The sequence below is a fragment of the Alosa sapidissima genome, chromosome 18 (assembly GCF_018492685.1).
Source record: "Alosa sapidissima isolate fAloSap1 chromosome 18, fAloSap1.pri, whole genome shotgun sequence".
In the NCBI taxonomy this organism is placed as follows: Eukaryota; Metazoa; Chordata; class Actinopteri; order Clupeiformes; family Clupeidae; genus Alosa; species Alosa sapidissima.
In genome coordinates, this window is record NC_055974.1 from 31,522,658 (window position 1) to 31,594,746 (window position 72,089).

At 41.3% G+C, this 72,089-nt stretch overlaps 2 protein-coding genes and 3 long non-coding RNA genes across 12 annotated transcripts in view; 1 reads left to right on the forward strand and 4 right to left on the reverse strand.

Annotated features, from left to right (window-relative positions):
• Positions 1-2,187: 2,187 nt before the first annotated feature.
• On the forward strand, positions 2,188-17,284 carry LOC121689830 (C-type lectin lectoxin-Lio2-like). 4 transcript variants are annotated; one of them, XM_042070062.1, is made up of 6 exons: positions 2,188-2,245; positions 7,878-7,924; positions 14,892-15,266; positions 15,509-15,838; positions 16,703-16,803; positions 16,898-17,284. In XM_042070062.1, exons 2-6 carry the CDS (start codon positions 7,888-7,890, stop codon positions 17,024-17,026), a joined length of 972 nt encoding a protein of 323 aa, XP_041925996.1. In that variant the 5' UTR covers positions 2,188-2,245; positions 7,878-7,887; the 3' UTR covers positions 17,027-17,284. The 4 variants fall into 4 exon arrangements, with proteins under 4 accessions (XP_041925996.1, XP_041925997.1, XP_041925998.1 ...); XM_042070063.1 differs by having other exon boundaries at positions 16,712-16,803; XM_042070064.1 differs by lacking the exon at positions 16,703-16,803.
• Positions 10,309-11,082, reverse strand: LOC121689850. Its single transcript, XR_006024887.1, has 3 exons — positions 10,829-11,082; positions 10,623-10,733; positions 10,309-10,473 (listed from the first exon to the last, which is right to left on the reverse strand). It is a non-coding gene; the product is annotated as an uncharacterized LOC121689850 (long non-coding RNA).
• A 6,229-nt stretch (positions 17,285-23,513) lies between the features above and the next one.
• On the reverse strand, positions 23,514-44,648 carry LOC121689865. 2 transcript variants are annotated; one of them, XR_006024906.1, is made up of 5 exons: positions 44,242-44,648; positions 43,260-43,332; positions 42,957-43,066; positions 23,686-23,778; positions 23,514-23,596 (listed from the first exon to the last, which is right to left on the reverse strand). It is a non-coding gene; the product is annotated as an uncharacterized LOC121689865 (long non-coding RNA). The 2 variants fall into 2 exon arrangements; XR_006024905.1 differs by having other exon boundaries at positions 42,957-43,332.
• Positions 44,649-54,908: 10,260 nt separating this feature from the next.
• Positions 54,909-72,089, reverse strand: part of kcnip4a (potassium voltage-gated channel interacting protein 4a) — a 212,489-nt gene continuing 195,308 nt past the window's right edge. For all 4 annotated transcript variants that reach the window (XM_042070070.1, XM_042070067.1, XM_042070068.1 and 1 more), the window contains exons 3-8: positions 64,288-64,357; positions 62,122-62,192; positions 60,847-60,954; positions 58,257-58,361; positions 58,088-58,150; positions 54,909-55,904 (exon numbers count right to left, since the gene is read on the reverse strand). In XM_042070070.1, coding sequence (XP_041926004.1) covers positions 55,857-55,904; positions 58,088-58,150; positions 58,257-58,361; positions 60,847-60,954; positions 62,122-62,192; positions 64,288-64,357 — 465 coding nt within the window. In that variant the 3' untranslated portion in view covers positions 54,909-55,856. The remainder of the gene's footprint in view (positions 55,905-58,087; positions 58,151-58,256; positions 58,362-60,846; positions 60,955-62,121; positions 62,193-64,287; positions 64,358-72,089) is intronic.
• On the reverse strand, positions 65,765-68,065 carry LOC121689848. The gene is made up of 5 exons (XR_006024885.1): positions 67,702-68,065; positions 66,948-67,066; positions 66,698-66,836; positions 66,400-66,454; positions 65,765-66,291 (listed from the first exon to the last, which is right to left on the reverse strand). It is a non-coding gene; the product is annotated as an uncharacterized LOC121689848 (long non-coding RNA).

The window sequence follows — 72,089 nt, forward strand, 5'->3', positions numbered from 1 at the left end:
TTGTCGTGGAAACCCTGGTATACACCATAGCTTTTTTACATTTTGTCCTGGGAAAAGATGTCTTTGGTCCAGGTGATTTCCATTTGAGTCACACAGAATGAAAATGTTGTCTTTCGTTTTCGAAAAGATCCACACACACACACACACACACACACATGTCTCATCAGCCTCCTCCACTCACACTGCACACACACTCACACACACACACACGTCTCATCAGCCTCCTCCACTCACACTGCACACACACACACACACACACGTCTCATCAGCCTCCTCTGCTCACACACACAGGTCTCATCAGTCTCCTCCACTCACACTGCACACACATACACACACACACACACACACACCCACACACATGTCTCATCAGCCTCCTCCACTCACACTGCACACACACACACACACACACACACACACACACACACACACAGGTCTCATCAGTCTCCTCCACTCACACTGCACACACACACACACACACACACACACACACACACATGTCTCATCAGCCTCCTCCACTCACACTGCACACACACACACACACACACACACAGGTCTCATCAGCCTCCTCCACTCACACTGCACACACACACACACATGTCTCATCAGCCTCCTCCACTCACACTGCACACACACACACACACACACACACAGGTCTCATCAGCCTCCTCCACTCACACTGCACACACACACACACACACACACACGGTACTCATATTTTGCCAGCTCCATTCAATTAGCCTATGTCTAGTCCACAAAATTGTGCCATTGTGTGTGCCACATTTATAGCACACTATTAACAATAATACGCATACTATTAAGTTGGTTTAAACAACCTTCATTCCTTTGGAAATAGAAGCATGTAATGACATGATGCTAGCTAAATATGTTCTGTTTGCAATTAAAAGTGAATGATGAACCTGGTAGCCACCTAGCCAGATCTGCTGCATAATGGAGACTGAGAAAGGACCCAAATAGTATCATCCCTATGGAAGATGCTGTTGCTGCATTTTTACATTGTACACGTTCTCTAAGGAGAGTGAAGAGCAGTTTGCAGTAAAGCTTATCTTGCTAACTTGTGGTGCCCCCTCTGTCCCTTGGTGCCGTATGCAGTGTGAGATGCGCATGGTGGTAGCGGAGGCACTGGACACTTTGTTCCAGGTGCGTTTACAGTAGCCTACTATTGCCCATTGACAACTAGACAAGGCCGATGAGCTGCGTTTACAGTAGCCTACTACTGCCCATTGACAACTAGACAAGGCCGATGAGCTGCGTTTACAGTAGCCTACTATTGCCCATTGACAACTAGACAAGGCCGATGAGCTGCGTTTACAGTAGCCTACTATTGGCCATTGACAACTAGACAAGGCTGATGAGCTGCGTTTACAGTAGGCTACTATTGGCCATTGACAACTAGACAAGGCTGATGAGGCTGTGGTTGAAAATCGGGACTGGAGCTGTCCCTGATGGGACAAATGAAAAGCCCCCAAAATACGAGATGTCCCGCACAATTCGGGACGGTTAGCAACCTTAGCACACACACACACACACACAGGAGGTCTTGAGAGTGTTTCTAGTGGTCTAGAAAAGCAGTTTGCAGTAAAGCTTCTCTGGCGAATGCGTTACTGGCATTATAATCAGTAACCATAAGCCGGTGTACCTTGGCCTTTTGGTTTAATCTTTGGTGTGCCTTAGCCCCTCAACAGTTTGAGAACCACTGACTATGTCTGATACACACTCTGGCTACGTAGACTATGTCTGATACACACTCTGGACACATAACCCAGCTGAAAAAAACAGCTTGACCAGCTTAAGGTGGTTTGCTGGTTGACCAGCTTGTTAACCAGCTTGTTTGACCACCCTATGAGGGTTGACCTGCTAGACACTCTTGCGAAAACATACAGCTGGTTTACCCAGCTTACGATTGTAATTCAACTGGTTTTGCTTGTTTTACCACCTCAAGCTGGTCATTTTAGCTGGTGTTGCTGGTCTACACTGCTGGTTTAACTGGCCATGCCAGCTTATGTTGGACATTCTAGCAAACCAGCATGACCATCTTAGTGGTGCATCATAGTTTCTGTGGAAGGGTTATTAAACTGGATTTGCATAAAATACAGCTAGTCAGTTTCTGTGTAAGTCATACTGGTGTACACAGCTGCACTAGTCACAGCGGTGCCATTCTCACAGAGATGAGCAACGTAACCAGAAGGGGTGACAACAGAGACGCAACTCCAGAGCTGTCTGACAGGTAAGACCCCGTTAACTAATGGCCATCCTAATATAACCAAACCTGGCAGGTAAGACCCTGTTGTTCATGCTAATATAACCAAACCTGAGGTATCTGACAGGTAAGACCTCCTTAAACTAATGTCCATTCTAATATAACCAAACCTGAGTTATTTTAAATGTTGAGGAACCTAATGTGCTTTTATACAGGATCATGAAATAGACTTTAGAGCTATTTTTATATGCATCAATGACACAGCTTCTTGATTAAAAAGCTTGATGTAACAGCCCTGCCATCTTCCAACACCAATTTCCTGACTCCACGCACCATGGGCCTTATTCTCAAAGAATGTTAAGGCTAAAAGTAGCTACTAACTGGCGAATTTAGGAGCAACTCCTAAAAACACTCCTAATTTTTTTCAGATTTCTTTGTTTTTTTTTGGTGTGGTGTGTGGGGGGGGGTACATGTGTTTCAACACTGCATTTAGGTCGTTGCTTTTACCTTAACAAAAGCCTACGCATACCAGTTATGTATCCATCAGCTGCCTGCCTGCAGCCTACAGCCTACTTCCAAAACTCCAAAGTTGCTTGCTGTCAGATTTGGTTCCAATGACACAAGTTGACTATTGTGTATCAACAACACTCAATAACAGTTTATGTGATGTGTTAATCAATTAAATTCCCAAAAATCAGCTAGTTCTGGAGTAGGCTATTCAACTAGCCCGCTTGCTTGCGAGACTCAGGCTACGCAGTCGGAACCCGCTTGCTTATTTGGGTTTTGGGTTGCCAGATTTTAGCCTATGACAAATCGGTTGAAATTGAAAGTAAGTGATCGTGTAGGCATGTGTAGGGTGTATTTCATGCACAATCTGGCAACCTAACAACAACCAAAACCATTCATTGCCAACATGTAAACTAAATGTAACTTTGTAAATGTAACAATGTAAATTGTTTCTCCTATTCACAAACGTAGGCTATGTGTCTTCATACAGATTAATTCAAAACATGTTGCAAAGATATTGCATCAATCCAGTGTATTTCATTATTTCATTACTTTGTCTTAATCTTTATTCATGTAGGCTATTTATTCTAAATCTTCCATCCTTCGTGGTACTTGTATAGCGTACACCAGGGGCCAAATCGCACTAAAAGATTTTAGCTAGGAGTTTTCTCTTAAAAGTTATTCACAAAGCCTTTCAGACCTACTCTTATTAAGGAAAAATGACAACTCCTAAACGAAGAGTGAGTCTTCGTTGCTATGGATGATGTCATTACTCATGCACGAGCTTGACTGATTTGACCACCTTGATTGGCTGATGATTGTAACGCGGGAATGATTCCAAACACCTCCCTTACGATGATGAGTGACAGGTGACAGGTCTGAGAATGCGTGCGCTACACAGGTAGTGCGAAGGACGGAAGATGATGAATAAACTGAAGTGAATAAAAAGGCCTAGCCTAAATGAATAAAGAGTAAGGCACTAGGAGTACTCCTAGTGGTAAGATAAAAGTCTTTGTGAATACGGCCCCAGAGCTGGAAAGGTGCGATTTGTTGGGGGCAGGGGCGGATTAACAATTCATAGACCCCTGGGCACAAATTTCTGATTGGCCCCCCTGCCCCCCAGCCAACGTGAATCAACGAATTACTGCGTACAACACGCAAGACTTCCCAATCCCAAGGATTCTCTCTGCTGTAAATTTAAGACAAAGGTGTTTACACAAAGGTGTAAAGCATTCCCCTGTACAGTTAGCCATTCCAGAGTAATCCGGTTTTGAATTTGCAGCAATGTCTATATGCATGTCTCCAACTTTGGGGTTCACAATGTGTTTAAGTTGTTCAATACATGATTTTATAACAGGCCAAATACAAAATAAATGTTACAAATATCGCCTAGATATCTGTAAACATTACAATCAGAGGATATACATATTATATTATATTGTTTACTAGACCAAATAAAAGTCCTCTTCCTTTTCACACCAACCTCTGGTTCATCCTTTGCTTAAAATAGACCACCAGTCACGGTTACCCTTTAAACCTGAGAGAGGAGGAAAAGGTCGTGCGCGGGTAGGTAACAAAACCGAACAGGATGAATAGCCTACAGTAGGTACCGTAAATCCTCAAATTATGGCCAGGATTCAGGGACGTGGGAGTGGGTGCGGATGATGTGAGCGCCCCCTGAAAAAATTACATTTTGACTGCTAAAAACACCATTTTAACGCAGTTTTCTGAGGGACAGAAATACCAACAGAGAAAGCAGTGCCCGTCATCTGTCTGAGCATTGCCTACCTGCAATAGGCTATCACTTCACTGCTTGACACTACCCCACATGGAGAAATGTCGCACGTTAACAATGAACCTTTCAGAAACTATTTATTGTGCTGAATGGGTTAGCAAAACCATAGCATTTGGTGAACGGAGATGCAGATCACCCTAATTCATTTGTTTGCGCAACAGCCCGTTCTGCGTTCACTCCAGTGAGAGTGAAATACCGGTAGGCTAAATGTTTAAAGGCTGTGTCATCACCATAGGCTATTTGCTACGATATTTACCTCTGTTACAACAAGTCGTGACTTATGCCCATTCAATTTTTAATTTAGGCTTAGATTAGACTAGCCAGTCTCTATGCTGTTTTCATGGACAGCAAGATCCGCTTCGTTCATTGTTTTAAATAACGTTGTTTGTTGCTTACTCTCTATGGCCTTTGTATGTTATGTTGCACCATTTCATATCATTTGATGGGCTCGTAACAGTTGCTTACACACGCCATCTCCAGTGGTTCACTTTTACTTGCGCAGCAGACGCGCAGATTGGATGAGCGCTGACACCACTACCCCTTAATTGCATGTCTCTTTATTTCAGAACACTAAATTAAGAAATATTTTCTAATCAGGAAAATGTTTAGTTTATTTTTCTTTCGGTCCGCGGTTCCATAGGCTACCTTCAAGTGCCGCAAATTCTCCGTGGACTAGCTAGGAGATTACTGTATTTTCCAAACTATAAGTCGCATCAGTCAAAAAATGTGTCATGAAGAGGAAAAGTTACACCGGACTATTAAGTGGCATTCAGTGTTGGGGAGTAACAGAATATATGTACCGCCGTTACGTATTCAGAATACAAATTATGAGTAACTGTATCACGTTACAGTTACAATCAATGGATTACATGATAATACTTCTCTGTTTCATACGTTTATTCACTCTCTAAATAAATTAAGACAACTCCATGCATTTCCCAGAAGCCCCTGAAAGCAATCTATGATGAAATTGTTTCCATGTTTAAATCCAAGCCCCGCCGTGTTGCACTAGCCTCACATTGAACCCGTCAAAACGCAGCCAGCGCGTATTATGGACGCGCCTTCGGAGACCCTGAAATGACTGTTTGCAGAGCAAATTAGGAGTGAGGTAAGTGCTGGTAACTATTAATAGCTTACTTCGGCCTATCGGTTACGCAGTCTTTGCTAATCAATAAACAAAGCCTAGTTCACGTGTTGATTTAGACCCATCTCTAAAATATGCACTGCATTCTGAGTTTTTCATTCTAACTTAAAATAGCTTATGACTTACTTAATTTTAATTAGACTGTTTTTAGTGGCAGGCTAGCACATACCGTTGACTTGCGCTAGCCTAGCACCTGCGAACTCTGCAATTAGAAGGACTGGATGAAACGTGTTGAAAACGGTCTGCACCGATAAATATCACACTTGCTTACTTGGAAATGAGGTCCTATGTCCAAAATCCTGAACCACCCCTTTAATTTTGAGAGCACTGAGTCAGTCAATTGTAACAGTCTGCATAATCTTTGGAGCCAACCTTAGGCCTACAGTGTATCTCTGTAAACACTGTAACAATCGGTTAGGACAATGCTGAAGAGAAAGTCATCACTCTCAATATAACGTATGGCTGAGTTTTGTTTTCAAATGTTTTCATGCGTGTCTGGATAAAGGGTGAGGAATGTTTAGGAGACAGAATAGCGTACATCCTCAGGTCATGGCAAAAACTCCATGTACATCTGGTGGTTATTCTATTTTTTGTGAGCAATAGTGGGTTTTGTGTATAAAGTTTTGAAAAATAAACATTTGAAAATGTGTGTAAACAGTTGTAAAAAAGTATTAAAATGAGATAACAATTATAAACAATGACAAACTAGCTGGAACCTGCCACTCTCCCATTCTGCCCTCAAGATGCGTTTCCAATTACATGGAGTAGCATAACGTAACGCAAGTACATCTGCTGTTGGTGCATTTTGACATTGTAAGCGTTCTCCAGGGAGAGTGAAAAGCAGTTTGCAGTAAAACTACTCCATTTATTGGCCACATGTTGGTGTGTGTGTGTGTGTGCGTGTTATGCTGTTATGCTTTGACACTTTCACGTGTGTTAGATAAATCCACTTATCACCTCCGCTGCGCGTCGGGGAGTTCTTTGCCCCTCGCCCTCGTCCATTAATTCCGTATAACAGGACACCTCGGCGGCCATTATCCCTTACTTGGGTTTCAGCCACTCAAATGATGCATGTGTAAACTGGTTGTCGTGGAGATGTACACTCTATGAGAATATCCAAATGAACAGGCTACGTCTTCACAACAAGCATAATACCAATGATTTTTCCAAAATATTGCTAGGGCCAATGTTGACATCCCAAAATATTGGTGGGGACAAGTGCCCATGGTGCCCATGCAAACCTATGCCCATGCAAACCTATGCCCATGAATGCTGGGGCAATTCCACCTTGTACATGTGTTACCTGTCAGAAACACCAAACAGTATTCTATTATGTGTGTTACCTGTCAGAAACACCAAACAGTATTTTATTATGTGTGTTACCTATCAGAAACACCAAACAGTATTTTATTATGTGTGTTACCTATCAGAAACACCAAACAGTATTTTATTATGTGTGTTACCTATCAGAAACACCAAACAGTATTTTATTATGTGTGTTATCTGTCAGAAACACCAAACAGTATTTTATTATGTGTGTTATCTATCAGAAACACCAAACAGTATTTTATTATGTGTGTTATCTATCAGAAACACCAAACAGTTTTTATTATGTGTGTTATCTGTCAGAAACACCAAACAGTATTTTATTATGTGTGTTATCTATCAGAAACACCAAACAGTTTTTATTATGTGTGTTATCTGTCAGAAACACCAAACAGTATTTTATTATGTGTGTTATCTGTCAGAAACACCAAACAGTATTTTATTATGTGTGTTATCTGTCAGAAACACCAAACAGTATTTTATTATGTGTGTTATCTATCAGAAACACCAAACAGTATTTTATTATGTGTGTTATCTATCAGAAACACCAAACAGTATTTTATTATGTGTGTTATCTGTCAGAAACACCAAACAGTATTTTATTATGTGTGTTATCTATCAGAAACACCAAACAGTATTTTATTATGTGTGTTATCTATCAGAAACACCAAACAGTATTTTATTATGTGTGTTATCTATCAGAAACACCAAACAGTATTTTATTATGTGTGTTATCTATCAGAAACACCAAACAGTATTTTATTATGTGTGTTATCTATCAGAAACACCAAATGTGTGTTGTTAGTCAGAAACACCAAACAGTGTGTTATGTTGTGTGTGTTCTCATCATTGTTCATTGTTAATGTGTCTCCGAATGAACTGTTCAGGCCCTCAGTCATGACTCTACTTCTGTTAACAACACTGCTGGTCTCAGGTCAGTGTGTGTGCATGTGTGTGTGTGTGTGTGAGTGTGTGCATGTGTGAGTTGTATGTACATGTGTGTGTGTTCGTGTGTGTGTTTGTATGTGTATGTATCAGTGGCGGCTGGTGGTTTTAGAAGTAGTGGAGGAAGTGTTGTGTGTTGTGTTTCTCAGCTGCGCGCTTGCACAATAGGCACAAGCTCCACACGGCAGCCTACGTGACAGAGGCTGGTAGCATGAAGTGCAATCATAGCTCCACACGGCAGCCTACGTGAGGCTGGTAGCATGAAGTGCGATCATAACTCCACACGGTACGTGACAGAGGCTGGTAGCATGAAGTTCCAATTATAGCTCCACATGGTAGCCTACGTGAGGCTGGTAGCATGAAGTGCAATCATAGCTCCACACGGTACGTGACAGAGGCTGGTAGCATGAAGTGCAATCATAGCAAGCGGGACATATGGGGCGCCAAATGTAACATGCCTTATTTCGTGGACAGAATGACTTTCGTGTGACGAAATACATATATTCATTACGAAACCATGTTACATCGTAACGTTTTTGTCCACAGAATGCACAAATTGGTTTGCATTGTGTCCACGAAACACTGAAGAGAGCACATCATTACGTGGAAGAAATTGACTGGTGGCCTTTTCCTTTCATGGACACAATGCTGAATGCAGTATTCACTGTCGTAGACGAAATGTTTGGTCAAAAGTAATTCTGTCTACGTAAATACGGAATGCACCTATACGCATCATTCTGTGCATCCTATTTCAATTTCGTCCACAGAAGTATTGTGATGTGTTACAGAAGGCATTCCATCCACGCAATAGTAACTTAACAACTTACGAAATGCATTCAGTGACATATGCTTTCATTCTGTGGACGAAATGCATAATAGAATCACGTACAATACATTTCGTGAGTCAGCAGTTTACGAAATTAATTATGTGTCACGATAATTCCATTACGTGGACGAAATGCATAACAGAATCGCGAAATCAGTTTTGTGACCTGCTGCAATACTTTTCGTGAGTCAGCAGTTTACAGAATTAATTATGTGTCACGATAATTTTATTACGTGGACGAAATGCAAAAGAGAATCATGAAATCAGTTTTGTGGACACCTCCTGCTAATAAATAACCGAAGTCTGGAACGATACCTCAGCCTCCCCGTCTCCTAACTGCTCCTCGGCATTACACAGGTGTCTGGAAGTGGGATCGTTTCCTCTGCCGAAAATGGATGACATCGCTGGGCTGGTAAGGTCGTTCCCTTTACTTGGACAGACTAGGGACCCTGATAAGGATGTGTCCCGACATGGGCAGGACCACCGAGGTCCGGAGGGACAGAGAGCTATTGCTAGATGGTCTCACAATAACCCCTTTCTGCCATTACTTCGAACCGAATGTCCATTAAGCCCTGACTCTAACGCTCGTGCCCCTGACAGGGACACTCACGTTCGTTTTCCTGTTGCTACTGGCAACGGCGAAGAGATCAACCGGAAGGTATTCAATAAAAACATCCGGTTCTCGACGGTTTTTCTTACGCTGAGGCAGTTTTGTCTGAAGATGACAGAAGTTTTTCTGAAGCTGAGGCAGTTTTGTCTGAAAATGACAGATGTTTTTCTGAGTCTGACACCTGAGTCTGGTTTTTCTGACGCTGAGGCAGTTTTGTCTGAAGATGACAGAGGTTTTTCTGACGCTAATGCAGTTTTGTCTGAAGATGACAGAGGTTTTTCTGACGCTGAGGCAGTTTTGTCTGAAGATGACCGATGTTTTTCTGAGTCTGACACCTGAGTCTGAGGATGTCCTAAAATGTACACCGTACTCGCGGTTGCATCCATTAAAGGTGCCATGTATAATGTCCGCCAAAAATCAATTCATACTCCACATTCCATAAAAGATGGGGGCAGTATACCTCCAGAAAGTGAGCTGGTTTACCTTAGAGTAACAACCGAGACACGTGTATTGCAGTTTGGCTAGCGGTTATGTTGTCCGCATACCGCCTCCCAAGGCCGAAACTGGTATTATGACACCTGTCGGGCTGTGGCTAGTAATTTAGCATGCTAATTCTGGTTGATATCTCTGCAGCACTATACCTTGTTATTTTTTAATGACATCATCGCCCTTATTTCTTCTCATTCTTTTGATGCGTGTAGCTCATCTTTTGGATATTTTTACCTCAATTCTTACACATGGCACCTTTAAACATGTGTCTGTGTAGGGTTTTCCAGCTCCATTTCTTTTTACGAGACACCCTGCTCACTTGAGACCTCTGCCGGTTGTTGCAGCGTCGTTGCAGCGTCACTGGAAAAATACAAATTAAAGTTGCGTGATGCCGCATGATCCCCCGTGCGGACCGCGAGGGAAGCTGGCCAAGTCGAAGCACTGCCCACTGTATGCACTGCAGTCCAAACAGCTTCAGCATCCTGATAGTCTGAGTAGCCATGCAACCTGAGAAGTGGATGGCACCACTGAGTAAAAGGTTGCAGGCAGGCATGTTTCGATGCACCTTCTCTTGGTTTTGCCAGTAACGCTCATAACCACAAGTTCCGCAGGCCTGAAAGATGAGAGAATATTCAAGACTCAAGCAGCTTTAAAATGGGAGGCAGTGAAATACCTATATAGTTAAGACACAAATCATTAATATACATACTGTACATTCAGACTATAATTCAGCTCCTCACAGACAGTTGACAAAGACATTACCTGCTTGACTTTTATGAAAGTTCCTTCTGGATGCATTATGTGTCCCTGGGTTTCCCCACAGCATGCAGGGCAAACTGTATACAAGGACGAACGATGAACTTGTCAACAGCACTGAAAACAAGGAAAGGAAAAACACAGAAATTCTGACTATGACATTTTTTTTATACACAATCAGAAACAGTTTCTATTAATAAAAAGGTTATTACTTTGGGTCACTGAGAGATTCCAGCTCTTCTGGTTCCTCCTTAGAGGACTCGCTTGCCATCTCTTCCCCTGGACTCCATGACATATCACCAGAATGGTTGATGATATCAGAAAATGACCATTCATCATCACTTTGTTCAGGACTGGTCAGTGGAGTTGATCTGCGATTCTCAAACTTTTCGGTTTGAGTCCCCACATCCACCATCTGAGGCTTTACCTGAACAGCTTAGATGAAAGACATTTATCTTAATAATTGTTCACCATTGTACATTCATTGGTAACAACACATGCAATATCTAATGCAACCCAGTACAAAATATCTTTTTCTAATATTATGAAGTTCATCATTTTTAATGTTTACGGTCTTAAAAGTGTAAATTGCAAAAATAGTAACCATGGAGTATATGGCATGTATGGTGAAAAGGGCGGTTTCTGGTAGCCTAGCTTAGAATAGGCACACTTTCTTCTTAATTTCTGCCCGTGGGTGTTGTAAAACATATGTATTGTTATGTATGTGTTTTAAAATTGACATTTGGTAACACTTTATTTGAAGGGGTCTACACAAGGGTGACATGTAACCGTCATAAGAATGTCATGACACATGTCATGCACATTTATGACATAGTATTGATGTTTATGACTGTTGTCACTAAGTGTCATTTGGTTTTTGGAATGGAAGTTGACATTGTTTGGGTGTCATCATTATAACAACTTAACATTAGGCAAGATGACATTATTTGAGGGTGTCTCTGTCATGACAACTTGACATTAGCCAAGAAAGAAATGCAAAATTGACACATAACTGTGTTTGGCCTGACTCATCTTCTAGGTTTGTGAAGTGGTGGGCCGGAATATTTGATTGACATGACACCATTATAATTGTGTCATGAATACTTTCCTTGGCATGATATTGTCATGACAACTTGACATATAACTGTGTTTGGCCTGACTTATCTTCTAGGTTTATGAAGTGATGAGCTGATGTGCAAAATAGAGCCCTTAATGACATTAGGAAACATCTCAGATGGTTCACTGTACTTTAGGTCAAAGGTAAGTATTCATGACACTGTCAGGAAACTATTGGTGTGTAATAGTTATTTGTGACAGCTTAATGACAAGTCAAAACTGTACCACTGTAGTTGAGGTCAAGAAAAGTATTCATGACCAATTTATAATGGCGTCATGACAGCCAATTGCTCAGGCCCATCACTTTACAAACCTAGAAGATAAGTCAGGCCAAACACAGTTATATGAACTTGTTTATGTAAATATTAAACAATTATGTCAAGTTGTCATGACAATTCATGACACTGTCAGGAAACTATTTTGGTGTGTAATAGTTGTTTGTGACAGCTTAATGAGAAGTTAAAACTGTACCACTGTAGTTGAGGTCAAGGAAAGTATTCATGACAATTATAATGGTGTCATGACAGTAAATTGTTCATGCCCTTCACTTTACAAACCTAGAAGATAAGTCAGGCCAAACACAGTTATATGTCAAGTTGTCATGACAATATCATGCCAAACACCTTTTCTTTTTTGGTTATGTCAAGTCGTCATGACAATATTGTAAACGGGTTACATTTTCTTGGCTAATGTCAAGTTGTCATGACAAAGACCTGTCAAATAATGTCATCTTGGCTAATGTCAAATTGTCATAATGATGACACCCAAACAATGTTAACTTGACATTCCAAAAACCGAATGACACATTATGACAAGTCATAAACATCAATAATGTGTAATTAATGTACATGACATGTGTCATGTCATTCTTTTGACGGTTACATGTCACCCTTATGTAGACCCCTTCAAATAAAGTGTTACCTGACATTTTCATACAGGATTCTGTATAAATTAAGTTATACAATTAACTTGAAAGTTGCTCTTTAAGGACGTGAGAGTAGCCTATTACATTTCTGAGTGAATTGGAAGGCTTGCATCTCACTGTGTTCGGCTACGAGTGGAAATAACTTTTTGCATAGTGCATTGCGATATGTGGATGGAATGAATTTGGGATGTTTTCTATGTCATTAGATAAAATAAATGTTAAAAAAAATCGAATGAAATCATTCTTGGATCATAGAAGAGGTAAATGTCTTGCAATGTTGTTAATTTCTATGATTTTGGTAGCACTACACAAACTGAGCCCACAAGCTAGCAAACATGACATGAGCTAAAAGTTGTAAATGTTTGCCAATGGGTTGCATAGCCTACTCAAATGTCAGTAAACCAAGTAGGCCTTAATTAACTTACTTTCATAGCCTAGGTAGGTTAGCAACACCAGGTTGAGAGATGCAAGTAAAGCAGATCATTAATGTTAGCCTTGTATTTATTGTCATCAAAACTGCAGAGGAGTGAACCAGTTATAGGGCAGTCTCTGGTGTCTGCAGAAGTGAGTGTGGCATCTGACTCAATATTCTGCGCGAGGGACTGTTGTGGTAGATGAAATTTCACGGGGAAACCATGATGATTGGTCAAATTTGCAAAAAAGTTGCAGTGTTTGGACAAAATTGTGAGGTCGCCCAGAATTTGCGAGGATTTGCTGAATTTGCATTAATTGTTGCGATCGCAACATTCGAATTCCTGGAGGGATGAATACTAGTTAATTTATTACATGAATACTAGTTAATCTATTAAATGAGTACTAGTTAATGTATTAAATGAGTACTAGTTAAAGTATTAAATGAGTACTAGTTAATGTATTAAATTAATACTAGTTAAAGTATTAAATGAATACTAGTTAAAGTATTAAAAGAGTACTAGTTAATGTATTAAATGAATACTAGCTAATTGTCGATCCCCATGCTCGTCTTTCCTGCAGTATGAGAACTTCTGACATGGTAACAGTTACTCTGAATTTTTGATTGGATATTGGCAGCACAATCAGCTCCACTGATTGGTTCATTGATGAAGGCGCCTGGGTAGAGTATGGAGGAGCTTCCTCCCTCACGCCATTCACCACCATGTTGTTCACGAGCCGCGGGGGTTTGGAACGTTTACAATGGCCGCTAATGGGGATCTTGAGGCACTAATTTTTAATTATGATAGAGGTCGCTTTCAGGAATTTGACTGATTTCAGTGACATTGCATTTGAAAAACAATTAGTTGTATGTTGTTTTAATTAGTGAGTTGGTTAAACACACACACACACACACAGATGACCCTGCACACCAGATAACTAGAATACACACACACACACACACATGACCCTGCACACTAGAGAACAAGAACACACACTCTCTCTCTCTCTCTCTCACACACACACACACACACACAAAGACACGGAGGACACTGCACACAAGAGAACTAGAACATACACACACACACGCAGAGAACACCGCACACCAGAGAACTGGAATACACACATACATAGACACACTAGTAATACACACACACGCATAGAGGACTAGAACCACACACACACAGGACATAGAGGAAAGAGGACATTGTGAGAAATCAAATCAGATCAGATAAAATTAAGAAGCAGGATGAGAAGAGTTCTGATGTAATGAAATGGGGTTAGGAGGCGAAGGGGGGAGTGTTTCTGTAGAGTGGTGGTGGGTGTGTGTGCACATGAGTCCCTGTGTGTGTGTGAGAGAGAGCTTGTGTGTGTGTGTGCTCGTGTGTGTGTGCTGAAGTCTGTGTCTGTGTGGATCTCTGTGTGTGTGTATCTTTGTGTGTGTGTGTGCATGTGTGTGTGTGTACGTGTGTGTATATAGTATATAGGAATTTAGCAGAGCCAGTAGAGTGTGTGGACATGTGTGGATCAGTGTGTGTGTGTGTATGTGTGTGTGTGTGTGTGCGTGCATTTAGGTTTTTAGCAGAGCCAGTAGAATGTGTGGACATGTTGTGGATCAGTGTGTGTGTGTGTGTGTATGTGTGTGCGTGCATTTAGGTATTTAGCAGAGCCAGTAGAATGTGTGGACCTGTTGTGGATCAGTGTGTGTTTGGTTCTCTGTGTGTGCCTTCCACTGTAATGTTTGTGTATTTGTGTGTGTGTATGTGCGTGTATGTGTTTGCTTGTTTATGTGTGTGTGTGTGTGCGCTCCTCTCTCCTCTCAGGTCTGGGCAGTCTCTCCTCCTCTGTGCCACGTCAGTTCCATGTGGTGAAGGAGCAGAAGAGCTGGACAGAAGCTCAGCAGTACTGCAGAGAGGAGTTCACTGACCTCGCCACCATAGACGACATGACAGAGATGGAGAAGGTCAAGAGCATGATCCAGGAAGCAGGTGCTGGAGACGCTTGGATTGGGCTGAAGACGGGAGAGTGGCAGTGGTCTCTGGCTGACAGGGATTTCTACAGAGAGAATGAAGCAGAGTTCAGGAACTGGTATCCAGGCCAACCAGGTGGAGGAGGTGGTGAAGAGTGTGTGGGTATGATAGCTGGAACATGGCATGATTACTGGTGCAGCAGCAGCAGTCCCTTCATCTGCTATGATGGTGAGAATCCAACTCCTTTCATTCAGATCAAGATTATTAATTCTCTCAGCAACACATGCATCCAAACTGTGCAGATCTACAGATCAGTGTGTAGTGACCTCATGTACACTGACATTAGTTCAGACTCACTCATGAATACAGGCAGCCACACTGTACAACTAAACAGTTTGTCTCACTCACACTAATTCAGACTGTAAAGCTGTGCTGATTCCCAGTTAACCATGACCCATGCATTACCACAGGGGGAAACTCCACACATCCCTATGTGCTGGTCACTGAGTACAAGAACTGGACAGATGCTCAGAGATACTGCAGAGAGAAACACACAGACCTGGCCAGTGTGAGGAATCAGACAGAGAATGACCAGATAGAGCAAGTTAGTGGAGGTAGTCCTGTCTGGATCGGCCTGTTCAGAGATGCCTGGGAGTGGTCAGATGGCAGCAGCTCCTCATTCCGCTACTGGAACACTGGAGAACCCAATGATCAGGGTGTGGCATGCACTCTAATTATGCCCAGTGGTCAGTGGAATGATGCAGGCTGTGGCCATCCTAGTCCCTTCATCTGCTATGGAGGTGAGTCACTGTCCCTTCATCTGCTATGGAGGTGAGTCACTGTCCCTTCACTATTCCTTCTCTCTGCTTGATGGGAATTCAGTCAGACAACAGTATGGTCATGAGCTGCTGATGACCACGATATGACATGCTGATGACCTAAAGATGGTGCAGTGGGTGAGTTATGCAGTGTGTTGTAGTCTTTTATCATAAAGAAAAGAGAGACATAACTGGTGACATAGTGTCAATTCCACCAAGGGAGCAGGTTGTGGTAGAGAAATGAAGTATTTCAGTTTTGAATGGGGAAACACAGCCGTGCTCTATGGCAGACCACCTGATCGCACATCTACACACACCCATGTGGGTGTGTTTACTATGAATGCTTGATACTTCATTTTCTTAGATATATTCTGACAATGAAGTGGAAGACTTATGACACCAAACAAATATGCCATATGACATGACCTTAAACACACAATGTAAAGGTGTGCAGGGCAGTTTGTCTGTCTGTCTGTGTGTCAGTGTGTTAACTGCATATCTGTGGAACCGTTAGTCTGTTTGATTTCAAACGTAGCAGGCGTTTCCCAACATTCTCTAGCCTACTTTACTGTGGTTGCTAAGGTTACGTCTAAGGTACATGACATGACTACATGCGTACTATGGTGTCTCTGATCATTTGTTCATTTCTCTGGCTATAGTCCTGGATCCTCTGGCAAAAACGCTTCTGTATTGTATCTAGACTGATCAGGAAGTTATTCAATTTGGCTATGGGTGTTTTACAGGAATGACATGTTTAAACGGGCACTGCACTAGTTAAAATCAATCTGAAATAAAAACTCCCGATCTGAATTGAAACTCTATGTGCATGTGTGTGTTGCCCTGCAGACCCCAAAGAGGTGAAGAGTCAGATTGTGAGAGTGGAGCTTCAGGTAGCTTCTCATGTAATCATCAATGACCCTGCCGTGCAGCAGGCCTTCGTACAGCAGGTGAGTCCAGACCCCTACAAGTGAGTCTGTGCTGGGAACGTGTGATTGTCCATGGTGAGAGATGGTTCTGCATGACTTGGGTTCTGTTCTCCAGATTCAGCAGAGACTGAGGGAGAGTGGGATGCCAGCAGGCGCCAAACTGACCTGGAGGACGCAACCGGATGGACAGATCTTCAAAGAGAAGGAGAAGAAAGAAGAGGGGAGGAAGAGAACTGAGCTCTAAACACTCTGCTGTTGTTCATGTGATGTATGAAGTGTGTAAACTGGGAGATGGACACACTGTCGGCACACACAGGGCAGTAAACTGAGTGCTCAGCACGTCCAGTTTGTACTTATGAAGACAAAAAGTCTCATTTTTAACTTCTATTTTGTCTTCTTGGCTGGTGATTGCTTTGGTAATACTGAATTTAGGGCTATGGTTTTTGGGGAAACAATTGTAATTGTTTGAAAATTGAATTAATTAAATAAAATATCTACTCACTAAAATGATATTCTGTTCCTATTCAGAGTCATTTGTTTTAGCCTCTACACTTTGTTCTACTAAGTCCTTGAACCTCCAGTGATAATGAATTAAACGTTTTTTTTTTAATCTCAGTAGCTTTCACCAATTGAACAAGTGTATGACTAAATATAAAATCCCATGAACATTGATCTGATCAGAACTGATCAGATTTCATTGAACTGATCAGAGTTCATTGCAAGATAGGCAGGTTACAGTAATGGAGCTGTAACATTGAACTAATGCAAGGTGACTGAATTGATGGAAGGTGACTGAATACATACAGAAATAAAACATGAGTTTCTCCAGCACTGCAAACTAAGGCCATGTCACTTGAACCTGCTAAAGAGTTTCTCCAGCACTGCAAACTAAGGCCATGTCACTTGAACCTGCTAAAGAGTTTCTCCAGCACTGCAAACTAAGGCCATGTCACTTGAACCTGCTAAAGAGTTTCTCCAGCACTGCAAACTAAGGCCATGTCACTTGAACCTGCTAAAGAGTTTCTCCAGCACTGCAGATGTAGGCCATGTCACATAGACCATATGGGGTCCACCTTCCTCTTATCAGATTCCAAATGAGAATAACTGAATGAAAAGCAAAATTCCTCTTAACTTTGGGAAGATGTGCATGGCCTACCTACTGATCAGCTCTCCATGTTATGGATTATTTGGTGGAGTTAAACTGAGTAGGCCTAACATGAAGAGCAACAGATTGGGTATTGGGTTACTTTCTGCTACTGCTACAGGTAGGACACACACACACACACAGAGCCACCACAACAACAGCAGCAAGAGGTCAGCTCATAACTTTGAAAGGATTTTCAATATCTCTTGTGCAAAGATATTGTATTGACCAGTCCAGTGCCTGAGTGTGGCGCTCTGTGTCCAGCAGTAGCCTTCACCAGTTGTCAGGCAAATATAAACATATGTGACCTGACAGACAGAGACGTCAGGATGTATAGATAAATGTACAGTGGTACCCAGCTCTGACCGAGGGGGGGGGGGGGGGGGGGGGGTATATTGGTCATTTTTAATTTGCACAACGCTGTAAAAGCCTTTGTTTTCTTTATACTGTCACAATGTCTGTCAACAGAAAAAACATATCCACTGTCTTGCAATCAACCCCCTCCACACACAATAATGTGTAATTGTGTAGATTTGAAAGAGGAAAGAGTTGTAGAATTGTTCCTGGTTTGGACCACTCAGAGTCAGCTTGGGGATGCTGCTCATGTTACACCTGCAGGGGCCAGCAGGGGGCGGTGGAGTGCACTACACTGACAGACCAGACGGACTCTTCAAGCGCTCCAGCACAGCTATGAGAAGCTAGTGAACATATGCATATGGAATTATGTCTTGAGATAATATGGATATAAGCCAGTGATGTTCCCCCCTTTTGATTTTAGAGGACTGGTTATGTAATGGTACACAGCAACATGTAGACAGAACACAAACACACACACACTTAATGGATCAGAACATGACATGGGGCCCTATCATGACATTCTAAAGTGCATCGTCACTCGTCAAAAGTTTTTATTCAAATTTAGTAGGATGTCCAGTTCACATTGGGAGCGGTTTCGTTATCAAACGTGGAGTGCATGGCGCAACAAGGTGTTCCTAGGTTTTTTAATCAGTCATATGGGTGTGTTTGGGGCGTAACATCATTTAAACCAATGAGAATTACATCTGTCATTCCCTTTAACGGCGCAAAGCGTGATATGTCAAATAAATGCATCGGTATTTTGGCATTCAACGACGCATTTGAAGGAGGCTGCTTGCAAGACCGTATGGAATAGTCATTCCTAAACCATGCTTTACTAAAACCTAGCATAGCCTTCACGCATTTGCACTCGTCTATTATTTGAACTCATTGGCAAAGTGAAACTAACTTCACCAAGGTGTCAGTCAACGACAAGACAGTTATATGCAGTTACTTTCACTGTTGACTGACAATGGGTTACCATCGAAAACATAGGCTGGAAAAAGCAACACTTACCCAAATATTGCTCAAATGACTGAATAAAACAACATTTATCCTGCAGAGTTGCTTATATCTCGTGACAGTGCGTCTTCAGCTGTGCTCCATACGTGTCTCTCGCCTCTCCCCTAATCACTTTTAACCGTCATTACCAATTTGCAAATGATGGTGAATAACTATCATGAGATGTATAGTATTTCGTAATATCTTTATTCTAATTATGCTTCCCATTGTAATCGTGCAATTTGTAATGTTTTGCATGGACGTGCGCTGGTGTGCGTTCATGAATGATAGAAGGATGGTGCGTGCACCTGCCAATATGACTGTTGACAATGCGCTCTTAAAATAACATATAAACAACCATCGCCATAGACTTCTGACCAGGTGTACAATAGCGATTTTTATTTTATTTTTTTAAGTATATTTTTTGGGCTTTTTGCCTTTATTATGATATGACAGTGAAGACAGACAGGAAGTGAATGAGAGAGAGAGATGGGGTGGGATCGGGAAATGACCACAGGTCGGACTCGAACCTGGGTCCCCTTGGGGACTCGGACCCGTGTATGGTACGGACGCTGTAGCAAAGATAATGAATGCGTAGCAAGATGGGTCGTCCTAGTTCATGTCTATGTTTGAACGCCTCGGTTCCACGCCAGACAAGCCGGAGTACAAAATAAACTTAGTGTACACCTTCATTAATGTTGATTTTCTCTCGACTATATGTTGACTAATGTTGATTTTCTTTCGTCATACTATTACGACATTCTACTGAAATAGGGAGGAGGGTTTGGAGATCATGATACCATGTCCGAAATGTGCATCCATTGCTCAGAAAATAAGACTTGGACAAATTCTGGGAAATTCTTGGATTCTGCCATAGACCTCAATGTTGAAAAGGGAGCCCGATCACTGCATAAATGTGCGGGGGCGTGTACTGCTACCCTATTTGCATAAATTTCCAGGGACAGGAAATGGCCTCTCATGAAGTATCTTCGTAATCAACCATCTTTGGCTGTAGCAGCGCCCCCACAATAGCGATTTTTAGACAATGCGCCAGGCCCCTCCCTAGGTTGTTAATTGCCACACCCCTGGGCGCATTGTTTAAAAAAATAAACGTGCAAAATACCGAATTAAACTTTGCGCGGGTGGAAAACGAGTTTTATGCCATGCGCCAGTGTGCAAAATACAGCCCATGGTGTCAGATGTTTTTAGTTGTTACCTTGGGGTGTGGCTGAAAGTAGTCAGTTGGATTCACATTCTTTGTGGTGTCAGCTCTCCCAGATGACGCAGGTAGACGGGAATAAGTGTGACCTGCATTGTGTTGAACCACACAGCTCAGTTACATGGCAATTTTTGTAATCAGTAACGTAATCAGTTGGATTACCAAAAACATGTAACATAATCTGATTACTTTAGGATTACTTTTAGATTACTTAAAAAAAATACACCACCATGAATTGATGATAAATATTCATAGAATTGTTGAGAGAATTGCTTTAAAAGAGTGCTTGAATTACGTGGGAGCCAGAGGGAGCCTAGCTCCCACAGAGTGAGGACTGGCTCCCATGAAAGCAACAAAGGCAAAAATCTAAAGGGGTCTCTCATATCTGAAGGTGTCTGGCATTGTAATTTAATCTTAAACAACACCCACCCATCCTTGTGCGATCTCTTACCATTAAAGACGTTAAATTAAAATATATATATATATATAAAATAACATGAAACGTGATTTAGTGGTAGGCTAGTACATCCTGAATGCTTCATCGCTGCTAGGCAGCCGTGGCCTACTGGTTAGCACATTGGACCTGTAACCGGAGGGTTGCCGGTTCGAACCCCGACCAGTTGGCACGGCTGAAGTGCCCTTGAGCAAGGCACCTAACCCCTCACTGCTCCCCGAGCGCCGCTGTTGATGCAGGCAGCTCACTGCGCCGAGATTAGTGTGTGCTTCACCTCACTGTGTGTTCACTGTGTGCTGTGTGTGTTTCACTAATTCACGGATTGGGGTAAATGCAGAGACCAAATTTCCCTCACGGGATCAAAATAATATATAGACTTATTATATCATACCTGTCAACATTTAGCTTTCCAAAAACGGGAGATTTTTTTTTCGGGGGGGGGGGGTGTCAGTGTTTATACCGGATCTGTGTTTGCATATTTACTACGTTTCATACACGTGTTTCAACACTGCATTTCGGTCGTTGCTTTTACCTTACCATTACCTTACGCATGCCAGTTATGTATCCACCAGCTGCCTGCCTGCAGCCTACTTCCAAAACTCCAAAGCTGCTTGCTGTCAGATTTGGTTCCGAGGGCACAAGTTCAGTGTATCAACAACACTCAATAACAGTTTATGTGATGTGTTTATCAATTCAATTCCCAACAATTTCACAACAGCTAGTTCTGGAGTAGTCCATTCAACTAGCCCGCTTGCTTACGACGAGACTCAGGCTGCGCAGTTGGCACCCGCTTCTTTATTTGGGTTTTGGGTTGCCAGGTTTTAGCCTATGACAAAACGGTTGAAATTGAAACTAAGTGATCGTGTATGTGTAGGGTGTATTTTATACACAATCTGGCAACCTGAATGGATCAATGATTTTAAAATGAAGTTTGATGGCCATGCAAATTACGGGAGTTTACCGGGAGAAATAACAAAACAGGGGGGTGCTGGGAGATGACCTTGAAATACGGGAGAAACCCGGGAAAAACGGGAGTGTTGTCAGGTATGACTTATATAGGAGAGAGATTGTTGGAACGTGGACACACATTTATGACTTGCACTACAGTTACACAATCAATTACACTTAGCCCACCTCATGTTTTCACGTAGACATGGACATTTATATGGGCTAGGATGTGCTGCTTTCACATCTACGGCGTCTTTTTCTTAATAAACTAATACAACGTTTTAATGGGCATATCCCGTAGCATATTGTTCAAAACATCATCAGAGTAGGCCTAGGCTAGCCTAAGCTAAATTGTTCAAACCATATTATTTCAAAAAAAAAAAAAAAAAAACTAATAATAGCCAAAAATACGTAAATGAATCGAAATGCATGCTGGGAAGAAAACAACATGAAATAAAGTACATGAAGTATAACTAGAATGCATTGACGTTATATCCACTCTAACCCAGCACACACACTAGCGTGGCCATCACGTGGCCGCAACGGGATTTTCCAACCAATGTTTACGTTGCCGCAACGTTCATTTCCAACGTGGCGGCAACCGGAAAAGTGAAAGACGCCTTGATGTTGCTGCCACGTTATTTAACAACCGCGACATATCGGCGACATGCAGCCTATTGCACAAAACTAGGATAAGGGATTAAGCCGGCATATCTTTATCCTGGCTCAATTTATCCGTGATCCAGTTGCACAAAAGCGGGATAGGGGGCATCAGGATATGTTATGGTATAAGTTACCATGGCGATTTGTTCTGTGGAGCTAGCCAGACCAGGCTAAATTCCAGGATCTATTTAATCTTATCCCTTATCTCAGTCAGCAGTCACCACAAACGGAAACCAATAATTATTCCACTGCCCACTACACATTGTTATCACATATACCTAGACCCACTGTCATTATTTAAACGTTTGTAATCATTAATTAACTTTTACATAGCCTACTCGCCATTCCTGACCGGTCATGCGACAATGTGACGTCACAGGAGTGCCTTGCACGTGGTGGTCGCGGAACTAGTTGCAATATTCTCCTAAACAGAGGTGTTGCTGTTTGTTGCTGTTGTGAAAACGCTATCGCTACCTACTTCACACCGTAGAAGAAGCAATGAAGCCGCTCTAGTTGCCATGGTGAATCAGTGAATCTGTGATCGGTGGCGGGGTCTATTTGAGGGAGCCGTGAACGCGCACTTATCCAGGATAGGTTTCACCTGGCTTGATTAATCCGTGTCTGCTCATCCTGGCTTGCTCGTTGTGCAACCAATTAAGCCTGTACACTCTTGTTTTGGATTCATTGAGCGCAGCTCAGTAACTTATCCCGGATGTCTTAATTCTGCTTTTGTGCAATAGGCCCCAGGCAACCTTCCTGCAACTTAATGGCCACGTAACCGCAACGTTATAGCAACATTGAAACCCATGTTGGAGGTCGCCATAATGTTGTCAGGATGTAAAAAAAACAGCTAAAGGCGGATCTGCAGATGCAGTCCTCATTTGCCCACTCACTTGGAACAGAGCGACATTTCACATTTGATTTGATACACCATTTATTTAAATTCATTTAATTTGGGAGTTCCTGCCGATGACTTGACGTGCTGCTGCTGCTGCTACTCCTCCCCCTCCTCCTACTGCTGCTGCCGGGCCTGCAAGCAAAGAAGAAAACCTTTAGCTTTCAGGTAAGAGCTGCACTTTTTTTTTTAATTTGTGCAGACTGTCCCGAAGTTTTACTTACGTTTTATTGTGCTGCAGCTGCATACTCCGGTTCCGAGCAGTGGCAACTTCTCCTTCCCCTTCAGGTCGCTGCCTCCAAATGTAGTAGTGTGAGCTACAGAAAACAACATTTCAATTAATAGAGGCACAACATAGCCAACGTTTTCTGTCACCAACCATGAGAGAAAGGGTTCCACTTTCAGCTCGTGTCTTAGAACATGCCAAACTAACGTCTTCTCTGGGGAGTGCGTTACTGCATATTAATTCTCATAAAATCATAGCATTAAGGCGTTTTCTTGGACCTGTGATCAAACAGGGACAGCAGCCTCTGTAAGCCTATCTTCCTGGAACATTGCAGATAAAGAAAAATGTATGTTTTCTCTAGGCTATGAATGCTCTTTGTAGCCAACTTGAACTGAAACAACTGAAATAAATAGATTCCAGATGTTTCTATTCCATATCATTTTTTATTCATAAACAGTAAGGCTCTGGTAAGGCAGAGATCTTCTGCTCCTCGTCAGAAATCTCATCGGATATGTGCACTCTTCTTTGCTGTTTCCACAAGCTGTGACATCGGGGACAGCAATGCGTGACCCTTTTAAACGCGAGCATGCGTCAAATAAATTACAATGACATTTAAACAAGTCATGAAGAAGCAGTTTCCTTAATTCTTCTGCAATGTAGAGCTAGATCGTTTTGCTTTACAAGTTAAGTAGTCACTTCTGTTGCTAGGCAACCCTAAACAAATGTTACGTGGTCTGTTTTTAACATTTCTCTAGTTTTATTGCATCGTATTCAGCTCCAAAAGTCCTCGGTTCAGCCCCAATTGACCGATCCCAAGCCCCGCCCCCTTTTACTATGTCACAATGAGTACGTCGGAGGACCTCGGTCAACCTCGGTCAATTTTGAATTTTATAGTGTCCATTCTGTAGGCTACAATACGCCGGTTATGTGAATGATAATGCTTCTTTTGCGAGTAGCCTAAGTAACTAAATAACTAAAGAGCTCAAAAAGGTTCAAATATATGCCTGAGATACTTGTAGAAGTGACATCCGATATCCTGACCGTGTGAAACGTTGACAGACATAGGCCTAACTTTGCATAACTTTGGATAGGCTGCTACTTTTCAGTAAAGAAATCTGAGTGTGTACGAATGTTCCCTTTTTTGTGTTCATAACTACATACAAAAACATAACTAAACCTGGTTTCCACTGTTGAAACGACAACATAAGCCTATACCTACCTTGCAGGAACTGAACTCACACTCATACAATTGGAAGTACGCTCAAATAGGCTACACTTCAATCACGTATCGCCTTACACACAATAAGAATACTTTCAGCTTTTAGACATAGGCTACCTTGCCATGTTTAACTTGGGATAGAAGACTGTTCACAGAAATAAGCTAATGACCATTTTGCTAAAATAAGTGCTCAGTTTGATGCTCCTATAAGGAGGGCTTTGCCTTGTGTTAGTATGACCGCATCATTTGACTCTTTCTCTCCTCTTGATGAGGAAGCAGTCTCTCAATTGCTTCAGCGATGTCGTCCAACAACATGCCCATTAGATCCTGTCCCGTCTTCACAGTCTATCTCACCCGCTGTTCTACCAGCAGTCACACATGTATTTAATGCTTCACTCAGTTCTGGAATAGTTCCTTATTCTTTTAAACAGGCTAGGCTTACACCTCTGCTAAAGAAAAGTACACTTAATCCAACTGAGGTGAAGAACTACAGACCTGTCTCCCTTCTTCCTTTCTTGTCAAAGGTTTTGGAGAAAGTGGTCTTCAAGCAAGTTTGTGACTTTCTTCATCAGAATAATCTACTAGACCCTATGCAGTCTGGTTTCAAGAGTGGTCATTCTACTGAAACTGCTCTTCTGTCTGTGACTGAAGCATTGAGAGTAGCTAAGTCCTCTGCTCAGTCATCAGTATTAATTCTACTAGATTTATCTGCAGCCTTTGATACTGTTAACCATGACATTCTCCTATCTATACTATCTGAACTGGGAATTTCTGGAAAAGATCTTGACTGGTTTTAATCTTACCTTAAAGGGCGTTCTTTCAACGTGTCTTGGCAGGGACAGGTATCTAAGTCTCACCTCACCACAGGTGTGCCTCAGGGATCAGTATTAGGACCCTTGCTTTTCTCTATTTACACCACTTCCTTAGGTGATACCATTCGCTCCCATGGATTTGACTATCACTGTTATGCAGACGACACTCAACTTTACCTGTCTTTCCCACTGGATTTCTGCATGCCTTAAGGATATTTCAGCCTGGATGAAAGATCGGCACCTTCAGCTTAATCTCTCAAAAACAGAGTTTTTGGTGTTTCCAGCTAAAACAGCTATTCCCCAACAGATTAACATCCAGCTTGACTCAACTTCACTGACCCCAACTAGATCGGCACGAAACTTGGGCGTTGTAATTGATGACCGACTTAACTTCTCTGAGCATATAGCTTCTATTGCAAAATCATGTCGGTTTATGCTTTACAACATTAGGAAGATCAGACCTTATCTGACACAAAATTCCACACAACTTCTTGTTCAGACCATGGTCATCTCTAAGCTGGACTATTGTAATTCACTATTAGCTGGCTTACCCGCTTGTGTAACAAGATCATTACAGCTGATTCAAAATCGCCTGGTCTTCAATCAGCCAAAGAGGACACATGTAACTCCTCTCCTAGTTACTCTCCATTGGCTCCCTATAGTAGCCAGAATTAAATTTAAATCTCTCACTTTGGCCTATAGGACACTAACTAGATCTGCTCCTAGTTATTTTAATTCAATAATCAAGCCTTACATCCCCAACCGCCCACTGCGGTCTTCTGGTGAGCGTATGTTGTGTCGACCAGTCATGAAAACTGGGTCTAATTCCAGACTCTTTTCTTCAGTGGTTCCATGTTGGTGGAATGAACTGCCCAGTGCTCTCCGTTCCTGTGGTAGTTTTGGGTCGTTTAAGACATTCCTATTCAACATATACTTAGTTGTTTAAGCGCTTATGTGTTATGGTTTATATAATGTTGTTCTATTTTAATTGGGCTGTTAATTAATTTGACATTATTGTTTATTATTGATATTCTCCTTAATGTAGTCTTAGCATGTCATTGTTTTTATATTATTGATTGAATTGACATTATTGTTTTATTATTGCCTTTCCCCTTTTTTACATTGCTTTTTATTAGGCTATTACTTGAATTGATATTATTGTGTACTACAACTATTCTCCTTACTATATTTGACCTACATTTTAATCTGTTCCCTGTTCAATTTTAAATATTATTATGTTGTTTTGTATTTATGTGTCGCTTTGGACAAAGGCGTCTGCTAAATCCATAACCATAAACATTTTTTCAACAAACGGAATAGACTACTGCATCATTGATGGCTGAACGAGAGATAGCCAATGTCTTCTAAAGATCAAATCATGTGCCGATTGAAAACCTTGCTGTATAGGCTATGCAGTCTCGAAATCGACAATATTAGGCCTACTACATTGCCCACATTTAAATTAAGTATAGCATAAGCGGGCACTGATGAAGTCTTGTGCAAGACAAATCACGTCTGCAAACTGCAGATATGTCGTGCGTTGTATGGGTAAACTCGGGTAGGCCTAGATCTAGTGGTTTCTTTTCAATAGCCTACATTTGTATCATGTTTATTTGAACTCTTCCTTCTAAAGCAGCCATTCAAAATAATAAGTAGGCTATCGGCCTACCGAAGCGAAGCTATCTCTCCACCTCCCCAACATGAGCTGCTTAACAGGCTAGCCACTCTCCCAAGTTGCGTGGGAACTTGGATCTGCAGCACTTGGACCTGTCTTTAATTAATCCTCGAAATATGGTTAGATTTTGTTATGGACACGTCAACACCATATGTTTGCACAGACCTGTTTATTGAATCAGTCACATCTGCAGCAAATAAGGTAACTACCTGCTTGTGATAACGTGCTAATTGTTTATCCCCAGTTAACATGCATCCCATTAAGATCCGTAACACCAGATTGGTTTGTCCTCAATTTGTGGTGTTCCACCTCGTTGATAACAGCAGACATTGTGAATGTGTCCTTCCGAATACTGAAGGCCTTTCTGGCCTCTGTTTTTTGAATATATCAATATTACTTGACGCCCAGAAATCTAGCATACACTGTTACACTCTGCTAAATGGTGCTGCATACCCATGTTGAACACGCGTTCTCGCACACTTTCCTGCAAACTTGTCCGACTTAGCAACAGTAACTATGGGACTGACAATGGGAGGAGGGGCTTGGGATCGGTCAATTCGGCCGTGTGTGTGTTTCTGAAAATAAAACAGATAAGTACATGACTAGGTTAGATAAACCACTGCCTATTTAGAGCATGTTACATGCATCACGTAATGACGGTTATCTGAAAAAATGTGCATTGTAAGCTAGAAGCTAAGAACAGCGACTTTGCTAACGTTACACCAAGCATAACAGCTAACATGAATGTGATAAAATCCCTTCCCTAGTTTGTAACGTTATACATTAACGTTAAACTGAAAATGTATGTGCTACATAATTCACATATCTGCAGTGAACCTAGCATGGTTCTGCTTTGTTAATAGACGTACAACTGCATAAACTGTATGATATGTTGCCTTAGACCAGTGTTTCTCAAACTTTTTTTCTGGGGACCCACTTTTTAAAAATGACAGACTATCGCGACCCAACTCGTGACTGTGGTAGTTAACAAACTAGATCAGTGGTTCTCAATCTTTCATTCCCCACTTTGATCAAGATGGCATTCTCGAGCCCCACCTGTCCCTCATCGCTCTAAGAAAGTGGTAGGTCAAGCTTAAACTTGTCAAATTTATTGAAATAATGACAAGTTCTAAATTCTCTTCAACAGAGTTAAAATCAGCTGCTGCAGATATAATAATAAATAAATACATAACACACACATTTCTGTTTTCCAGCAACATATTAGGAAGCATAGGCCATTTTACAGCATTGTACAATATTTCCAATGAAATACCAACATGCTGCATTAATGGATCCATAATCCAGTCATACTGAGCACTGCTGGTTGGGAAATATTTTTAAATTAAATTTTGCAGGGATGTGATGTAGGCCTACTGTTTAATACATGGGATCACAAGAGTGGCTCCCAATCAGACGTTTCAGCGATTTCGCTCAGAAATCTCAAAGGCATAATACTGTTGCGATCGAGGCGCCTGTCCCATACTCAAGTTTTTTTTGGTGAATTTAATCTTATTTGCTATGAGGTAGGTGCTTGTCTTTGCCTTGTAACTGGACATTTAACTCAAATGTATCGCTAAGATATATCAAATATATCGCTAAGATAGGCCAGCTTCGTCAAGAAATGTTCATTAGTGAACGTGCTTGCAGATTCAAACATGCGCTCTTCCTCCAAGAAGAGGCGACTCGGAGCTCAAACACGCGCGACAGCATTTTACCTCGGGAAAGCCACCTTGCCTCGCTGTGAAACACAGCCTTTTAGTCAGCTACCATCTTTTCGCAAAGTGCGGAGAATAGATGCGCTTTTAAGGGCCGGGTTTTGATGAAATTCACCACTCACAACAACGTTCAAAATGTCATATAGGTCGGGACTAACTAAGCTGCCTTGACACGAGCGCTTCCCTGTGAATAACACAGTGCGTCCATTGTGCATCGGGTGCTACCTGGGCCCAGGCTACAGATTAAAAAAAAAATAAAAAAAACTCCTGTTTTTTACGTCAGTTCGCGCCCCACCTGGCATGTCTCTGCGACCCAGTAGTGGGTCGCGACCCACAGTTTGAGAAACGCTGCCTTAGACTATGTTAGGCTAATGCAGCTACTGCTAGAGACGTTAGATTCTAGATAGATACTTTATTAATCCCCAGAGGAAAATTACAGAACGTTATGTTACGCGTTAGTAGCTAACATTATGACAACTTTTCATTCCGTTTCATTCAGTTATTGAAAACTTTATCAGCTACATACACAGCCAAAAATTTTACTTTCATCGGTGGCCATCAATGGTGCATTTCTTCCGAATGCAGTGTGGAGTTGACCCTAGCTGATCTCAATATTGCTACGTAATGATGTGTAACGTGAAGTCGCGCATGGATGTGATGTCTCCGTCTTGCTAGCCAGAGCGCTCTCAACTCTGCCATGTGTGAATAAACAAACGTCCCTTTGATGTCCCCGGTATAACGTTATTGTCGGGTCCTTAGGACGTCTTTGAAATGACCAAATGCAAATGTCATCCGAGGAACCTAACGGTGACGTCCCCAGAAAGTCCTGCACCGGACGTCACGCAATAACCAAAGGAGAACTTGCTCCGGACGTCAATAATGTCACCGGAACGTCCGCTAGAGAACATGACGTTCGGGACCAATCGGGGACGTCGTGAATGTCCGCATAAGGTCCAGGGGACGTCCCGTGTTTGTCGGGTAAATATGTATGGTCAAAACCTATTATTGTGTCTCGTAGGCCTACTCTTACTCAGTGGTGAAAAGAAGAGATAGGATGCGAACTCTGGCCGAACGCGTAGTGCACTGACGCGCTGCCGTTAACCCACGAGACAATTAAAAACATATGCGATACCCAGACATTCGTCCAGGCTATATATTTTTTCCAACATAGATATTTAACACTTACTTGCAATAGGTTTAGGATTTTGCAGATGACGATGACAATGCCAGCATTAATCATTTGGTTTAAATTAGAAAAATGTCAACATAGGCTGTGGCAGAGAGTTTCAAGGGGGTGGGGTATTACAAGTTGCCACTGTTTCCACCAATGATATGTATCGCTGCATCATAAACATCGTTGTTGGAACTACAGTGTTCGAACGTCGGAGGTAGCGAATTGCGACACAGGTACGATGCTTTCTGGAAACAGGTGTAACATTGTCGTTGTTTGGTCACAAGTTGCGTCGTACCATGGTGGTTGAGCAACGTTGTTGCTAACTTTTCTAGAAACGACCCCCAGAGCTCCGGAAAGTTCCCAGATATTTTGAAACACCTGTTAGCTATCTTTGATGGCGGAATATGCAATGGCTACCCGAAAACATCTCATTGCAAATTCCAAAATTGTTTGTCTATTTATTTGCACGGTTCAACACACGAGACGACTGATCACCCAGGTGTTGTTATCACTGCGTGTAGCCTACATTAGCCTATAATACTAGAACATAGTTCGGCTGCAATGGTTTTATTAATTTCTGCCAGTTAGTGCATTGTCCCTGTGTATAAGTTAAAGACTACATACCGGTATATATTATTATTATATCCTCTCCTAGTTACTCTCCATTGGCTCCCTATAGTAGCCAGAATTCAATTTAAATCTCTCACTTTGGCCTATAGGACCCTAACTGGATCTGCTCCTAGTTATTTTAATTCAATAATCAAGCCTTACATCCCCAACCGCCCACTGCGGTCTTCTGGTGTACGGGGCCCTGGAGAGCTCACTTTAAGTGATATTTTTTCTGGTCGTGATGATTTGTGAGCATGTTTTCCTTTAATTAAACTCTCGAATTAATAAAACCTGAGCACGTTTTCCTTTAATTGAGCCCTCGAATTAATACAATGTGACCCCGTTGTAGGCCTAAATTGAGCTCTGGAAATATGTATTTCGTGCTCACATTTAGTAATTCCCGACATTTTCTCACCGCTCGCTGTGCTGTGGTGGCAACTTCGTGTTACCTTGGCATGGACTAGGCCTACAGCTGTCTGTAACAGTTCATATTGGTAATGTGATGATAACCGTAAGTAGCTAATTAAAGACTTTAGGTGGTCATGGTTTATATCGGACTTCTACTCTTTGTAGCAGGGGCACCTGTGGTGTCAACCGCCAGCTATGGAGACCCATAATGGGGAAATTCTACTAGGCTACAAAGGCTACTCGGGCTCTGTTGTAATGACCGGTTTCCACTACCTCCTGGATTGTTGACTTAACTGTGAGGTCTAGAAGGCAATCGAAGCACATCACAGCGACAAGCTCCCAAACAATTACAACACGTAGACCTACTGTTGGTACAAATAGGCTACTGCGTATTAGTAGTATAGCCTAATGCCCACCCAAGACAATAAGGTTCCCTCTAGCGCCCGATGGGCCTCACCATATAACCCACCCGCACACCAATGATGCACACAACGAGGTAAGCTTTGATATGGACTATGAAACGGGAGACATAAACAGTGGCGTTCACGATGCTCAGCTTCTCAGGCTATGTAGCCCAGCTCACACCGTTGGCGATAAACACCACAGCTCTGCATACACTTGGACCTCAACAAACACGCAAATTCAGGAATGTGAACTAGTGAAATGGCGTTTTACAAACGGAAGTTCGGGAGGAGCGTGACGAAATTAGCCACGCCTCCTTCAATCAGTCAGGTTATTTATTCAGTCTACCTGCCGAAGTTGCAGCATTGGTGTTACTCCGCTCGCAACCCACCACCTCCCCTTACGCCTCCCGTCTTCCATGTTTAAAGAATAAAGGGGTGTATGGCGGAATCCTGCCCGACTCCTGCCTGCACAGTCGACTCCGGCACGATTCCGCGAAGCCCTTCACGACCATGGCCAGAGACCTCGCCAAACATGCTTTTCTATTATGCTTTTATGTCTTTATGCAAATTCAGGAATGTGAACTAGTGAATGTAGTCTTAGCATGTCATTGTTTTTATATTATTGATTCAATGGACATTATTGATTTATTATTGCCTTTCCCCTTTTTTTCCATTGCTTTTTATTAGGCTATTGATATTATTGTGTATTATAATTATTCTCCTTATTATATTTGACCTACATTCTAATCTGTTCCCTGTTCAATTTTAAATATTATTATGTTGCTTTGTATTTATGTGTCGCTTTGGACAAAGGCGTCTGCTAAATCCATAACCATAACCATTATTGTGTTTGACACTGAGGATAGCCTGTATGAGACGATGGTCTGGGCCCAGTTTACGATAACGACGGAGACACACTCTTAACTCATTGAATGCCAAGCTGTTTTCGGGAGCTTTGTCCTAGTAGCTCCCGAAAGTGCCAGCAATCTAGACCATTGTTGATGATGATTTTTGTACAGCCACAGCATATTCTGTGTTATAGCTATGAACACATACAATAGCTCGATTAAAAGGTGAGACTTCAAGCTCTTGGTGGGTATTTCTACACGCCTCTGTTCCTGAGAAATCCCAAGCTAAACAGTGGCTAGTTTTCATCAAAATCACTGTTTTTTTTTTTTCTAGAAATGGAGATATAACGTCTTTCATGAAATATGAAGTGTTGTCTGTTAGGGCTGCACAATTAATCGAATTTTAATCACGATCACGATTTTGGCTTCCCACGATCAAATTTGCGTGATCGAGCGATATTTCAAATGCGTGCTCTACCCATAGAACCAACCTGGCAACCTATAGAACGCTCCGCTACAAAACAAATCAAGCGCTCCTTAAACCTGTCTGACCATGTGCCTGCATGCAGCCTACCAATGACGGCTGTTCCCTGCACTGTTCAGCCTGATGCACTGTGGACTAGTGACATTATGTTAACTATTAGTAGGCTAGTTAGACTATACAATAAACGACGATCAAAAATTAAATGTGTGGCACAGCAGAAGGCCAAGAGCTTGTCCCTCGAGGCGGATCATCCATTGTTCGAAAATATTTCTGATTTCAGGCAAGTTAAGTTAACCAAAAATATAAGCAAAGCAGGGCCCTCAACTCATACCGTGAAACACATCACACATGACGTAAACCACACATGCCTTTTTTTATCACGTTAACTTTTAGTCCTTGTTTGCTTCCTCCGATAGCCTATAGCCTACTGTAATAAGAGTTGAGCTAACGACGGGATCCGTGAATTTTATTCATGTATTTTATAAGCTACATGTGCAACCTACAATGCATATGCGTTTCAAGACACAGCCTACTCAAAACGAGTGAACAATAATGAAAATGTAGCCTACATGTCAGTGTTTTACATATCAACGAATGACTAAACCAGGGGTGTCCAAACTGCGGCCAGCCATGCACTTTAATCCGGCCCGCCGAGCATTTATTAGTTTATCATAGGCCGCTCGCTATTTTTTTTCCAGCGATAGACGACGTTGTGGTTAACTTTAGGCTACTACAAACTGCTTTACACTCTTCTTAGATAACGTTTACAATGTCAATGTCAAAACAGCTTGTCACATCGAGATACATAGTACCATTTAATTGGGGATGCATTTGAGCGTGGGAGAGAGGGCGATGGCAACAGTAGTTCCCACTACTGACCATTTATAAACCGTGAGAGGGCACGGCCATAGGCACAGCACTAGCCATAGGCTATTTGAGTGGAGCTGGCAAAGAGTCTTAAAATGACAGTGCACCATTTATAAATGAATTAAACAGCATTAAATTAACAGTATTTCTTAAGAAATTATTTTTCTACAACAAAATTATTTTGTCATTTAAATAATACAAAACATTATTATTATTATTATTATTATTATTATTTGTGTGTGGCCCGTTGGCCAATTTTCAAAACCCAATGTGGCCAGTCAAAAAGTTTGGACACCCCTGGACTAAACGATTACAGTAAACTCATGAACAAGAAGCAGAGCTTAAGTGGCTAATGGGGAGCGTTGGGAGGATTCCCGGTGGGCTGTTAACGTTTTCCCAAATATTAACAAAGTAGCACGCACAAAACATTTGTTTGGAAGTTGTTTGGAAGTTTGGAAGTCGCAGTCAAATCTATATTTGCAGTAATTTAGGGGAGTAAATGTGAGGGGAAGAATTTGGGTGAGCCAGATAGCAAGTCCAATATGTTTAGGGAAAAAATATTTTTGTCACTAAAATTAATTAATAATCGTGATAAATAATCGTGATCTCAATATTGATCAAATAATCGTGATTATCATTTTGGCCATAATCGTGCAGCCCTATTGTCTGTTACTTACTTGTGTTAACTTTCCGGGAAGTGATCAGCGAGACCTGGCGAAACTGCCACCTAGTGATGGACCCACGAAAAATGGCCTGGTTTTGACCTGACGTGCATGCGTCACTGATTCGACCCAAAGCAGCAACCGAGTTATGATAAAATGTCCAGATTGTGCGTTTTCATGAGTTTCACGATCGTCATATATCACAGAGTTCCCAAAATCACATATAAGGTGTGTTAGAGTGTCTAGTTTCGTATTTAAAAAAAAAAAAGAAGCTAAAAACGTAATATTATGTTTTTGGCACTCAATGAGTTAAAGGTGCCATGTGTAATATCTGCCAAAAAATCAATTCATACTCCACATTCCATAAAAGATGGGGGCAGTATACCTCCAGAAAGTGAGTTGGTCTACCCTAGAGTAACAACCGAGAATCGTGTATTGCAGTTTGGCTGGCGGTTATGTTGCCCGCATACCGCCTCCCATGGCCGAAACTGGTATTATGACACCTGTCGTGCTGTGGCTAGTAATTTAGCATGCTAATTCTGGTCGATATCTCTGCAGCACTATACCTTGTTATTTTTTAATGACATCATCGCCCTTATTTCTTCTCATTCGTTTGATGCGTGTCGCTCATTTTTTGGATATTTTTACCTCAATTCTTACACATGGCACCTTTTTTAAGAGGGTTTTCTACGATTCATCTTACGATCGTTCGTTTGGTTTTTCCGACTGTTTCCCGAACATGCTCGTGGTGTGAACGCGCGTGCACTGCTCTTAAGATGCTCTTAAGGGGAGCTGTCCACGTTAATAGTTCTGAAATATCCTCTCATTTGATGGCGATGTCAGGTGACTGCACGTCACAGCTACTGTATAGGTCTACCGTTTAAACTTCGGATCACACATTAATTCACATCAATACGAAAATAGAAACACTTTGACATCTGCATGTAAGCATTCCAAGTAGATTATATACCACACACAGACATAAATAAAGTGTAATTATTTAAGATTAGATTGTTGCACCATGCAATATTTATTTGCGGTGTCACTTAAGATCACGTTTGAAGATAAGTCGAGTAAGAAAGTGAGGAAATGTGTAGGCTTAGATTTTGATGCAGTATAGACTAAATAACATGTTCCTTTCTCTGCTTTTACCTCATAGGCCTAATAAATATAGCCTTCACTTAGCAAAGATAATGGCAAACTATTCTGGCAACTTCTCGTTTCATTTGCATTTTGGTCCGCTTTTCATCACATTATTATGACTATTAAATATAGGCTATGCCATCACCACCTACACCCAATCACGTCCCCACCCGATCAAATTCCCCAGGCCACCCAAACCCCCCTGTATATCCATCCTCATCCCAACACTCCCCCACCCGCTCAAACTCCCCAGGATCCCTGCATACCCATCACCATACCCACCCCAGCACATGATTTTCCCCGCAAGAATGGAAGGACTGCTGCCAGTAGCCCTGCAACTTGTTAGTAGCCCAAGACCTTCAACTGTATACCCATCAACATCCCACCTTGTTGGTAGACCAAGACCTTCAACGGTATACCCATCAACATCCCACCTTGTTGGTAAACCAAGACCTTCAACTGTATACCCATCAACATCCCACCTTGTTGGTAAACCAAGACCTTCAACTGTATACCCATCAACATCCCACCTTGTTGGTAAACCAAGACCTTCAACTGTATACCCATCAACATCCCACCTTGTTAGTAGACCAAGACCTTCAACTGTATACCCATCAACATCCCACCTTGTTGGTAGACCAAGACCTTCAACTGTGCGGTTTTTTTAGTACCCCAAGACCCTTAGCACCAAAGGTGCGCACGGCACCTTCACGGCTTCCCTCTTTCCACTCAGAAGGATCTCTTAAGCAGCAACAACCTCTTAGTTCATATTGTCAGCTGGCATATAGCAGCTGCAGTGGACAATTATTTAATGATGATGATGACGATGATGACTGTATTGTATAATATTCTCAGGGTCCCTGCAATATAAATGGTACTGACAGTAGTTTTGAGAACATGCCAGGACCCAGTAAGCCCATGACATTCTCTATTCCTGTATTGACAAGAAATAGAACACAAATGCATCGAGCTTATAGGGTAAACCAGTCCAATCTCCTACCCGTACCAATTCAACCTCAGATTTCCCCCATGGACCATTTTTCCCCAACACTTACAGCAAAACTAGCACTCCTAAATATCAGATCTCTTTCTTTCAGAGTTCAGCTTGATGGACTACGAAACACTTAAAAAAACGGTACAGAATCTCAGCTCTTCCACATGTGTCTTAGACACTCTGCCTACCAATTTCTTCAAAACTGTTTTTCCTCTCATAGCGGCGGATGTCCTTCAAATTGTAAATGTATCACTGCTGCTGTCTGGCACTTTTCCTAAGTTGTTGTGTTGTGAAGCCACTTCTCAAGAAGAATAACCTGGATGCCTCCATGCTAAACAATTATAGGCCCATATCCAATCTACCTTTTATTGGCAAAATTATTCAAAAAGTAGTCTTTAATCAATTAACCACCTTCCTATCAAATGGGTATTTTGATTACTTTCAGTCTGGTTTTCGGGCAAATCACAGCACTGAAACAGCCGATGCTACCAACAGCTTTTTCAATGGTGGTGCTTCGGCATCGGGCTAGCCATGCAAATAAATCACTGTTTTACACAGGCTCAATGTATCTCCACACTTCATTGGTAGACTCATTGACTCATTGGTAGACTCTTCTGAGGGCCCTGACATTTAAAACGAGACATTGAGAACTTTAAAAAAGCACTGGTAGTTTACTTACAAGACGATTTATACAAACAGTATCTTCACAAAGTTTAGCGTTTGCAGCCATCTTGAATTTAGTCACGATAAGTCGGGCGACGAGTAAGAATGAACAGGTATGATAAGGGATCAGATTCCAAAAAATAATTCTGTGGAAATGCATGGATTCCAGTTTCTTCCAGTAGCCACGGAGCATTCAGACTCAGTACAGAATGGGGATATTTATAGGGTTTGTATACATTTATATTGTACGGCATTATACGGCACCTGCACCGTATGCCGGCGACCCGGGTTCGATTCCCGCCCCGTGGTCCTTTCCGGATCCGACCCCAACTCTCTCTCCCACTTACTTCCTGTCACTCTCCACTATCCTTTCGCATTAAAGGCATAAAAAGGCCTAAAAAAAAAATATATATATAATATATATATATATATATATATATATACATTTATATTATATATATATAAAATATATATTTAATATACTATAAAATTGTTTTTGTTTTTATATACTATAAAAACTAATAGTGACCTCTCTCCAACACCAAACAGGAAGGGGCAAAGTATAGGCGACAGCTGTAGCCTATAATTATTTGTTATTCCCTTTTTTATATATATATATATATATATATATAAAAAAAAGGGAATAACAAATCTACCATACCCCAGGGGAAATTCAAGAAGATAGATAACAAGAATAATTTAGATAATCAAGAATTAAGATAAATTTAAGAATTAAGATAAAATTAAGATAATCAAAAATAATTGCTGCAACAACTAGTAACGTTAGAACCAGACATGTGGACTCGAGTCACATGACTTGGACTTGAGTCAGACTCGATGATTTTAATGACTTGCGACTCGACTTGGACTTGAATACTATTCACTCGAGACTTGACTCGGACTTTGCCACTTTGACTTGTAATGACTTGACATGTCTTGAGTCAAACAATACATTTCCTGATCGTGGACCAGTCACCCCAAAGATGCTTTCACTTCCGCGACGAAAAAAACAAAACACATAGTGGACACAAACGGCAGAGCCCAGTGACCAGTGCTGCTGTTACCACCACGCATCACGCACTGTGTGTAGGGCACCAAGAGACAGAGAAAGGACCAACATTAAATAAATAGTAGCTTTACTGCAAACTGGTTTGCACTCTTGTTAGAGAACGTTTACAATATCAAAATGCACCATCAGCATGTTACATAAAGATGATACTTTTCGGGTCCTCTCCATTAAGATCCAAATTGAACGTATGCTAGCCTACTCCATTTAATTGAGAACGCGTCTCAGTGCGCTTTGACATAGGCTGCACTCACTGTGATTGGGAAAATGGAAAAGAATATAAAGTTGTCTTTGCCTTTGTGTAATGGAACTGGTGAGTCTTGAAGTCTTCAATAATTCGTTTACATGAAGCACATGATATGCCGATTGAAACGCATTCCACTTACAGTAGCTAGGTGGCTACTGGCTACCAGGCTCATAATTCACTTTTAATTGCAAACAGAAAATGTCTAGCAAGCATCATGTCATTACATGCTTTTATTTCCAAAGGAATGAAAGCTGTTTGTGCCAACCTAATATCATGCTTATCATTGCTAATATTGTGCTATACATGTGGCACAAACAATGTTGGAGTTTGTGGACTAGCCATAGCTAGGCTATATTTGAACGGAGCTAAAAAGATCATTAGGAGAACGTGTGGACAGTGGCACACAATGGGCTTAAAGTGACAGTGCATCATTTACAAATAAGGTAAACAGCATCACATACTTTAAAACAAAATTACTGTGTCATTATTATCATTTAAATAATATAGAAGTGTTTTATTTTTACCTTTGTGGTTACTCAGTAATTTTGTGATTTATGCTGTATTTAATATGCCATAAGAAGCTTTAGTATTTAGGGAGAAAATGTAGGCTACTTTTTAACCGCAATTAGATCTAGATTAATTCATTTCAAAATATGAGGTTAATTAGTTATTTTTTAATCGTTTGACAGCCCTAATAAAAACGTAAAATATTTAACCGCAGCAATTTACTAATGTAGCCTATGTGACGATTCTTCTCGTCACCATTTATTGTAATCATTAACCATGACCTTGGGTTCCCTTATGAGTTGCCACTGGCAGACAGTCTAATAATTATTTGCAGGCAAATCTGTGGCCTATCGCAGTGAAATGCCATCAGTAAAATTATTACTATTTTGGAAAAACAATATATATTTGCTGCTGTGCTAAGTGTCATGTAGCTATCCATTTCGTACAGATTACTCAGGTATGCTCATGCGTATATTTCACAGGTATGCACATTCATATATCGTAAAAGATTTCAAGACAGAACCATTGAACATATTTTAATCTGTATTTATAAAAAAAATACTGTAGATTAGATTGATGTGTTAAAATTATGATCGATAGTCTAATAATGCCATTATTAAGTGAAGAGTACCTGATGACTTGTTCAGGACTTGAAAAAGATTGGGACTTGGACACGACTTGGCTTTGATGTGACTTGGACTTGGACTCGACTTGCTCTTCTCTGTCTTTACTTGGGACTTGACTTGGACTTGACTGCTAAGACTTGGGACTTACTTGTGACTTGCCAAACAGTGACCTGGTCCCACCTCTGGTTAGAACAACTACAACACCACACCGGATCTAGCTAGACCAGAAACGGAACAAAATGCACCGACGAATGGAATGGAACGTGCACGCACACGCCCCCTTTTTAGTAAAGGATGATTAGGGGGAAGATGACTGATATAAAGGAAATCTATGCTGCTGCATCAAAGTGGGGAGCGAAAAGGGCTTATAGTAAACTTACTAAATCTTGAAACAAACATGAATAAAAGGCACAAAATAAGGTTGGTGTAAGAGTTATCTGTGTGTTTATGGGATTAATGTGACCATGTTCCTATGTTTTGCTCTTTCCAGTTTTCTAACAGGAGTGTCATGAATGTATTGATAGGCACAGTCAAACTGCCCGTGGCTGACTATAATTAAGTTCAGCAAGCTTAACTTTACATGTCATAACATCAACTAAACATAAGTCACACATTCATTCTATCACTTGTAATATGAACGTAGCCCGTTTCCTACAACTAAGTGAGATAATTGGCTATGTTTCCACATAGTTCCACAGTTCCACAGTTAGCTAGCTAGCAAGCTAAACCGTTTTGCATGGGATATTATTGTAAGTGTAGCTACATGCTAAATTTGTACAATACATGGGATATTGCAAACGAATTAGGTTGGTAATGTACATCGTTTCGACATGAGTAAGTACCATAAACATAATTCTTCATAACTGCCGTGTTAGTAAAATGATTGAATGTCCTGTGAATTAATAACTAGATGTAACGTCAACGTGTGATTACTAGCTGTCTTTCCCATGATATAATGTTAACATGTTTTCCGCTGAAATGGGCCGTGATGCAGATTAAATGTATCTTTATGATGATGCGCCGTTAGTAGGCTAAAGGCATGCTGCACACACTTGGTTGGGCTTACGAGCTGGTCAAAGAGTAATAGTCTAGCTCAGCGGTCCCCAACCACCGGGCCATGGCCCGGTACCAGCCCGCAGGACATTCCTAACCGGGCCGTAGCCTACGACATGAGTTTAAAAAAAAATGCATGCAAACTAAACTAAATTTAATTCGCAATAATGTCACGTTTTTACATGGCATAGGCCTATATGCAGTTGTTTGATTGCACGCATGTTTGCATTTTGCAAGGTCTATTTTCTTACGTATGTCTGTCCCGCCTTCAACACTTTTACATATGGCCTTCAGCGCTGCGCAGCCTCAGGTCAGCTCACTTCACTTGATCAGTTCTTGGCGAACGGTAGTGTCATACGAAGTTAGCTAAACTGCTAGAATGAGCAACAAAAAACAAGCATCTTTAGCAGGTCACTGGCCAGAGTGTTTGAGTTGCGAGAGCAGAAAAAAAAGTCACCGTTAGCTGCACATTTTAGTGATGAGGACTGGGTGTCAAAACTCGCTTACCTGTGTGATATATTCGGGTTGCTTAATGACCTCAACCTGTCACTCCAGGGGAGAATGACTACTGTCTTTAAACTGGCAGATAAAGTCGCTGCATTTAAAGCCAAGCTTGATTTGTAGGGACGACGAGTGGACCGGGGTGTATTTGATTTGTTCCAAAAAGTAGTGGGGGTTTTGGGAGAGACTGAGGCAGGGCCCTTTCTCTCGCAGCTGGTGCGCGATCACCTTGTTGCGCTCTCAAATGAGTTTGAGCGTTACTTCCCATCCTTCAAAGATCCACGGCAAACCAATGAGTGGGTCCGCAACCCATTTGTCAATATCCCGAATAGTCCTAACTTGTCAGCGCAGGAGGAAGAGCAGTTGATCGAAATTGCAAATGGCGGTGGTCTTAAGATTGTATAAACCTCTCTGGCGGGTTTTTGGATCAAAACCAAAGCAGAATATCCCGAGATAGCCGTAAAAGCGCTGAAAACGTTTCCCACCACGTATGTATGCGAGGCCGGGTTTACGGCAATGACTGCAACTCGACAAATTGCGCAATCGACTGGACATTTCAAACACACTGAGGGTGTCACTGTCTTCCATCACCCCCAGATGGAAGCTTCTTGTTGCAGGGAAACAAGCAGGGCTCCCACTGATTATATTCGTAATGCACGTTTAGTTATGTTTTGTTCCCATATTTTGTTAAGCATGTTCACACTTATAGATGTAGCTTCAAGTTGTTCAATATTCATAGTTCAGTTCAATTTTCACTTCTTCAAGTTCACGTTTTTCACAAGAGATCGTTACCTTCACTGTTCATACATAACTGGAGCTAGTTCTTTTCAAGTAATGCATGCACAACACGTATGGAACATGGAACCCCCAAACTCCCCCCCCCCCCCATGGCACATAGAAGGTTGGGGACCCCTGGTCCAGCTGACTCATTAGTTGTGTGCCACCAAAAGACTCTTTCACCGTCACTTGCCTCCGTCCCTCTACTTTAGAACAGGGACCGTATTTTGACATATCATGACTAATAAGTACATACTGCAGAGGTATTACTGATGATGATGTGCTTGCTACCAAGGAACCAGTTTCCACTTTAGAATAGGAGTCAATCTCCCAGTTATTAAGTGCTATTTCACACAGCAACCTGGGCAGTGAAATGCAGCAATGAGGTTGAGCCATACACTTGCTTATTCTACAACTGCTCTCCTACTATTTGGGATTTATTCAGACAGTATACAAGTAGGTTATGCATATTCTATTTTGGTACTTACTACTAATTAGTATGTAGAGATCAAGGCTTACAAGGTCATTATTAAGATTATATCAATAATAAAGGCCTAATTCATCATGAACAAGAAATTTGTGAATACACACCTAACAAATGGTTAATGTTGCCTAACACATGCCTTACAAGTCACTAATACAGGTATTAATTAGGTATGTATTGGTGGCTAACATGTAAACCTTAAAATAAAGTGTTACCTGGAGTGTTAAAAATGTGCTTGAATTTTTTTTGTAGATATGTATGTTAACTTGTTGACTTATTAAATCTTACGCCTTGTCTTCATCTGCTTCTAAATATATCCTCATTTACTTACAAACTCGTTGAAGCACTTCAGAAATGTAAGCCTGAGGCCAATCTTGGGGATTAGAGCCTGAATGGTTCCTTCATCTAAAAGAGGAAAACTGTCTTGATCTATTTCCTCATCTGCAAGACAAAAGTCAGACGTACAAAGAACATTAATTTACAGATACATTTCTCTGTTTTACTTTTTTTGATCATTACAGAGCAAGGGGCTTTCTGCATTCTTTGTGGATGTGCTGGTTAGATGAATAACAGACAATTAACAGTGTTAAGATGTTTGTGTACCTGTTTAATTACAATAATGGAACATCCTCACCTCTAAACCTCTCAATTAGCCAGCTGCCATTTCACACTTTTCTCTCACAAAACTGTCCATAGCTCTACAAACACTGGAAAAAACACAAACAATCATGTGAATTTGTAGCCTGATGAAATTAAAACATTAATTACAATCAATATAATACCATATATGCAATGATATTGCTATACAACAATCAATATTTATTAACAGTCCTTTATTCTTTAAAGCTGCTATGTCAGGTTGATTTGCATTCGCTTGCATTGTATTTAATACAGTGGCCACTCAGTAAGTGATGTTGTTAGAGAGACTGTAAAGATGATTTGGATGCTAACGTCAGTGGATATCTGGATGAGACTGTGCTTGATTCTTCACATTCTATTTTGCTTCTACATCATTTTTGGACATTTAAACCTAAATCATAGCTTCTTTAAACATCGCTGTGCTTGGCATAGACCCAAATATATGTTGATGGCATGTGTTTTAATACGCCACTGCATGTGTAGACTGTAGGTCATGTATTAATGAATTCATGTGAATGAAAGATTTTGGATCACTTGTAAATTTCCTTGTTTTCCATAAACACATGCATAGGAACGGGACATGCATTCATTGTCAGAGTGAGATATAATCATTTTAATTTGAAATGCTCTGACCTTTTGCCACTTGAAAAAAACATAACTCACATCCACATATTGACATAGCTATGAGATTAACTGTCATATTGACATTGGGCTTCAAAGGGTTCTCAAAAAGCCTGGAATGACTCAGGAAGACTGTCACAAAATGTTGCAAAGCCATGCTATATCCCTATGTAGAATTCATAGTTATTTATTTTCATTAGACTATTGATTAGATTGATATTGTTGTTTACTATTGCATACCATAACCATAATTTGCCAATTGTGTCTAACCAGAAGTGCAAAAAAGCAGAAAAGTGCAATGTGACATACAAAAACTTGATGGATAGGTCATGGAGTGCATAGGTGATCAAACTTACTTCCAACAACCTCTGCCCAGCCTGTTTGGCAGTATTGTGGAGGGACATCCATGGATGTAAATACTGCCATTTTGTGTCAGAATTTGCGATGCAATTGAATTCCTGACTCCTGTATTGACAAGTGCAGCAGGTGCAAATTACACAATTGTTCCATGGTATGGCATGTTTCTGCAAGACCTCACTCATTTGGTATATGTGGCACAGCTACGGCCACTGGTGGTGCACATATCCAAAAACCTATGGACAACTTTGCTGGTGTCACTGTCACATAATCTTACAGTGATTGGGTTCATCTTCTCTAGTCCTGCAATGAAAAGGTGCATAATGAAATCAACACATCATACAGACATTGTGTGCGTGTGTGTTTTGTGAAGAAATGGGTGCTGGAAACAAGCATACCTGTATCATTTGACCCAGAGCCATATAAAGGTAGAGTTGCGACAATGGGTGTTCAAAATTCGTTAAGGTCACGTGGTTCATGTAAACTTCAAATAGTTCCCGGAAGTGATTGACAATGGATTAGAATGCATTAAATAGGCTACTGTTCAATGATAGACGAGCCACGATTTTGGGTAATTGACAGTCAATAAATGCATTGATATACAATATTTATAACACAGCATTACATTAATACACAGGATTAGATGTTAAAATCCCTTGTGCCAAAATCCAAGGTAAAAACACATTCAGAAGCCCCTGCTCAAGTTTAACTTTAAAAAGCACACTACCCACAAATCCGCCAACAAATGGTCACAAGCGCAATACAAATGGCCCATCCAACAGCAGTAGCCTATATAGTATGCGGCATGTCATTGGGGTTATCAAGTGGGCACCCTCATTCACCGATGTTTCGTTAAGTTAGGCCCACGACACCTCATGAAGGCTTAACAGTGAAACCAGCGTCCTGGAGACACTCCCCTCCATGCTGCCACCATATTACCACATTGAAATATCCAATACCCAAAATACTCTTAACCAGCCCAGGCATGGTCAAGGTTGGCTAGGTTGGTCCGTCCCGTTGATGTGGACTGAACCATAACCATAAAAAAACCTTGGCCAACCAACCATCAACCTAGGCACAGCCCATCACAAACACAAAACAAATTAGCCAGTTAGCTTGGCCCGTTAGCTTAGGCCCCATCCCAAACACAAAACAAATTAGCCAGTTAGCTTACGCCCCATGCTGCCACCATATTACCACAACAAACATCCAAATACCCTTAACCAACCTAGGCATGGTCTAAGTTGGCTAGGTTGGTCTGTCCCGTTGATGTGGACTAAACCATAACCATAAAAAACCTTGGCCAACCAACCATCAACCTAGGCACAGCCCATCACAAACACAAAACAAATTAGCCAGTTAGCTTAGCCCGTTAGCTTAGGCCCCATCCCAAACACAAAACAAATTAGCACAGTATAATTATTGTGTAAACTATGTAGTTATCCTACCATTACAACAATATTAAATTAAATTCCAGACCTTATCTTAGCCTGCTATATAAGGTGACCTTTTTTCCGTCCTTTTACGTATGTGTCACTTGATATTTTTCTGTACAAAATCAAGACAGGAGATTCTTTAGAAAACGCAATTGCTCCCACCCCATAAGTGTAAATTATCGCTATATAAAATAAATGACCTCATACAGTGACTCGAAAAGCTGTAAACAGTGTTTTTGAGACTGCGTGTAGCCTACAAAAGCGCAGCTCCTGTGAAATTTTGATTTTGCAACGAGAAACTGTAATACAGCTAGTCTAACATTACTTGTTTGAGTTTTCTACCCTGCGTTTCCTCTGGTAGGCTAGTCACTGATCTGAGCTAATGAGCGAATTACCTAGCCAAGTCTAGCCTATCGTCGCGGGAGAATAAAAAAAGTTTAAAAGTTTTTTAACATCTCCAGTGTAATGGTGGGCATTCTAAGTTAACCGTAGCATTAGGCCTACCTATTTAGTAACCCCATGGTAATGCGAGTGATCATAATAAAATATAACACGTGACATGTAAGTCCTTCGATAAATAACCAGGCTATGAACTCATAAACATGAACAGCATTGTGTCATCGTTTGTCATTCACCGTGCTGTGAACAGCATTAAGATGATAGGCTAAAGAGCTTGAGATTCAGACAGGTGAGCACCTGGGAATGGTGTGCATTGTGTCAGAAAATAGCAATTTGATCAGTGATCATGCATCATCAGCGCAAGCTTGGTTTGAAACTGTCTGGGGACGGGGATTTTACACGATCCTTCATCACACTGGGCTAGTGTGCCCTGCTGTGTTGATATGACCGTGCTGATGCTAACAGCTGCAGCTCCCTCAAATCTAGGTTCTCTCATGCATATTAGGCTAGCTTTTGCCAATGAAAATGAATGCAAAATAAATAAAAAAAAAAACAGTCCTGCTCCTAACTGAAGAAACGTTTACGTTACCAACAATGTTAACAACAAACTCAGTTTCACTACTGCAAGTACAAAGTTGGCTGTAAATATGCCATATTTAACGAACCAGCTAGCTTTGTGATAACAAAATCTTACCTTTTATGTGTTTAGTCCACTGAAAGTTATCCACATATCAAACGATTAAATCCACAGTTATGGAGGAATTGTTTTGGGGAAGCAGTTGCACTTTATCCCACTTTTGCTGCCCTTTTTAAAATTAAACCACTTAAATCCATAGCCTAGATGAGCATTGTGCATAACGTTACAACTATGTTGACATGATGGTAGCAGCTAAAGCTAAATTCCCAAGACACGTCACGTCATAACAGTTGTAGGCTACAAACGCAAAAACGTAATGACAGCTCGTTCGTGGTGTTGCCTAATTGAAATGGTATAGGCAAGGTTTATCTTATATTAGGTTATTATGTGTGGCACATTTATTGGGCTTTAGCCTCTTTTAATTTATTTGATAAGGAACTGATAAAAACTGAGCAGCAGAAAAGCTGTCATAGTCGATACATAAATAGTTTTATAGTAGTAATATTATAATAAGGTTATTAATACTATTACTTTACTACTATTACTATTGTTACTGTTATTATTATTATTATTATTATTATTATTCAGATGAGCCAATAATGTAAATCTGAGTCTGAAATGTTGGCTACAAACAGTCTGTAACTGCACTGCTGCTATTATAAATTGTTAACTTTCGGGAACTATGAGGCTTCCATTAGCCGCCATTGTTGAAAAAAAAATGGAACATTAGCGTCAATGGAGTTGTCGCAACTCTACCTTTATATGGCTCTGATTTGACCCATCTGTAATCAGTGGGAAAGGATTTTCCCTCATCACCAATTCATTTCTGACATTTGGTGCCACTGCTTCGTTGATGATGCATGTTGTTTTCGTGCTGGCACACTTGAAATTCTGTGCAGTAGTGGAGTCCTTGAAGCATTCCTTCAACAACGGACTGAAATGGTCTGCTACTGCAAAAGGCACATTATGTTGGACCATTGCAACGGACTGAAATGGTCTGCTACTGCAAATGGCACATTATGTTGGATCATGGCACATTATGTTGGACCATTGCAACGGACTGAAATGGTTTGCTACTGCAAAAGGCACATTAGTGTGTGCTTCACCTCACTGAGTGTGTTTCACTAATTCACGGATTGGGATAAATGCAGAGACCACCAGATTTCCCTCACAGGATCAAAACAGTATATATACTTATACTTATGTTGGACCATTGCAACCAGGGTAGGAATTTCACGGCGGCCACGACGGCCATGGCCGTCGTAGCCCCTTGCGTTGGCCGTGAGGCCCCTTTGAAAATCCGAGGTTTACAGGCCACGGTGGCCTTGGTGCCCCCTTCTTTCAATATTCTGCTTTGCGTCCTACTAATAGCGATTTTTATTTAGCCTGTGGCCTGTCAAAATAATCTTCGCATTCACAGCGCAAATTAATTTAGTCATTTACGCAGTGGAGAAAGTGGCAGCGCAAGAAAGAAAGTGCGTCCAAATTCACCCATTCTCATGTTGAACTACTCGCGAAGTAGCCTATTCATCACACAGACATCACATATCACATGAAAGAGCTTTTTCTCAGCTTTTAAACGATGTTAGCCGATAATTGCTGTGTTGAACGGTTCGCGAGAAAAGTAAATAATATAATTCAATTTAATCATACATTCTACTGAAGGTTTTGCGTCCCATGATCTCCATACCCATTCATCTCAGTGTAATAGGCTACTTTACGAACCCTTCTTTTAACACATGACAACCCGTATATCAGAATAAACAGGAGACCTTACCGAACACAAAGGTGTAAAGCAGTCCCCTGTACAGTTAGCCGTTCCAGAGTAATCCAGTTTTGAATTTGCAGTAAAGTTCGACATACATGGATGTCTCCAAATTTGGGCTTTAAGTTTTACAATGTGTTTAAATTGTTCCACATGATTTCATAACGGGCCCAATACAAAATAAATGTTACAAATATCGCCTATATATTGATAAATCAGAGGACAGCTGACTAAGAGTTTGTAAAAGTAGCCTTAATGATCACAAAAAGCTAAGCATGCATCTAGGCTATTTGAGTTTCTTAAAGCTGAGCTGTGCTTAAATTGTTCAATACATGATTTCATAACAGGCCAAATATAAAATAAATGTTATATATATAGCCTAGATATCTGTAAATATTAGATAGTCAGATGATTTACAGTTCTATGTAATATGTCATGTTTTCATTTCATGTTTTTGTAATGTTTCATACAGTAATGCAGGTCTACTGCAGTGAATAGGCTAAATACAACTTTGATCATTTTTATAGCCTACTACTAATAGTTAACTTTGGCCTTGGTGCCCTGACATGTGGCCTTTGTGCCCCCCACCAAATATGCCCAACTGAAGGCCAAGTGGCCTTGCCCCCAGAATGGTGAAATTCCAAGCCTGATTGCAACGGTCTGAAATGGTCTGCTACTGCAAATGGCACATTATGTTGGACCATTGCATATTGTGTTGGACCATTGCACATTATGTTGGACCATTGCACATTATGTTGGACCATTGCATTATTAATATAATATAAGCTAATGCTAAATGCTATTCAACAAACATGATCGCATTTTTGTTTTTCATGTACTGTCTACCTTGGCCTCTTGGATGTTCATGCCACCAACAGATGCTGCTGGTGTATACAAATGAGCTATCCGACTTGAGTGCCTCATCTTTGGCCTAATGCCTTTTGCTTTTAATGTGCCTGTTTACATCAGCCACACCTTGATGGCCACATGAGTTCTGCTGTCTAAAGACAGAGCACCAGAAACAGGAGCTGGTGGTGCTTACAGTAATGAATGGCCATCTAGATGTGGTCCTGTAGGTTGCTGCTCCAGTTACTGCCTGTGACGGCCCTCTGCTGCCCCCTACGGGCCGTTGTAGGCCTATATATCATCGCCATCTCTTGTATCACTCTCTCTCTCCCACCGTTCGTTTTGACACACGCACTGCAAACCACTTCTACTCACCAACACGCATCCATACACTTCATTTTCACCCCCTAGACATTAGCATTCATTCTAGCTTACTTCAAATAAATATAATTTATTTATAATTGGAATTTGTTGTCAGCCTCTTTTGTGTTGTGCCATGAGCTGGGCGTAACACTGCCCTCTTTCTGTCAGCCTTGGCCTTGTCCACATCCTCCTCCTCCGTCTCCTCAGTTATGTCCCCTGGCGCGGGAACCTATTTTTGACCTTGACCAGGTGTGCTGAATAACAAAAATAATGGATGTCCGATGATTTCTTCCCCCCCCCCCCCCCCCCTTCCCCTGGACATGTTTAGGATTTTGACTGCTAAATACATCATTTTAGTGCGGTGTGCGGGTGATAGCGAGAAGTTTTAGAAAAGTCCTGGGCAGCCACAAATTCCAATGTTCCGCGACAGCACGCCGAGTCCACTGCGCCCACCCTAACCCCACAGAAGCGCACTTGACATCGTTATCCTATTTCAGTATAGCTAAGGAAAATTACTTTTCTGATCGTCAAAACCACACCAGAGATGTTAGACTTTAAATATAGGCTAATAATCAGGCTGCAATGATCTCGCAAATAATTTCTGAATGGCCTAAAGTGTGTTGTCTCCACAGCAAGTATGTGTCCTAATAATTTCTATCTTAGCGACTAGGATAGTGAAATGATTTCACTAGCTATGCATTTATTATTTTTGCAAAACTGTAAAACACAATTAGTTTCTTTCAGCTGATCCATGGCTTTTTTGAACGTGTAAATCGCATAGAATATGTAGGCCTATATCAACCGTAGGCTACACTTGATCGCTATCACATAGATGAAACCATGCTACGGTTCTTACAGTAACTGACTCACGTTCACGTTGATCTCTTTAACTTTTAATTTTTAGTAGCCTATTTTCGAACCTATCCATAACCCTGTTTGGCTATTTGACTCATCATTTCACATACAAAAATATAAATAATGTCAGACAGCGAATTAGTAATTATTTTAAAAAAAAAAAAAAAAAAAAATATATATATATATATATGCCCAGAGTGAGTTAAGGCTCAACTGTTTCTTCCCTGACATCTTCCCTGAAACAGACAGGATGCAATGATTAATGTCCAGGAAGGATATAAATCTGCTCTGTGTAGCATTGTGTTTCTCTGAATTAAAAAAAAAAAAAAAAAACGGAAAAAAACTTGACCCTAAGTTAACATTCATTTTGGTGGGTGTGGGCCTCTTCCTCCATAACCATTGGACAAATGGACAGAATCACGCTTCATACAAAGGGAAATTCAGAGAAACACAATCACTCCTGCTATAACCTCACTCTGCTTTAAACATCCATATCCATCAGATGATTAAGTCCATTTTGAAATAAAATCTTAAATACATCTTAGTTACTTACCACGCAGTCAACTGTCTCTTCCAAGTTTCTTCCAACTCTTTCACTCACGATGCGTCAGGATGTGTCTTAGCCGATAACGTAGCGACAATAGATATTTACACGGATAGGCCTACAACAAATGCTATTTTTTGATTGGCTGTTACTATTTCTTTTTTATTGGCTGGCGAGTGGTTAGATGCTTGAACCTTGTGCAACATCTATTCGTATGCTTGTGCAGCGTCCATTAATTATTAGATACATGATCAGATATAGAGTCATTTTTTATCTGCGTGAGAAATACAAGGTGTGGTGTGTGAGCGTGTGAATTCATTGAAATGTGTGTGTCTCACGCCCATTGCATGAGACTTGAGAACCCTGATCAAAACCTATTTTGAAAACAATCAATGTTTATTATCTTAATATTCTGCCAAGTTTACAATATTATGATGGTCGACAATGGGTGGTCTGATATCTGGAAGCTGGATTTCACTATCTGGGTTTTTGCTCACAATTTGGTCCCCCTCACTTTGAAAATAACACACACACACAGCAGAGTGGGGTCGGCCTATTCATGCTAACCTGACCCAAGGGCTGCAGTACTGCAATACCAACACTAGAGGGAGATAAATGCATGAGCTGGGAATGTACACATCTGTATTGAGCATAACATCCTGTACCTAAATGTACACATCTGTATTGAACAGAACATCTGTATTGAACAGAACATCCTGCACCTAAATATACACATCTGTATTGAACATAACATCCTGTACCTAAATGTACACGTCTGTATTGAACAGAACATCCTGCACCTAAATGTACACATCTGTATTGAACAGAACATCCTGTACCTAAATGTACACATCTGTATTGAACAGAACATCCTGCACCTAAATAGTTCTGTATGCATGTGTACCTTTACATCCCTAGTGTGAACACAATGTCTGAATTATTTTAGCTCTTAATCACCTGGGTCTGACGCTGCCCGCCCCCTAGTGGATGGTCTGGAGGTCACATGGGTGAGCGTACGTCTGAACACTGACAAGGGTAGATTTGCACATAGTGACATTACAATTACTTAATAGACAATCATTCTGATCTCTACACACACACACAGTTTTTTCAGACAGCTGACAGAAAGTGACCAGCCCAGTTTTTGACTCCAGATGCTTTATTGAGTCTATGTTACAAAATGCTCCTAATCACAAATACAAGCGCATGTTGACACACAAACAAGGATGCTTTTGCCCCCCAATCCCCTTACCATTCAACAGCCCCCTCCCCCCACCACGATGATGCATGCTGCTGCTTCTCCTGAGGTTTCATGCTCCTGAACCCCTTACCCCCCCCCCCCCCCCGCCTTAGATAGTAGCTCAGATGGCCAACACCAAATGGATACGCTGCATTCTGAACAAGACGTATGGATTCAGTCAGGTGAGATTCATTAGACGCTATGGATTCAGTCAGGTGAGATTCATCAGACGCTCTGGATTCAGTCAGGAGAGATTTAATCAGATGCTCTGGCATTTTACCTCACTTTCAAGCCAACAGCCAGCATTGTTGCCATGGAAATGAGTAAACAACACAAACACACAGGGTGGATATGTACAAGGCCATGGAAGTAAACATACACAATAAACAGGTACATAAACACAGGTCAGTCCCCGGCAGCATCTGACAGCATGGATTTCTCAGGCAGAGAGTAAACGGTAAATGCTCCCACTCTGCTGCTCCACAGAACACCAGACACTTCAGGCTGCTCGTCTTGTTCGAGTTGGCAAGTCTGCGCGCTCAGAGTTGAAAATAAACAAACACCGTCTCAGATCTCTATCTATAGTATACACGTGTAGAATGTCTTCTGTGGAGGAGTAGGGTCAGGGGGGACTGCAGTGGTTGGAACTGGAATGGACCTGGTGGAGTTCTGATTCAGAATATTCTGGGCTGCTGTTGTGGGTCTGATGGAGTTCCGATTCGGAATATTCTGGAATGCTATTATAGGTCTGGAGTTGAGTTGTGATTGGGAATATTCTGGAATGTTATTGTGGGTCTGAAGCTTTAGTTTGGAATATTCTGGAATGTTGCACTCTGTCTGATGGAGTTCTAATTTCGAATAACTCGTTAAGGGACCCTGCTGCAGTGGACTTTAATGAGGGCCTCCTGCTGTGCCTCACAGCGGGGAAACACACACACACACCAGCACACCTCACGTAGTGGGTGCAGCTGAGGACATTGGCTTTTCTGGGGGAATGATACTAAACACCCATCTCACATGGAGAATGAAATGCAGTTAGATGATGTATGAATGATACTAAACACACATCTCACATGGAGAATGTGAAACTCCGTAAGATGATGTATGAATGTAAGACACACAGGAGACTGTGTGACACTGTAGCTCAGTCAGGACCGTGAGAATGTATGTGTGTGGTGGAGTGTGTGTGTGTGTGTGGTTGGTTGAGTGTATGTGTGTGTGTGGAGCCTGTTGGTCCAGGGGAGGCATCGCTGCACAGAACTCAGACTGCACCCCAGAGTCACCATGCCACCCTAACGCTAACCCATGCCACCCAAACTCTAACCCATGCCATCCTAACACTAACCCATGCCACCCTAACGCTAACCCATGACCCCAGAGACACCATGCCATCCTAATACTTGTCTACATGCGTAGACTTATTTATTCAGTCCCTTCAGGATTTCGCGAGGATTTTTTGAGATTGTTGCGATCTAAAATGCCTGATTTCACGACAATTTTTCTAAAAAATTGCGATGGAAGTTGCGGTGTTTTTAGCTGTTTGTTGCAAAGAAATTGCGAGAGAAAGGGAAAATTGCAAAAATACTTGCGATTTATTTAAAATTATTTTTTAATTGAGGGCAATTAAGGTTAGTAAGACCAAAATCACACTGATCATCTTGATGCTTATTAAAAAGGATAAGTAAAGGTAAATAGTAAGGGTTACAGAAAATCAAAGTAGGCCTACTTTATTTGTGTAAAGAATATGAATTGTTAAAAATATATGATAATATCTAATATAATTACTAATAGCCAACTAAGTATCTAGTAATTTCATAACTATTAGACCACACTTTTCTTTAATGTTATTACATTGGTGGTGTGTAAGTCTAATTGACTGCCTGCCACTTTAAGGACGTGAGAGTAGCGTAATAACATATCTAAGTGGATTGGAACGCTTGCATCTCACTGTGTTCGGCTATGACTGGAAATCACTTTTTGCATAGTGCATTACGATATGTGGATGGAATTCGGGATGTTTTCTATGTCATTAGTTAAAATAAATGTTAAAAAATAACTCGTATGAAATCATTCTTGGATCATAGAAGAGGTAAATGTATTACAATGTTATTAATTTCTATGATTTTAGCACTACACAAACTGAGCCCACAAGCTAGCAAAAATGACACGAGCTAAAAGGACATCTCCAGGTGTAAACGTTTGCCAATGGGTTGCATATTATAGCCTACTCAAATGTCAGTAAACCAAGTAGGCCTTAATTAACTTACTTTCATTGCCTAGGCAGGTTACCAACACCAGGTTGAGAGATGCAAGTAAAGCAGATCATTAACGTTAGCCTTCCATTTATTGTCATCAAAACTGCAGAGTGAACAAGGGCAGTGTCTGCAGAAGTGAGTGAACAAGTTATAGGGCAGTCTCTGGTGTCTGCAGAGGTGAGTGAACAAGTTATAGGGCAGTGTCTGGTGTCTGCAGAAGTGAGTGAACAAGTTATAGGGCAGTCTCTGGTGTCTGCAGAAGTGAGTGTGGCATCTGAGTCAATATTCTGCGCAAGGGACTGTTGTGGTAGGTGAAATTTCACAGGGAAACCATGATTTGTCAAATTTGCGAAAAAGTTGCAGTGTTTGGACAAAATTGCGAGGTCGCCCAGAATTCACAAGGATTTGCTGAATTTGCGTTAATTGTTACGATCGCAACATCGCAAATTCCTGGAGGGACTGATTATTGGCTGTATTAGCTTGTTTCTGTGGGTATCCTGATACACCCCTGTGCTGCTATGATGCATTGGTTTGATCCAATTACAGGAGTGCAATCAGGCCCTATTTAAAGCCATGCCTGCAGGTGCTTGGGGGGGAGAACTGCCATTTGAATAGGCGTAAGTCTTGAGAGCTCGTCTCATGTGTGTAGCCCAAGTGACTAGCTGTATAGTCCATTGCGCTCATCTTATTATTCGAATATTTTTGTATATTGTATTGTTTTGACTATCAAGTCTTTTGTTTTTCTTTCTTTATTGAGAAGTATTTTATTTTTCCTTAGTGCTTTATTCACATTAACTTATGTTATCATTGCCTTATGTTGGCCTTATTTTGGGGATTAATAAAATCCCATCTTCCACCTTGAATTTCTGAGTGCTGTTCCATCTACCTCACAACCGCCCGACACACCTACTCTTGACAGTCTCTATGAGTGTGAGTGTGTGTGTGTGGGTGTCTGTGTGAGTGAGTGTGTGTGTCTGTATGTGTGTGGGTGTCTGTATGAGTGTGTATGAGTGTGTGTGTGTGTGCATAGTTTCCAGGTGTGTTTTGTCCAGGGGTTCCAGCCACTGCAGTTTTATGTCCATGAGGATGGGGAATGTGTGAGTGTGGGTGAGTCTGTATGTGGGTCTGTGTGTGTGTGTGAGTCTGTGTGTGTGTGCGTGTTGAGTGTGAGAGTGTGTTTGTATTTGTGTGTGTGTGTGTATTTGTGTGTGTGTGTGTGTGTGTGTGTGTGTGTCCAGGCATTCCAGCCACTGCAGGTTTATGTCCATGAGGATCTAAATGACGTTTTCAAAGAGCTGCATCGACTTCATGATGTTCTCATCCTGTGGAAATAAAGCACACACACACACAAACAGGCACGCACACACACACACAAGCACACACAGATTCATTATTTGTGTATTTCAGATATTCTAGATCAGGGGTCGGCAACAGGTGGCCCGCCAGTAATATTATTTGGCCCCGATTTTGGTCCGATTTTTTTTAAAACATTTTTTTTTTTTAAATATCAATTTACAAATAGCCTATTCACCAATCACACCATGGGTGCTTAAACCAATGCATAGCACCCATAGCCATCTGCCAGAACTTCAATGTTGCGCTTTAGTGCCTCTATCCGGAGCGCTTAGGCCACCTTGTCAGGAGCGGATAGGCCACCTTGACCTATAGTAGGCTAGGCTACGCTAACTCCTGTAGTCCGCTCCACACTCTCCCAGTTAATTCCTATAGTAGGCTAAGCTACGCTAACTCCTGTAGTCCGCTCCACACTCTCCCAGTTAATTCCTATAGTAGGCTAGGCTGCGCTAACTCCTGCAGTAGGCTAAGCTACGCTAACTCCTGTAGTCCGCTCCACACTCTCCCAGTTAATTCCTATAGTAGGCTAGGCTACGCTAACTCCTGCAGTAGGCTAAGCTACGCTAACTCCTGTAGTTCACTCCTCACTCTCCCAGCTAACTCCTGTAGTTCGCTCCACACTCTCCCAATTAATTCCTATAGTAGGCTAGGCTACGCTAACTCCTGCAGTAGGCTAGGCTACGCTAACTCCTGTAGTTCGCTCCTCACTCTCCCTGTTAGCATCTGTAGTTCACTTTTCACTCTGCACGTTAATATTTCTTGTTTTAAAACAATAAACATTGAAACATTGTCAATATCAGAAGGTTGGTCAACCAAATATTTAAGAAAAAAAGTAAGAGACTTTATCCAAATTAGTAATTAGAATAGGCTAGTGTACACAGTTTAGCCGGTGGCCAAGGGTACTTGCCGACCCCTGTTCTGTTCTAGATTATTGAGATTGAGCTGCAGAAAATACCACCAACAAAGCAGCCACGCCCTCATCAGGCTGACGTGTGTGTGTGTGTGTATGTGTGTGTGCATGTGTGTGTAAACATACATTTTGGCAGACGTGTGTGTGTGTGTGTGTGAAAACATACAGTACGTTTTCGCAGACGTGTGCGTGTATAAACATACGTTTTGACAAACGTGTGTGTGTGTGTGTGTGTGTGTGTGTGTGTTAACGTACATTTTGGCAAACGTGTGTGTATGTAAACGTACGTTTTGGCAAGTGTGTGTGTGTGTGTGTGTGTGTGTGTAAACCTACCATACACCACAACATCAACATCAAATTTGACTCCCTGTCTGTTTCACCGACCAGGACTGCAAGAAATCTAGGAGTTGTTCTTGACAACCAACTAAACTTCTCAGATCATGTTGCCTCAGTCACCCGGTCATGCCGTTTCGCACTCTACAACATACGGAAAATCAGGACTTACTTGACTCAAGATGCTACCCAACTTCTGGTTCAGGCAATAGTCATCTCACGACTCGACTACTGCAATGCCCTCCTGACCGGTCTCCCAGCCTGCGCAGTGAAACCACTTCAGATGATCCAGAACGCGGCGGCGCGCCTGGTCTACAACCAACCCAAAAGGGCACGTTACCCCGCTGCTCATCCAGCTACACTGGCTACCTATGGCGGCCCGCATCAAATTCAAGTCTCTAACGCTTGCCTACAAAGTAGTCTCCGGTTCTGCTCCCACCTACTTGAATGCCCTCATACAGACTTACACTACCTCCAGACCGCTGCACTCCTCTGACGAACGACGTCTAGCTCTACCACCGATACGCTCAAGCCAATCCAAACTTTTCTCATCTGTTGTTCCTCGTTGGTGGAACACACTGCCAGTTCCTACAAGGGCAGGGACATCCTTTTCCACTTTCAAAAAACTCCTGAAGACCCAGCTCTTTAGAGAACATCTACTCTCATAGCAACACTTACAACAAGTCTTACTGATCCTAGCACTCACCAGCCGTTTTAAACTGACAAGTAACTGTTAAAAACAGCACTCACCGACGCACTTATTCTTACTGTACTCTAATGTTTTTTTAAACTGTCCTAAAATTGTGAGAATTGTTCTAAAACTTACTGTTTACCATGTTGTTAGTCGCTTTGGTTAAAAAAGCGTCAGCCAAATGTAATGTAATGTAATGTAATGTAATGTAAACGCACGTTTTGGCAGCAGTCGATAAACTCATCGATGGTCACCACGCCGTCACGGTTCTTGTCCATTTTCTGTACAAAGAATGGCAAACAACAACATTATCAAAACATGCGGGCCATCTGTGTGTGTGTTTGTAAAAGGAAAGATGAACTCTAGGGGTCAAAGGTGAGAGGTGACCTGGAAGAATATGTCCACGTGCTGCCTGGGGGTCTCCTCCTTGAGCAGGGGGTACGTCCACTTCCCCATCATGTCATAGATGGCCCTCATGATGTCCAGCATCTCCTGCCACACACACACACACACACACACGTGACATCATATCATAGACCTGCCAACCTTGAAAAAAAAATGCTGACGTTGGCCTTCACGCATGCAGCAAAAAACAGACATAGCCACGATTGCACGACACGTTTTGGATAGCGACAAAAAAAACAGACAGCCACACTCGCAAGACACGTTTTGGATAGTGACCCATCTTTAGACATAGCCATGCTTGCACGACACGTTTTGGATAGCGACCCATCTTTAGACATAACCATGCTCACAAGACACGTTTTTGATAGCGACCCATCTTTAGACATAGCCATGCTTGCACGACACGTTTTGGATAGCGACCCATCTTTAGACATAACCATGCTCGCAAGACACGTTTTGGATAGCAACCCAAAAAACAGACATAGCCACACTCGCAAGACACGTTTTGGATAGCGACCCATCTTTAATGTCTATGTAAATTTGATCCAATGTGTTCCTAAAAGTGCAAACTGAAGCTTATTAGCTCTATAATGTTGACAATCTGTTTTAGAGCCTAATAATCCTGACCTATAAAAAACAGTTGTGTTGATAGGGACTGATGTGGATATGTTGTCCATTTTCTTATATGTGGTCTTTATTCAATATTGTCTGGTCTATAATTACCTCACACACACACACGTGACATCATCTTTAGTGATCAGGGCTTTGAACCGGTTCAAGGAACGAAAACGAAAACCGGGAACTTTTTGTATTTTACAGGGAACAGAAACGAAACCGGAAACGTTATTATTTTTTATGTTCTGGAACAGGAACACTTATTTAAAAATAATGGTAACTGGTTAATACCGGTTTTATTTCGTTCCCCAAAGTTTTCGTTGCCTAAAAAAAAAAAAAAAAGTAATTATTTTCCTGCGCACGTTACCATGACTGCTTGACATCATGCGAGGAAGGTTCACTTCCTGTGTGACATCACATCAGACATTCGCTGACTGAATGGAGAGAGAGCGGTGGATTACAAAGTCTCCACTCCACATCTTAAATAAGAGGTAAATTACGATCCATCGTTAATTAAAACGCTCATTCCAAACACAATAGCTATATTTGTCGACTCCACGTTAATGATGGACTAGCGAACATTTGGCTAAATGGCACCAACACCTCTGTTTGCCTAATGCACAGATGGCTTGTTACGGTATGAGTAGGCCTACTGGATGGCCTTTCCCCCCGACAGTTGGAATTTGTTGTTGCCCGAGTGGCATAACCACGTGTCTTAATAATGTTGTTACGTTTGTGTGGAAATTTTCTCTTTTAACAATAAACTACACATTTGAAATAATTGTAGGCCTATTTAATTATTATTATTATTATTATTATTATTATTATTAATAATAATATAATTATTATTATTTAATAATGGTTGTAATATTATTACATTTGGTTTAAGCTGGATGAGAAAGATGTGACATAATTCTATAGCATTAAACAGCTGACAGGAACGAAATTAACCGTTCCGGGAACAGTATTTTTTTGTTCTAACCGGTTCGGGAACGTCAATTTATTGGTGGAACTCATAACTGGAAACGTTATAATTCTGTTTCTGTTCGGAACGAACCGATTGGAAAAAAAAATCGGTTCAAAGCCCTGTTAGTGATGTAGCCGTCCTTGTTGATGTTGTACAGGTTGAAGGCCCAGTGTGTGTGTGTGTGTGTGTGTGTGTGTGTGTGTGTGTGTGTGTGTGTGTGTGTGTGTACAAACCTCTTTAGTGATGTAGCCGTCCTTGTTGATGTCGTACAGGTTGAAAGCCCAGTGTGTGTGTGTGTGTGTGTGTACAAACCTCTTTAGTGATGTAGCCGTCCTTGTTGATGTCGTACAGGTTGAAAGCCCAGTGTGTGTGTGTGTGTGTGTGTGTGTGTGTACAAATCTCTTTAGTGATGTAGCCGTCCTTGTTGATATCGTACAGGTTGAAAGCCCCGTGTGTGTGTGTGTACATGTACAAACCTCTTTAGTGATGTAGCCGTCCTTGTTGATGTTGTACAGGCTGAAAGTCCAGTGTGTGTGTGTGTGTGTGTGTGTGTACAAACCTCTTTAGTGATGTAGCCGTCCTTGTTGATGTTGTACAGGCTGAAAGCCCAGTGTGTGTGTGTGTGTGTGTGTGTGTGTGTGTACAAACCTCTTTAGTGATGTAGCCGTCCTTGTTGATGTCGTACAGGTTGAAAGCCCAGTGTGTGTGTGTGTGTGTGTGTGTGTGTGTGTGTGTGTGTGTACAAATCTCTTTAGTGATGTAGCCGTCCTTGTTGATATCGTACAGGTTGAAAGCCCCGTGTGTGTGTGTGTACATGTACAAACCTCTTTAGTGATGTAGCCGTCCTTGTTGATGTTGTACAGGCTGAAAGCCCAGTGTGTGTGTGTGTGTGTGTGTGTGTGTGTGTACAAACCTCTTTAGTGATGTAGCCATCCTTGTTGATGTCGTACAGGTTAAAAGCCCAGTGTGTGTGTGTGTGTGTGTACAAACCTCTTTAGTGATGTAGCCGTCCTTGTTGATGTCGTACAGGTTGAAAGCCCAGTTGAGTTTCTCTTGGACCGAACCACGCAGGAGTACAGACAGGCCCAAGACAAAGTCCTGCAAAACACACACACGAATACACACACACATGAATGCGCACACACACACATGAATGTGCACACACACACGAATACACACACACACACACACAGGATTAAAGTACATCACATACATACACCCCTCAACAGAGAGTGTATTCATAATTTTGTATGTGTTCATGTGTGTGTGTGCCTGTGTGATTATTTATGTGTGTGGGGGAATCAGTTGGGAGTAATGCGTTAAAAAAGTGATGTCATTACAGTAATGCATTAAAAAAGTAATGTAATTACAGTAATGCATTGCTTTTTGCTGTAATGCAGTAATGTAATTACAGTAATGCATTGCTTTTTGCTGTAATGCAGTAATGTAAGGCATTACCAATGCAATTTCAGTAATATTTTACTCGGTACAATTCTCAGTAACGGAAGTTACTTTGCTTTTTAATCCAAAATTGAGAAATGCTCAATTGGCACCAGAGAAGATTATCCAAGAATTAAAAAAAGTCATCTATGCTGGTCCTGGAATTTGATTGCCTTGTTTAGATGACTGTAGAAAGGGAATTTGAGTTATCTCTGCCATTCATGCAACAGATCTAAAATGGTTAGGCTATACTTCTCATTTCAAGCAGTGAGAATAACTAAAATGTTTCTTTTACAGACAAAGATCATAGCCATTATTCTCAAACTATATGCATAGTCTACACCACTGTAAGCAGAAGGAAAGGCAACCAGCAATGAGGAGAACCATTTAAAGTCAACATACAATTTCACTATGGCTATATTTTACTATATTAAGTTGTGAGTGACCTTTGGCCTTTGGGGCCTACATTGTCCCATGAGCCATAACTGCAACCATTATATTGTTTTTTTTTGTTAGCCTTAAGCCTAGCTCAGTCATTATGCCATACCACATCACCTCTTGCCGTGTAATGAGCTACATTGAACACATGAAGATCCATTGAGAACACCAAATCCATATTTCCTGTTATTTTGGTGAAAGTAATGTAAATGTAGTGTAATGCCTTACAATTCAAAGACAGTAATATTGTAATGTAACAAATTACTTTGAGACGACAGTAACAAGTAATAAATAATGCATTACGCTTTTGAAGTAACTTGCCCAACATTGGTGCCTATGTGATTATTTATGTGTGTGTGTGTGTGTGCACTTATGTATTTCACTTACCTCAAAGCTCACACAGCCATTGTGATCCGAGTCAAAGGCATTAAAGAGGAAGTGCGCATACATGGAGGCATCTGAAACACGCACACACACAGACACAGAGATGTCACACACACACACACACACACAGACACACACATAATCCAACGTCTGAGAAGCCTGACTAAGGAAGACCTTTCGGAGTTAGTGCCTTTGTATCTGAATAAAGGCCGTAAAAGTAAGCACATTAGAATCGGCTTCTTTTGTACCTAAGAATAGAGTTGAAAGGACACTCGTTTGGAGCCTAAATGAGCGTAAGCACTTAAAAGCAACATGCTTTTGTGAGAGAGAGAGAAAGATGCTTTTGTGTCTGACATACACAGAGAGAGAGATGCTTTTGTGTCTGACATACAGAGAAAGAGAGAGAGAGATGCTTTTGTGTCTGGCAGGGAACAGCTTTTGTTCCCTGTCTCTGAAAGAGGCTAGTAACTATGGCGATATTGCCAGCTTTTCACAGCAACTCTACCAGAGTAGGCGATAGAAGTAGGCCTACCTCAACACAGACTCTCAATGAGTCCTTGCCCCGTGCTCTCTCTCTCTCTCTCTCTCTCAACAGGCGCATCCCTCCTCATGCACATGTAATCCAAACATTTACAATCGTGCAAGACGACTGGCTATTAAATCCGTCATAGCATCATTAGCACATTGCACGAATTTGTTCAAAACTGTTGCATTCAAATTGACTGCTAAATTCTAATCATCTAAATCCCGATGCAAATGGAAAAGTATTTTCCAAGACTCAAACGGGCCTGTCCCAAGGAGAAAAAGTATTCATTTGAAATTTAAACACGTGGGGAAACTGAACAGTCTAACCAGTAGACTATGATAAACTAGCAAATTAAGCTACTTTGTTTACAATATTTCCAGGCTTCAACCAGTGCTGCTTTTCATTCAGACTTATGTGCACATTTATTTATTTGAGTGTTTGTCATGATTGTGTTGCTATTTCTTTTCCCTGTTTGCTTTGATTGATAACTGAGGTGATTCAAATCAGAGGAAGGTTAAGTTTAAAATAAAAGTGTTTAAATTGAACTTTTTTCACCTTCTGGTCCTTATCTGAAATAGATTTTTTTTTTTTTAAATCAATAATTATCGACTGATATGAAATACTTATATTGTGATACAGTTTTCAGCCATATCGCCCAGCCTCTATCATGGTGCCTTCAGTCAGAATAAAATAAAATTAAACTCTGCAATAGACTAAATCTATAGTGCAGCTTAAGTGTGAAATCTAACATGTCACAAGTGTACTTCAGATAATCACACGAGAGAACAGCAGCTCAGAAATATCTGGGTACACATCTGTAGGCTAAGACTCATCTTCCTACCAGTAAGTTAGCATTTGTTCAGCTTTCTTTCCTTATAGTGAATTAGCATCTTTAAATATTCCCTACCAGTAAGTTAGCAGTTGTTCAGCTTTCTTTCCTTATAGTGAATTAGCATCTGTATATATATGTCCAGTGATTTAGCCATTATTCAGCTGGCTTTCCTTACAATTAGTTAGCATCTGTAAATATGTTCCACCAGTGAGTTAGCTGTTTAGCTGGCTTTCCGTACAGTGAGTTAGCGTCTGTGAATATGTCCTACCAGTGAGTTAGCTGTTTAGCTGGCTTTCCTTAGGCTACAGTGAGTTAGCGTCTGTGAATATGTCCTACCAGTGAGTTAGCTGTTTAGCTGGCTTTCCTTAGGCTACAGTGAGTTAGCGTCTGTGAATATGTCCTACCAGTGAGTTAGCTGTTTAGCTGGCTTTCCTTAGGCTACAGTGAGTTAGCGTCTGTGAATATGTCCTACCAGTGAGTTAGCTGTTTAGCTGGCTTTCCTTAGGCTACAGTGAGTTAGCGTCTGTGAATATGTCCTACCAGTGAGTTAGCTGTTTAGCTGGCTTTCCTTAGGCTACAGTGAGTTAGCGTCTGTGAATATGTCCTACCAGTGAGTTAGCTGTTTAGCTGGCTTTCCTTAGGCTACAGTGAGTTAGCATCTGTGAATATGTCCTACCAGTGAGTAAATATTTCCTTACAGTGAGTTAGCGTCTGTTCAGCTGGCTTCCCTTTCCCCCAACATCTGTAAATAGTTAGCACATTTCCTAGCAGTGAGTTAGCTTTAAGTATATGTCATGGTTTCCCAACTTACCTCCTTGAGGAAAGAACTGTGAGTAGATGTCTTTAAACGTGTCTTCGTTGACTACGCCGCTGGGACACTCCTTAGACACATGAGGATGGAGAAATACAAAACGATCACTTCACAAACACTCACTTTGGAAACGGAACGGAGAAATACAAAACACTCACTTCACAAATACTCACTTTGGAAACAGACCAGAGAAAAGGGACAAAATCAGTTTCTCAAAACATTAGATTAATCAGATTAGTCTGATTAGTTCATTTCTTTTCACAAGGTTGACATTTCTGTACTATAACATATTTGTTCTAACATTTTGAGAAACTGATTTTGGGGGTTTCATGAGCTGTAAGCTGTAATCATCATGGTTAAAACAAAAATGGCTTGAAATATTTCACTTAATTAATACAATGAATCTAGAATAATGAAAGCTTCACTTTTTAAAAATAATTTAGGTGGGAACTTTTACACGATATTCTATTTTTGTAAGACACATCTGTGAAGTAAAAGGCAGGTGGAGATCTGCTCACGTGGTATTATACAGTAAGGCAGGTGGTGTATTGATGTATGATATTACTCCATCAGCACAGCTGGTGTGTGTGTGTGTGTGTCTCTCTCTCTCTCTCTCTCTCTGTGTTTCTGTGTGTGTTCTAATGTGCAGCACATGGCCCTAATCTAATCCCAGTCCATTCAGACTCATAACGATGGAGATCAGTGCAAGTGTGTGTGTGTGTGTGTCATACCCGTCAACACTCCCGTTTTTCCCGGGTTTCTCCCGTATTTCAAGGTCATCTCCCTGCACCCTCCCGTTTTGTTATTTCTCCCGGAAAACTCCCGTAATTTGCATGGCCATTAAACTTCATTTTAAAATCATTGATCCATTCAGGTTGCCAGATTGTGTATGAAATACACCCTACACATACACGATCACTTAGTTTCAATTTCAACCGTTTTGTCATAGGCTAAAACCTGGCAACCCAAATAAGGAAGCGGGTGCCGACTGCGCAGCCTGACCCAGATAGCAAAATTTGACCGGCCCACCTCTGGCCCACTACCTTGCCTCAGGGTTTTGTGAGTGTTGGCCCAGTTCTGGCTGGGCCTCCGGCCCAACAATGGCCCAGTTACTGATAACTGACACAAAGAATTTCCTCTGGCCCAGATGTGGCCCACACACTGCAAAATCTCTCTCATTGTTTCTGTTGGCCCAGGTCTGGACCACACACTGTAAAATGACTCTTATTGGAACTGTCGGCCCAGGTGTGGCCCACACACTGTGAAATGACTCTTATTGTTTCTGTTGGCCCAGGTCTGGCCCACACACTATATAACTGAGTGTTGGCTGAGTGTCGGCTGGGCCTCTGGGCCTGTACTGGCCCACACACTATAAAACTGATCTGACTGAGTGTTGGCTGAGTGTCGGCTGGGTCCCCGGGCCACATGTGGCCCATTAACTACCAAAAGTACTTGAAAATAAACACAAATCCAGAACTAGTAATTAAAAGCACAAGCTACTTTTATTAACAAGTTTGACAAACAAAACCTTGCAAATAAAACAAACATTTAAAAATTATACAAGCTTTTACATATATACACTTTAGAAATTAAACAAGTTAAAATATACAATCTACTTTTATCTACAACAATCGACTTCTTTCATATACAAAAACACAAACAATTAAACATTTTAAAACTGTATAATGATTCAAAGAAATAAATGATTCTAAATTAACATTAAACATTTACAGAAATATTATATCTCTCTCCCTCACTCACTCACTCTAAAAGAGTAATTCCATTGTCAGTAGTTGTGGGTTGTGAGTTAAGTGTTAAGTGCTTTAAATTCTGTATTTTTGTACCATGTACCATGACCTACCCAGCTACATACATGCACACACACTCACTCTCAAAGTATTTTTCAATAGCAGCAACCTTTGCCACCTGCCTTCTCTTTCTGTTGCCGCTTCATTGTTGCCTCCACCAGTTTCAGCAGCACTACCAGCCGGGGGTGTCTCCAAACTGCATTTAGGTATAAAAGAATATTATAAGATCATTATGAGGTCTAAAGCAAGATTTCAACATGTCATCTGTCAGAGAAGTTCTGTTTGTCCACTCAAATATACTCACAGATAGCCACCTCAGCTCTCTGTGGGGGTTGATCAAAGAGTTCTTTCCAACCATCCTTCAATTTGAGATGCCTGGACAGCATGTCATTTCAAAAGAAAAGAAAAAAATTATTAAACTATGTATCCTTTACTGTCTGACAAAATATTACTAAAGCCCAGTCTTGCCACTCTGCAGCTGTCTTGGTAACACCTCCCTGGTAGTTATTTTGGGCAGCATTGACATTGTGTGATTGTTAAATGCTGATATATTACCAATGACAATCACCAAGAGCAAGACATATTTGTCAACACATACAGACCTGAAGCACAAAGGCTTGTGGACTTCCTTCACAAGAGCCTTGTGGGTGCTCCAGTTGGTTGGCCATGTTTTCAACAGCGCATGTTTCCTGCCCACTCCTGTTCTTTGCTGACATAATGGATGAGGCAAACCAAAAGCATCTAAAAATGACACATCACAAAACACAGGCCTAGATGAAAGCTGATTCCTATGATTTGGCTCATCTAAACAAAAACGTTTTACTTATTCTATTAAATCAATGTACAACTTACCAAGAGCTCTTCAGGTCTCCTGTTTTTCCAACACAAGAAATGGTTCACACATGTATACACGGGTAGCCTTCTTCATCCAAAGGAGTGCAGGCAGGTCTCTGGTCAGTGTGGCCTGGATTCTGAGGTGTACATTTAAAAAAAGTCACAGTAACGTTAGGTTAATGGAAGTATATGTGCTCAAAATGATTACATGATCATAAACAACCCCTCAGTACAAAATACAGAACGACCTTAAAATACAGATTTTGATGAGCTTTACATGACCAGGACAGGACCCACCCTGCTACCATCTCTCTCTCTCTCTCTCTCACACACACACTCTCTTAAGGCATACAGTCTCAGTCCTGCCTGCCTAGTGTCTGAAGTTGGATAGATAACGATGAAATGCCCAATTACCAATCGCTATATTCTAAGTCATGCAATACTGGTTAACTGTTAAGCTATTTCTAAAATGATTAGATCACACTTTTCTTTGAAAACCACATAATTATGCAAGTATAGCTAACGTTACAGCACTGAACGTTTTTGACCACCAACACTGACGTTAACGGTAGCAGCTAATTAGGCCAACAAAGTAGGCTAAGAAATCATAACGTATGTTACCGCTATAGCTTCGTCATCGTCAAGGGGGTTAGATTGAAACACCCATTCTTGTTATGCTACTTGTTAAACTTTGTCTGCAATAATAAGCCTACGTACATTCATAATGATTTACATGCAGTAACTCGTAAAGGTAAAGTTGCATGTTACTTACCACAGGCAGTGTCCAAAACGAGACAGTTTCGCGCCGTCCTGCTGGTTTCAAACAGAACAGTTGCTCTGCTCGTGGCTCTTCCACATGTAATGGGTCGACAGTCACTTTACAGAATTGGGCCATGTACGTTTAGCGTCCGGCTGTCGCTAAATGTTTCATTTTTGCCGCCAACAGCCGCGATACTGATCAGTGTTCGTTCCTGAAGTATCGGGCCACACACTGTATGAAATCCATCAGATTGATTCGAAAACTGGCAGTAGCCCATCAAACCCCAATCGGGCCAAATAAGACACTCAGTAATCAGCCCAACTACTGCGTGTCAGTGTCGGCCCATTCAAGGGGACAGTGCCTCAGCCGACCTGAAACTCCGGCAGCACTCAGCCAGGATCGTGCCGACTGTGTTTACTGTGCTTCAGCCGACTCGGACCTCAGCCGACACTGCCAGCACTCAGAATCGGGCCGACTATGCTTGCTATCTGGGGAGTCTCGTCGTAAGCAAGCGGGCTAGTTGAATGGCCTACTCCAGAACTAGCTGTTGTGAAATTGTTGGGAATTTAATTGATTAACACATCACATAAACTGTTATTGAGTTGATACACTGAAGCAGCTTTGGAGTTTTGGAAGTAGGCTGCAGGCAGGCAGCTGGTGGATACATAACTGGCATGCGTAAGGTAATGGTAAGGTAAAAGCAACGACCGAAATGCAGTGTTGAAACACGTGTATGAAACGTATTAAATATGCAAACACACATCCGGTATAAACACTGATCCCCCCCCCGAAAAAAAAATCTCCCGTTTTTGGAAAGCTAAATGTTGACAGGTATGGTGTGTGTATGTGTGAGAGAGAGAGGGGGGAAACTGTGGAGAGCTCAGATTAATGGATATCAGCGGTGGCCTATGCCTTGCTAAGCACTAGCACGCTTCTAATGTAGCTGCTCATCATTTTACACGCTTTTGTATACACACGCAAACGCACACACACACACGGTGGCATATGATAGCTAAGCATCACCACACACACACCTGCACGCACACACAGCATGAATATGAACACACACACACACACACACGGTGGCCTATGCTAGCTAAGCACCACCACACACACACACAGTGGCCTACTGTATGCTAACTAAGCACCACCACACACATACACACACACCTGCACGCACGCACAGCATGAATATGAACACACACACACACACTCACACTCTCTCTCTCTCTCTCTCTCTCACACACACATACACACACACACACACACACACACAGTGACCTACTGTATGCTAGCTAAGCACCACCACACACACACACACCAAAATCCAACCTAATAACGTTACCAAGGCATTACGTAGAATAGATGTTTCTCCATTTCTTGTAATCCAAGTGTAGTGAAAAAGGATAGATGTTCAAAAGCTACAGTAAAGCTGTTTTATATAAATAGGGTCGCTATGTACAGTAGAGGGCAAGAAAGTATAATAGCAGGCAGTCTCTCTCTTATGTGGCTATTGGTAAATAGTGTACAGTATATGGCTAATACCTTTTTGGGCTGTCATGTCATGAGGAGGGTGACAAATGTCAAAACCCATGTTAGTTCACATCTTGAGGGTTTCAGACAAGGTTTAGGTGGTTTAATTAGTTTTCTCTTCATGGTACAGCCCAAAATATATCAGAACACACATAATTTACCAATACCCCATGGGTTATGCATGGGCAGCATACTAAGGAGGAGGATGGGACATGTTTCATGTCATATTGGATCACATCCTGAGGGTCTAAGCTTTCAGAAAATATATGGTTTATATAGTTAAATCAGTTTTCCCTTCATGCTACAGACCAAAATGTATTATGCATACACTCTCTTCACGTAAATCCATAACATCCCATTCATTTCAATAGGAAATTTACTTAGTGGTCTACCAGGTACAGTGGGAATGAGTTTATTTTTTGTTAACATGATTTTTTCTTAAACTCTGGGACCAGGGCTACAAGAAGTCTAGTAGTGTGTGTGTGTGGGGGGGGGGGGGGGTGCATGCATGTGGACCCCTCCTACAGTAGCCCATAGACTAATATGAATGGTGTTTCTGCAAATTAGGACATATTCAATAAGTTTGGAGCCATGTGCATATTCAAATTCATTTCAAAAGAAACTTGTGATACAAAAACAGTTATTTTCATATATACTTTTACTATGTTTTTGTGGTAAGAGTAAAGGAAGAATTAAGCCTATTTGGGCATATTCGATTAGTGTATTTGTATTTTAAAATTAAAATTGTACCTTTCATGGGTACTTTCATTGTGTAATGTTTAATTTTGATAGGAGTAAAGGAATAAAATAGCCCCATTGGGGGTGTATTGTTGCCTGGCCTTCTTGGCGCACATCTTGGATTGATGAGAATTTAACATATTTCCTCAACTAGGATTTCTTAGGACTTTTAGTATGTTGTTCTGGACACCTCATAGAAATGATCTGCTACCCAACTCCTGGTTCAGGCAATAGTCATCTCACGACTTGACTACTGCAACGGCCTCCTGACAGGTCTCCCAGCCTGCACAGTGAAACCCCTTCAGATGATCCAGAACGCGGCGGCCCGCCTGGTCTACAACCGGTTACATGCAGCTATTCCGACATGCCGCTACTTAGACATTGGCGTCTAATTGTCGAAGTGGCGGCATTAACATTAATTTTCAAGCGTCCCACTACTGCGACAATTTTTTTTTCCATTGTCGGAGTAGCGACACTTGACCTTTTTTAAAACGTCCTGCCATTCCGACACGAGTGGCGTAGCCAGGATTTTTCAACGGAGTGGACTATTGCGAAGTAGGCCTAGGGTGGGCCTTTATTTTTTTATTCCAATATGGGCAGTATAGCCCAGAGGTGGGACCAAGTCACTGTTTGGCAAGTCACAAGTAAGTCCCAAGTCTTAGCAGTCAAGTCCAAGTCAAGTCCCAAGTAAATACAGAGAAGGGCAAGTCGAGTCCAAGTCCAAGTCACATCAAAGCCAAGTCGAGTCCAAGTCCAAGTCCCAATCTTTTTCAAGTCCTGAACAAGTCATCAGGTACTCTTCACTTAATAATGCCATTATTAGACTATCGATCATAATTTTAGCACTTCCATCTAATCCACAGTATTTTTTGTTTATAAATACAGATTAAAATATGTTCAATGTTTCTGTCTTGTAATCTTTTACGACATATGCATGCGCATACCTGTGTAATCTGTAAACGGATAGCTACATAACACTCAGCACAGCTGCAAATATATATATTGTTTTTCCAAATTGCGGAGCCCACTGTAAGGATGAGTAATAATTTGACTGATGGCAGTTCACTGCGCTAGGCCACAGATTTGCCTGCAAACAATTTATTAGGCTGTCTGGCAGTGGTGACTCATAAGGGAAGCCAAGGTCAACACTTTTATATTATTTAAAAGATAATAATGACAGTAATTTTGTTTTAAAGTATTCATTTCTTAAGAAATACTACACATTTGATGCTGTTTATCTCATTTGTAAATGGTGCACTGTCACTTTAAGCCCATTGTGTCACACGTTCTCATAATGATCCTTTTTTTACCAGCTCCGTTCAAATATAGCCTATGGCTAGTCCACAAACTCAAACATTGTTTGTGCCACATGTATAGCACAATATTAACAATGATAAGCATGATATTAAGTTGGCACAAACAGCTTTCATTCCCTTGGAAAGAGAAGCATGTATGACATGATGCTTGCTTGACATTTTCTGTTTGCAATTAAAAGTGAATTATGAGCCTTGTAGCCAGTAGCCACCTAGCTACAGTAGCTGAGTGAAATGTATTTCAATCGGCATATCATGTGCTTCATGTAAATAAATTATTGAATACTTCAAGACTATTAAGACCAGTTCCATTACACAAGGCAAAGACAACTCTTCATAATATTCTTGTCCACTTTCCAAATCACAGTGAGTGCAGCTATGTCATAGTGACCTGGATCTCATAGTTTATAACAGTACAGTAGGCTAGTGAGAACCGGATAATTCACAATCTCCTCTAATCTCGTATTTGTTGCCTTCACGATTTCCTTTTATATGTTTCTTATATTTAAAAGAAGATATCAATCATCATCAACAATGACAAGCCAGCTGGAACCTACTCATTTTCTCTCCCTCTCGTGCGTGCTTGGATGCGTTCTCAATTAAATGCAGTAGGCTAGCATAAGTTCAAGTTGGATCTTAATGGAGAGGACTCGAAAAGTATCAACTTTATGTAACATGCTGTTGGTGCTTTTTGACATTAAACGTTCTCTAACAAGAGTGCAAATCAGTTTGCAGTAAAGCTACTAGTGATTGGCTAAATGTTGGTCCTTCCTCTGTCTCTTGGTGCCCTACACACAGTGCGTAACGCGTGTGGGG

Coding starts and splice junctions, on each gene's coding strand:
- LOC121689830 (XM_042070062.1), top strand. CDS start 7,888: ATGACTCTACTTCTGTTAACAACACTGCTGGTCTCAG. Junction 15,267..15,508: donor TCCCTTCATCTGCTATGATG/GTGAGAATCCAA, acceptor GCATTACCACAG/GGGGAAACTCCACACATCCC. Junction 16,804..16,897: donor AGCAGGCCTTCGTACAGCAG/GTGAGTCCAGAC, acceptor TCTGTTCTCCAG/ATTCAGCAGAGACTGAGGGA.